Genomic DNA, 72,089 nt, shown 5'->3' on the forward strand with positions numbered 1-72,089 from the left:
ACTGTCTTCTGTAATGCTTTCAACTTCCTCGCGTCGTGCGGCCAGCCTCATTTGGCGCTATACTTGTGCTGAGCTGTGACGTCCAACTTTCTGTGCACGACTGGGAGACACCTACACTACTCGCCATTAAAACTGCTACACCAAGAAGAAATGCAGGTGATAAACAGGTATTCATTGGACAAATGTATTATACTAGAACTAACATGTGATTACATTTTAACGCAATTCGGGTGCATATATCCTGAGAAATCAGTACCCAGAACAACCACCTCTGGCCGTAATAACGGCCTTGATACGCCTGGGCATTGAGTCAAACAGAGCTTGGATGGCGTGTACAGGTACAGCTGCCCATGCAGCTTCAACACGATACCACAGTTCATCAAGAGTAGTGACTAGCGTATTGTGACGAGCCAGTTGCTCCGCCAACATTGACCAGATGTTTTCAATTGGTAAGAGATCTGGAGAATGTGCTGGCCAGGGCAGCAGTCGAACATTTTCTATATCCAGAAAAGCCCGTACAGGACCTGCAACATGCGGTCGTGCATTATCCTGCTGAAATGTAGGGTTTCGCAGGGATCGAATGAAGGGTAGAGCCACGGGTCGTAGCACATCTGAAATGTAACATCCACTGTTCAAAGTGCCGTCAATGCAAACAAGAGGTCACCGAGACGTGTAACGAATGGCACCCCAAACCATCACGCCAGGTGATACGCCAGTATGGCGATGACGAATACACGCTTCCAATGTGCGTTCACCGCGATGTCGCCAAACACGGATGCGACCATCATGATGCTGTAAACAGAACTTGGATTCATCCGAAAAATGACGTTTTGCCATTCGTGCACCCAGGTTCGTCGTCGAGTACACCATCGCAGGTGCTCCTGTCCGTGATGCAGGATCAAGGGTAACCGCAGCCATGGTGTCCGACTGATAATCCATGCCGCTGCAAACGTCGTCGAACTGTTCGTGGAGATGGTTGTTGTCTTGCAAATGTCGCCATCTGTTGAATCAGGGATCGAGACGTGGCTGCACGAAGCGTTACAGCCATACGGATAAGATGCCTGTCATCTCGACTCCTAGTGATACGAGGCCGTTGGGATCCTGCACGGCGTTCTGTATTACCCTCCTGAACCCACCGATTCCATATTCTGCTAACAGTCATTGGATCTCGACCAACGCGAGCAGCAATGTCCGATAAACCGCAATAGCGATAGGCTACAATCCGACCTTTATCAAAGTCGGAAACGTGATGGTACGCATTTCTCCTCCTTACACGAGGCATCACAACAACGTTTGACCAGGCAACGCCGGTCAACTGCTGTTTGTGTATGAGAAATCGGTTGGAAACTTTCCCGATGTCAGCACGTTGTAGGTGTCGCCACCGGCGCCAACCGTGTGAATGCTCTGAAAAGCTAATCATTTGCATATCACAGCATCTTCTTCCTGTCAGTTAAATTTCGCGTCTGTAGCACGTCATCTTCGTGTTGTAGCAATTTCAATGGCCAGTAGTGTAGCAACATGCGTCTGCACTTCCATTCATATCCAGCGAGTACTTAATATGTTATGTGACTTTAGCTATCTCGTCCTTAAGTTAAGGTGAATTTCCGAAAGTGTTCAGTTATTTGGTTGTGAAAAGTGTATTCCTAGGCTTTGGATGCAGTGGAGGGGGTCGAAACGGAACCGTAGATTGTACAAAGTGTACTACCAAAGAAAGAGTTTCAGGACGCGTTTCAAGCAGGGTAGAAACGTTGAGTTTGGTGTATTCTCTCCCAAGGGGACGCTACTGATGGTGCTATTCGCAAATTCTGTACGTAAGATGTAATAATTTTGAATATACGTCTCGGAACTTTCGCATACCACCTCGTATAAACAGAACAGCGGAAATGCTTTTCGGAACTTGGGCTTTCGGTTATGTGGTAGCTGCTTCGCGCTCCTAAACGCGGCGAGTGCTGGCCGGCGGCATTTGGGAGTCTGGAGGGGCCCGCACGAATGCCGCGGCAGCTGCAGCATCTGCAGCTGTAGCCTAGGCGCTGCGTGGTGTGGGGAGGCCGAGCACCGCTGGGGGAGAGGGAGGGAGGGAGGGTGGGAGGTCAGCTGGCCTCCCGCCCCGGTCGCGAGCTCCGAGCGCCATTGTGGTATCGTGTGGCGCTGCGGCGCCGCTGCCTGCTGCAGACCAGACCCTACCAGAAAACCACAAGAGGCTGCCTCCGTGTCACGCCGATTCACAGCTGTAGTCAGTTAAGAGTCGCTTCGAGGCCCCTGTGGACGATCGAACAATGGGCCAGTTAAGATTTACTTCAGGGTAGAGATGGGCAAACTCGTTCATCCTTGGGAACTAGTTCACTGCTGATCGTTCTTTTTTAGGAACCGTTCATTTTTACTCGTTCACCGTTCATTTGTGCTTGGTATATGATTCTTATGAAAAACTGAAAACTAGTAGTGTAGGTGACTGAAGGATGGAGGGCACCAATAGGGGGCACTTGCCTCCCCCCTGGAGTATAGAGTTTTTATTCATTACAGAATTCTTACACTTTTAGAAGTAATTTCTGTGATTCTGCAGAACCTCTCGTTTAGCCAACTGCAGCGTTGTGTGGCTGATCGCAGGGAAATAATATAGGGTGGCGCACGGAAAACCGGCCCCGAGTACAGACTGCTCGCCAATTACGGACGAAGTGTTGCCCGTTGCGAGCAGATACAACAAACAGATAAACATGTATTAATTAGGCAGTGATGAAATAACAAGCTAATGCAAGCAACAATGGCGAAACAATCGATGACGATGCGTAGAGAGCTGGAGAAGAGAACATGAAAATCTCACGCGACGCGCATGGGCCATAGCACATGTAGTCTTGTAAACCTGTTGGTGGCTGTTTCCCAACTTAATAGACCACAAGTGTCTTGTATAAAATTCTTCGTTTCGACTTCCACTACATAACTATGCTACGCTGTAAACAATAATCGTTTACACCCTATATATACTTCTCGTTGTCTCTGAGTTCGTAGGCGAAGTAGACTTTATGGAAGCATAAAAAAAATGTGATTTTCTCATCATACTTGCGTCACACGCTTAGTAAAAATTAGGTTTTTATGTTGCATTATTAAAGTGAATGCAGCAATAATAATAATAATTAAGTTCGCAGTAGTAAAGTTTTTGGTTTGAAAGCTCCTTCTGAATAAATGTTTTTGAGATAATAAGTAAATACCATTTTATGGCAATCTATGTCTTTTCAAATAGAGAGGCACCGCTTTTCCTACTGAGCCAAAATGACCCACAACCCACTTTTTTTTTTTAAAGTAATCAAACTAGCAGGTAATGCAAATTGGAAACAACCAAACTTAAAAATAATTAGAGCCTTCGTAAATGTAATGTTTTGTATTTGAAAGAGACACGAAAATCGCTTTATATGAATTTTATTACACTAAAAATTAAGCAAATTATTGAAAGTTGGGTGCTAAATCAAGTCGATGAAACCAAAAAATATATGAATAACAAAAAAAACTTGCCTTGTTATAAGTATGTCTTCTGCTGTTCATCGATATAATGAAGTGAGCTGATATGCCCTTTTGTTATCTGAAAAGACGTACCTAATACATACAACGTAATTTTTATATAATTTACGTAACTATAAAACACTTTTTGATTACTGGTCGTGGACGCTGAATAGCCAGACCCAAGTGCAAGAACAGTTTGGAACACATGTCAAATGGGCGAGCGCAGTGAACGAAACGAACACCTTTATTCTACTAACTAGGAGCAGTCGGCAGTGGAACTGAGACAGGTGGTCATGCGAAGAACGACGAGTGCGGCCGAGGGAGACCGAGACTGAGACGAGCACGCGACCCAGGCTGGAACGAGAACTGCCGAAGTGACCGCGGTGACCGAAGTGAACTAGTGAACTATGAACCGATCGTTCCTCGTTACCAGGAACTATAAGTAGACCGCCGCGACCGAAGTGAACTATGAACCGATCGTTCTTCGTTCTCGGGAACTATAAATAGACCGCCGCGGCCGAAGTGAACTATGAACCGGTCATTCCTTGGAATTCGTTCCTCGGTCCTTTCGTTCATCTTGGTGAACCGTTCCTTTGCACCCGTTCGTTCGCGAACTACCCATCTCTACTTCAGGGCCCCTGAAGACGATCGGACAATTTGTCAAACTTCACCAGTTTCGTCAATTATTTGGCAGTGTGCGGCTCTGTTTGACGTTTTTGTCATATATACACTGTGTGCGGTATGTTTGAGAGATATTTTGGTTGACGCCCAATTTGACACGATGGCGCACGTTGTTTGTGCCGACGCTTCGCCGAACATGTTCAAATGGAACGAGTTTTTATTAATCTTCGTATATCCATAATTGAAATGGACGACTTGGGACGTCAGCTGGCATAATACATGTTAAAAAATGACGAAACTCCTCCGACTGTATTAACGTGCTGGTTTTATTGGCAACTAGTTTCGATGTTGTTACAACATCATCTTCAGGCCGTATATACAACATACCATACATAAACAACCAATGCAACAACAGTAATTTACGAGTTATTACGCAAAACAATTCTATTGTAACCATATTACATAATGGATAATTTTAATGAAACTAATTACATTTTTGGTAATTTCCGTTAAAATGCCATCACTCTGGATATTAGCCATTTACGTGGTATCACTAAATACAAATCAAGCTATATATGCACAATCGTTTTATTATAGGTTAATATCAGGTATTGAAAAATGGGAATACATAAAAGCTTAAGCGACAAGCCATTACTCTAATGGATAATAATATAGGCGTGGGACATTGTAATTTTATTTTGTAAATAATGAACTATAAAAAGGAGAACATACGCATTGCCGATCAGACATATGTTAGGTAAACTTCATTGTTTACTAGCAGTGAACTGTGGGCGAGGTAGACTAGGAGTTACTAGAGTTACGTTCGCAAAATTCTGTACTCTCGTCATACTAAAGTAACAGTGGCGTAATTTACTGAGGCAGCTTCGTTCCTGACGCCAAGAAAGAAATGATAAGGGACCGAAAAAATGGTGTGAACCCAGTTGATACAAGGTAGTCAGTAGTGTAAAATACATACTAATCAATTTAAAAAACTATTCATTCCAATAAAAGTGTAAGCTAACACGTTGCTGAAATAATTTCTATGTCGGTGTCTCATCGAAAGCTATGACCAGGGTCTAAAACAATCAAATCCAGTAGGTTTACATGGTTAAAAGTACGATCAGGTACATGGCAATGCTCTAAATAGAAGCAATCTAGGTAATGTCAGTTGAAATAAACGGTCATATATGTAACCTATTTGTTGTTCCTCTAATAAAATAAAATATCGATAAGTCTCCACATTGTTTGGCCCGCACAAAATATCGATATTTATCGCCGCTATTATACCCCCCAAATGTATCGATATGTTGATATCAAAATGAAAATGTCGAGTGCTGATATTTTTATTTTATAATTTTTTCTCATTTTTCGGTGAACATTTAAAAAAGTTCTTTTGAAATTGTAGTAGAACATAATTTTACTTTCATTGTGCGAGGGAGTCTTACTACTTTTTGAGCTTTCATCATATACAGTCTTTGACTGTGACGTAAGTACAGATCGCACAAAACAAGAAGTCTGATTGCACGGGAGGTGGGGGGGGGGGGGGCGGGGAAGGGGTGCTGTGAATGGAACAATAAGATTTCTGATGTGAAGAAATAACAAACCAGCTGTGTTAAAAAAAAAATAACGCAACTGGTGTGCTGTTTCTTCACATAGGCATTCTTTAAAAACAGTTGCCGAAAATGATGAACAAAAATCTAAATAACAAGATTGGTCTTTGCGGCGGGTGAAGACGTGTGGGGGAAATGCTGACGTAATCGGCGATCAGCGTTGCCAACAGAAACAGCAATGTTTAGTTTCACCACGCAATTTTGCTACGTCAGTGTGAAAAAAGTTTTTTTCCGACATGTCGCCAATGAGAAATCAAGAAAATATGGTATGAAAGGTTAACTGGAATGGAATATTCCTTGACAATGCACCATGTAGACATTTGTTAGTTAACAAAGCAACAGTCGACCAAAAAGGTGTTGTAATACAAGCTTTTCATCTGCAGGAAGTCCCATTATTAACTTACAAATTTTTGAATTCGGTATTTGTCTTTCAATTCTGGCTCTAAGGGGGATAGGCAGAGGTTGCTAGCTTGTTGATGTACAGAATATCTAATATCGAATGAGTACTTAAATATATTACTCTGAAACTTGCTGTATATTTACAATGTGCAGTCGATATTTTTATAGACAGATGTATGGCTATTTTTTCCTTTTATATTTCGATACTTTTTGTCGGTATATCGAGGGCCGACAATGATACTTTATTAAATATCGATGTATTTGATTCCCAATATCTTTAAAAACAGCAACAGTCCTAGCTTTTATCACCAACTAGCTGACAAATCCGGCATTGCCCGGGTATTCATTTTGCCAGTTTTCTATTGGAAACGAAAACAACACAACTGTGTTTGTAATCAACCATCGAGAAAATTTCATTTCCATATATTCTTTAAAAGACTTTAGAAACTAAAAAACAGTCGTACAAACAAATATGTGTGTTGCATAAATGTGTAAGTATAGTAACCAAATTAAGAAACATGATCCGGGACAAGTTCTATACACGTGTCTACAACGTAATTTCGATGTGTAAGCATAGTAACCAAATTAAGAAACATGATCCGGAACAAGTTCTATACACATGTCTACAACGCCATTTCGTAAATATCTCTATGGAAACGCTTCTTCGCTGTTCTATAGAAGGCTATAGTTTACGCCTACAAGCACAGTTGACAACTGTCCTATATATCAATTTAATTATTTCATTATTTCATTATTAATTATTTCATTATTTTTATCGGTATATCGAGGGCCGACAATGATTATTAAATATCAATGTATCTGATTCCCAATATCTTTAAAAACAGCAACAGTCCTAGCTTTTATCACCAACTAGCTGACAAATCCGGCATTGCCCGGGTATTCATTTTGCCAGTTTTCTATTGGAAACTGTCAAAAGCGCTGCCACGTGTCACGAATTTCGTGAAGGTGACTCGACTGTAGGAGATTCTAAGCAATAAAGAACAAATGTTTCAGAACTTCATGCATGATGCGCCAGTTTTTCATGTGTCTCAGTGTTTGTCACATATGTCTTAAAATATGTTACAATGATATAATTGTGAGGATAGATTTAGGAGCACATGTGCATCCCGCCAGCGAAATACATTGCGAATAGAATTGGTAACAAAGAAGTAATAAATTGGACGGGAGCGTGATAATTTAAATTTCTTGAGAAGGTCCCTCCGCAACGAGAAATGTCTTTGATTTAATGATGTCCACCCCATATCCTGTATCATGCCCGTGGCTCTCTCTCCCTATTTCTTAATAATACAAAACGAGCTGCCCTTCTTTAAACTTTCTTGATGAATCCCGTTAATCCTAACTGGTAAGGATCCCACACCATCCAGCAGTACTCCAATGGAGGACGGACAACCGTATTGTAGGCAGTCTCTTTAGCAGGTCTGTTACATGTGCAAAGTGTTCCGACAATAGAACTCAGTCTTTGGTTCGCCTTCCCCAAAACATTATGTGTGTTATTTCCAATTTAAGCTGCTCGTATTTGTAATTCCTGTGTATTTAGTTGAATTTACGGCCTTTAGAATTGATTGATTTATCGTGTAACCGAAGTTTAATGGATTCCTTTTAGCACTCACGTAGATTACCTCACACTTTTCATTATTTAAGGTCAATTGCCAATTTTTACACCATACAGATATCTTATCTAAGCCGTTTTGCAATTGGTTTTGATCTTCTGACGACTTTTTTTACACGATAACCGTTGGTATCATCTGCAGACTTCTTAAGACGGCTGCTCAGACAGTCTGGTAAATAGTTTATATAGCTAAGGAACAGCAGAGAGCCTGTAACACTACCTTGGGGAACGCCAGAAGTCACTTCGTTTTACTCGATGACTTTCCGTTAATTACTGTGAACTGCGACCTCTCTGATACTAAACCACGAATCCAGTCCTATCAGTGAGACGTTATTCCATAAGTCCGCTATTTGATTATAAGTCGCTTGTGAAGTACGGTGTAAAACGAATTCTGGAAATCTAGAAATACAGAATCAATTTGAAATTCTTTGTCGACAGCACTCAACAATTGGTGTGAGTACAGAGCTGCCGGTGTTTCACAAGAACGAAGTTTTCTAAATCCGTGTTAACTATGTTTTAATAGAGCGTTCTCTTTGAGGTAATTCATAATGTTCGAACACAATATACGTTCCAAAATCCTGCTGCATATTGACGTTAATGATATGGGCCTGTAATTTAGTGGATTATTTCTATTGACTTTCTGTGAATACTGGTGTAACCTGTGCAACTTTCCAGTCATTGGATCGTTCGACGAGCGAACACTTGCAGGTGATTGTTAAGTGTGGAGCTATTGCATCAGCATACCCTGAAAGGAACCTAACTGGTATACAATCGATATAAGAACACTTGGTGCTTTAACTCGCTTCACTACTCAGAGGATGTCTACTGGTAAGCTACTCATGTTGGCAGCTGTTCTTGATTCGAGTTCTGGAATACTTACTTCTTCTTCTCTGTTGAAGGAATTTCGGTAGGTTTTGTTTAGTAACTCTCCTTTAGCAGCACTGTAAATGTCGATAGTACTTCGATTGCTGTCGCACAGAGAAGGCACTGATTGTGTCTCGCCGCTGGCATACTTCATACGACCAGAATCTCTTTGGATTTTCTGCAAGGTTTCGATACACAGTTTCGTTGTGGAAACTATTATAAGCATCTCGCATCGAAGTCCGCGATAAATTTTGAACTTCTGTAAAAGATCGCCAATCCTGGGAGTTCTGTAGTCATTTAAATTTGGCATGCTCTTTTCGTTATTTCTGCAACAGTATTCTGATCTGTTTTATGTACCATGGGGGATAAGTTCCGTCGTTTGTTAATTTATTCGCTATAAGTCTCTCAATTGTTGTTGATACTATTTGTTTGAATTCAAGCGACATGTTCAAAAATGGCTCTGAGCACTATGGGACTTAACTTCTGAGGTCGTCAGTCTCCTAGAACTAAGAACTACTTAAACCTAACTAACCTAAGGACATCACACACATCCATGCCCGAGGCAGAATTCGAACCTGCGACCATAGCGGTCGCGTGGTTCCAGACTGTAGCACCTAGAAACACTCGGCCACTCAGGCCGGCTCAAGGTACATATGGTCTGAACTTACATTGTTAATTAGAAATGAGTGGAAATTGTCTCTCAGGAAGGCGGCAAGCGAATTTTCACGTGCTATTTTGAATAATATATTTTTCATTTATTTTTGGTGGATTTGTGAGTTACGGTGTTTAGCCACACTACGACAATCCTAGGTTCTCTAAACCCTGTACTCGTTATTATACTCGTTATTAGCTCAGGATTATTTGTTGCTAAGAGGTCAAGTGTGTTTTCACAACCATTTACTGTTCGAGTGGGCTCATCAAGTAACTGCTCTAAATTATTTTCAGAGAATGCGTTTAGTCCAGTTTCGGATCATGTTTTATGCGTACCTCCGGATTTAAACATGTATTTTTACCAACATCTCGAGGGTAAATTGAAGTCACCAACAACTATAATTTATGAGTCGGGTACGTGTTTGATATTAGACTCAAGTTTTCTTATATCCATTGAGTAACTGTGTCATCAGGGTTGGGAGAAGGGTCCAGTCATTATTTTATACCGGTTTTCACGAGTGACAGCTAGCCACACTAACCCACAGGATCTATCTACTTCAGTTTAGGTACAAGGTAAACTACTTCTAACGGTAACAAATACGCCACAGCCAATGATTTAGCCTATCCTTTCTGAACACCGATAGGTCCTTCGCAAAAGTTTTGGCTGAGCTTTCAGTGCCTTTAGCGATTTGAGCATCAGTGCTTTCTATTAGCCACCTGAAGCTGGCTGCAGCCCGTGCTCTTCATGGCGTCTGGCAGGACTCGTTCCACATCTGGAATGACTGCACCAAGTATGCACACAGAGTGTACACTGGCTTTCTACGTGTGCTTGGCAGCTATGTCCCTAAGGGGCCCCATAACGTGCCTAACATTGGAGCTCCAAATTACCGATAATCCCACCCTCTGTAGTTGCCCAGATCTTGCATTCTGAGAAGTTTTCTCTGAAATAGGACAAGCTACTGCAGCTGTCTGAGGGACATTGTCTGCCGCAGATAGCACCTGGAATCTGTTTGTCAGACTAAGTGCGGTGACACTGCATTCGACACCCCAGGAAGATTTTCGCGACCTACCTCCCACTCTACCACGGTTGAGGCCTCAACCATAGTGCCAGTAGTAACTGGGCTGGCCACCAGTGAGGACTGCTCGTAGAACTCGTTAGTCGTGCTGGACGTCCGTTGGATCCCCATGGATGGTCCACAACAGTGATTCCCTTTCCACTGCAGCCCAAAGCTGTGTAATCGAAGCCAACACAGCCTGGAGCTGAGAGTGAAACGTCACCAACTCAGTCAGCTCGCACCAGCACACACAAATTACAGTCCCTGTCCCTATCCAAACTAAAGATGGTGGAAAACTACACTGCACAGACAAAAAAAAAAGACTATCGACACGCACCTCGAAACTCTGCTATAGACACTGACGTAAATGGAAAAACTTTGTCTAATAAAATAAATTAACAAATATAGACTTAAAAATTAAACTACTAAAGTACGCAGGTGAGACTAAATAATTCGCTCCTATTTAGGAACTCGTAAATGTCACAAAATCCACTACTTTCCTACACAAACGAAAACGCAAGAATTGTGTCAACTAAATATTAAATGTTGAAGAAAACCCATGATGTGCTTTGCTCGGTTGTATGAGTTTCACTTTTGTGCAGTGCACTAAATGCAAAATATGCTTTGGTTGCAGAGATAAAATGAAGTTTATTGCAATTCCATAAGCAATAGCAGAACGAAGGACGAAAGACTCGTATCGTCCCTTTCTAAGACCACTTTGCAAGAAGAGTGACGCGTTGTCAGAGGACAGTCCACGGTCTGGGTGTCCTGCAGACACAGTTCACTGTGGTACAGATAACAGGTGGCCCACAGTGTGAGAGTGAAATGACGCAGTAACTGGCGGCGAACGCCAAAGTTGAATTACGGGGGACAGTACGATTCTAGTGGGCAAAACGTCGAATTTGCACGCAAATTGACAGTGAATTCTGGTGGGATGTGGGCCAAAAAATGCAATGTTGCGTCCAACCACAGTGAAATGGTGCCGACATTTTGAGCAAGGCCGCACAGGAGTGGCCGATGCTGATCGGGAAGGAAGGCCATCGATTTCCAAATGGGCCACAGACGACAATGTGAATGCAGTCGAGCAAACGATTCCAACCGATCACAGATTTTGCGACGACGAAGCAATTTACACAGCGGTTCTGGAATGGGCAAGGTGCTGGTTTCGATAGTCGGGGAACTGAGCGACTGGTAAAATGTTTCGAGGTTCTTTTATGGAGTTTTCAAGATTGTATTGCAAAATAGTATCATGTAATTGTGTCAGTTGGAACTGTAATGCAGCGTTTAATAAAAGTTACTTGGGCTGCCATAATAATGTGTAACTTGCTTTTTGAAGGCCCTGGTACGAATAATTTTCGGAGAGTATTTTCCGATATAACAACTCTTACTTTGTGGTACTTACACAAATATATTGATGTACTTCAGTTCTCATATTATAAATAAAATTCATCAACGTAATCCGTGGAAATATCTCATTACTATGATGAAAAATGAGGTTGATTTATGATGTTGCCTGTATGCTACATGCCCCAATGAATGGTACGAAATTGCCTCACAAGGGCTAAAAAAAATATTGGTGTTTCGGTCTTGTTTGGTCCCAGAACAAATCATTGACCACCATTATTTTCATTCATAGAATCTAAGCTCAGGACCGAGTTGGATTAACAGATCTGTTTTATATTCTGTCTTTAGTTGATATGTGAAGATTCGTTATCTATAAATATTGGACGTATGTGAAATAGTAAAATAATTTAAAGTCACTGTACACACTATTTATACTTTGTTTTCTCTGCGTGTATGAGTTCATATTTGTACCAAGCTGTATGCAGTATGGCAAAATAAACCCAATCCTATAATAATTGTAAGAATAAAACTGCAACAAACAGTGTGTGTGTTCCCCGTCCTATTAACGCCTTCTTCACTTTACACTTTGCCTACTCTGCGCTGATTAAAGCGGATTTGAGAGCTGAATATACAGGATGATTCGTAAAGGAAGAACAGTTTTCTGATTATATTAGAGACAAAATTGAAAGACAGAACACTTTAGGCGTGTCACTGGATAGAGGGAGGACGAAAATCTTATGATCGCACAGACACTGTACAATACACTCAAATGAGCATCATATGTTGCTCGAGAAACGTCGAAACGGTTGTCCATTTCATGCAACACACGAATCAACAGGTCCCTGTTTACTGAAGCAACAGCTTCAACAGTTTATCGGCTATTGAAGCGTAGATGCCATAGGTGGGACAACGGCTCTTTTCTTTATGCACCCCCAGAGAGAAAAATCTCAAGGTGTGACGTCTGGTGATGTGGGAGGCCAAAAACAATGAACAAAGTCTTGTTGTCCAACTCTTCCAATCCTGCGTTGTGGGAATATGTGACACTGTACCTTAATGTGACAGTGGGAAGGGGTACCGTCTTGCATAAAAATAAAGTCATTGGAATATTCGTGAAGGTAACCGAAATAACCGATTTTCCATCATGTTCAGGTACGACATTCCTGTCAGTTTCCTTCACACTAAGGAAAGGCCAATAAACTCTCCGAGCAGAAATGGCTCAAAACACATTCAGTTTCAGTGTTCCACGACGACGACAGGACTTTGTGGTCCCACAGCCCTGTATTATGGCGGTTTACTTTGCCCAATGGATGAAACATCGATTGGTCTGTAAAGTTGAGTCGCCCGAAAAAAAGTGTCCTCTGCCATGTTCTGGATTGGTTCAAATGGTCCTGAGCGCTATGGGACTTAACATCTGAGGCCATCAGTCCCCTAGAACTTAGAACTACTTAAACCTAACTAACCTAAGGACATGACACACATCCATGCCCGATGCAGGATTCGAACCTGTGACCGTAGAGGTCGCGCGGTTCCAAACTGAAGCGCCTAGAACCGCTCGGCCACTCCGGCCGGCACATGTTCTGGAGAAATGAAATGAAAAATTCGTACCTTCCGTTATGGTCGCCGTTACGCAGTTGCTGCAGTAAGTGCAACTTGTAAGGCTTAATACGCAGACGTCTGCTCAGAACGCGCACGCCGTTGTTTGAGGAAGTTTAAGTTCCTGGCCTGCCCGTCTTGTGAACTCCCGAGAGCTCTGCGTGGAAGCATCTCGGGCACGCTCGATGTTTCCATCAAACGGTCGTAGCCGATCAGCACTCTTCCCTGTGCATATGCAACCAGCTTCTGAGAGTTTTGTATGCCAGACTTAGATCTGCATGAGCAGAGGTGCTTCGCCCTGTATCGGCGGCGAGATACACGTTGCACGTGAACAATGGACTGACTTCGCGCAAATTCAACACAGAAATTAATTTCTCCGGTGGTGCAGTCGCCATTTTGCTACGAACAGCGCAGCCGCCTCAAAACTTTGAGCCTTCCTCTATCCAGTGACATGCAAAATGTGTAATAAACAATTTTTTTTTCCTTTTTGAATCACATGGTATAAGGGGACAAATAGCATTTTCGTCAGATTAACGACCTCAAAAGAAAAAGATGACAAGTATGGCAAATGTATCTAATATTCAGTAGCCCAGATCCGTTTTCTTAACGAGCAATGGCGTGTGTTCAGTATTATGGACACTAAGAGAAGGAAGAGCAGGAAGTGTTGGCGAAGTGGTTAGCGCACTGGAGTTTCGTCTACATCTACATGGTTTCTTTGCAATTCACACTTAAGTGCCTGGCAGAGGGTTCATCCAACCATTTTCATACTACTTCTCTACCATTCCACTCTCGAATGGCACGTGGTAAAAACGAACACCTAAATCTTTCCGTTCGAGCTCAGATTTCACTTATTTTATTATGACGATCATTTCTCCCTACGTAGGTGGGTGTCAACAAAATATTTTCACATCCGGAAGAGAAAGTTGTTGATTGAAATTTCGTAAATAGATCTCGCCGCAAAGAAAACCGCCTTTGTTTCAGTGACTGCCACCCCAACTCGCGTATCATACCAGTAACACTCTCACCCCTATTAGGCTATAACACGAACCGAGCTGCCCTTCTTTGCACTTTTTCGATGTCCTCCGTCAATCCTACCTGGTAAGGATCCCACACCGCACAGCAGTATTCCAGCAGAGGACGGACAAGTGTAATGTAGGCTGCCTCTTTAGTGGGTTTGTCGCATCTTCTAAGTGTTCTGCCAACAAAGCGCAGTCTTTGTTTCGCCTTCCCCACAATATTATCTATGTGGTCTTTCCAATTTAAGTTTCTCGTAATTGTAATTCCTAGGTATTTACTCGAATTGACAGCCCTTAGATTTGTGTGATTTATCGTATACCCAAAATTTATCGGATTTCTTTTAGTACCCATGTGGATGGCCTCGCACTTTTCTTTGTTTAGCGCCAATTGCCACTTTTCGCATCATACAGAAATTCTCTCCAGATCATTTTGTAATTGGAATTGATCGTCTGATGATTTTACGGTAAATTACAGAGTCATCTGCAAGCAATCTAAGGGGGCTGCTCAGATTATCACCTAGATCGTTTTTGGAAATCAGGAACAGCAGAGGGCCTATGACACTACCTTGCAGAACGCCAGATATCACTTCTGTTCTACTCGATGATTTACCATCTACCACTACGAACTGTGACCTCTCTGAGAGGAAATCGCGAATCCAGTCACACAAGTGAGACGATACTCCAGATGCACGCAATTTGATTAATAGTCGCTTGTGTGGAACGGTATCAAAAGCCTTCTGGAAATCTAGGAATATGGAATCGATCTGAGATCCCTTGTCATTACTTCATGGTAATAAAGAGCTAGCTGTGTCGCACAAGAACGATATTTTCTGAATCCGTGTTGGTTATGTATCAATAAGTCATTTTCTTCAAGGTGATTCATAATGTTCGAGTACAGTATATGCTCCAAAATCCTACTGCAAATTGAGGTCAGTGATATGGATCTGTAATTCAATGGGTTACTCATATTTCCTTTCTTGAATATTGGTGTGACCTGTGCTACTTTCCAGTCTTTAGGAACAGACCTTTCGTCAAGTGGGCGGTTGTATATTATTGCTAAGTAAGGCGCTATTGTGCCTGCATACTCTGAAAGGAACCTGATTGGTATGCCATCTGGACCGGAAGTCTTGCCTTTCCTAAGTGATTTTAGTTGTTTCGCAACACCTAAAATATCTACTTTTATGTCACTCATGCTAACAGCTGTTCTGGTTTCGAATTCTGGAATATTTACTTCGTCTCCTTTCGTGAAGGAATTACGGAAAACTGTATTTAGTAACTCCAATAACATTTCCATCGCTATCGCGCAGTGATACACTCCTGGAAATGGAAAAAGGAACACATTGACACCGGTGTGTCAGACCCACCATACTTGCTCCGGACACCGCGAGAGGGCTGTACAAGCAATGATCGCACGCACGGCACAGCGGACACACAGGAACCGCGGTGTTGGCCGTCGAATGGCGCTAGCTGCGCAGCATTTGTGCACCTCCGCCGTCAGTGCCAGCCAGTTTGCCGTGGCATACGGAGCTCCATCGCAGTCTTTAACACTGGTAGCATGCCGCGACAGCGTGGACGTGAACCGTACGTGCAGTTGACGGACTTTGAGCGAGGGCGTATAGTGGGCATGCGGGAGGCCGGGTGGACGTACCGCCGAATTGCTCAACACGTGGGGCGTGAGGTCTCCACAGTACATCGATGTTGTCGCCAGTGGTCGGCGGAAGGTGCACGTGCCCGTCGACCTGGGACCGGACCGCAGCGACGCACGGATGCACGCCAAGACCGTAGGATCCTACGCAGTGCCGTAGGGGACCGCACCGCCACTTCCCAGCAAATTAGGGACACTGTTGCTCCTGGGGTATCGGCGAGGACCATTCGCAACCGTCTCCATGAAGCTGGGCTACGGTCCCGCACACCGTTAGGCCGTCTTCCGCTCACGCCCCAACATCGTGCAGCCCGCCTCCAGTGGTGTCGCGACAGGCGTGAATGGAGGGACGAATGGAGACGTGTCGTCTTCAGCGATGAGAGTCGCTTCTGCCTTGGTGCCAATGATGGTCGTATGCGTGTTTGGCGCCGTGCAGGTGAGCGCCACAATCAGGACTGCATACGACCGAGGCACACAGGGCCAACACCCGGCATTATGGTGTGGGGAGCGATCTCCTACACTGGCCGTACACCACTGGTGATCGTCGAGGGGACACTGAATAGTGCACGGTACATCCAAACCGTCATCGAACCCATCGTTCTACCATTCCTAGACCGGCAAGGGAACTTGCTGTTCCAACAGGACAATGCACGTCCGCATGTATCCCGTGCCACCCAACGTGCTCTAGAAGGTGTAAGTCAACTACCCTGGCCAGCAAGATCTCCGGATCTGTCCCCCATTGAGCATGTTTGGGACTGGATGAAGCGTCGTCTCACGCGGTCTGCACGTCCAGCACGAACGCTGGTCCAACTGAGGCGCGAGGTGGAAATGGCATGGCAAGCCGTTCCACAGGACTACATCCAGCATCTCTACGATCGTCTCCATGGGAGAATAGCAGACTGCATTGCTGCGAAAGGTGGATATACACTGTACTAGTGCCGACATTGTGCATGCTCTGTTGCCTGTGTCTATGTGCCTGTGGTTCTGTCAGTGTGATCATGTGATGTATCTGACCCCAGGAATGTGTCAATAAAGTTTCCCCTTCCTGGGACAATGAATTCACGGTGTTCTTATTTCAATTTCCAGGAGTGTATGTCTAAAGCTACTCACATCGTCATTCAGCGATCTCTCTTGAAATCTAATTCATTCTTCTAGCCACTTTAAGCAAATGCCGGAATGGTTAATCTGAAAACTTTATGATCCATTTAATGATACATTTTTGCCATACTCGAACGTCAACGAGGTGCCAGAACCAAGTTTCCGGGTCTGCCATCTAGAGCTTCACGGCGTTGGGTGAAACTCCAACAGAGCTCTAGAAAATCTTTTAATCAGGTGGTAGATGTTTGGATCCTTAATCGGTAGTTTTCGTCCTAGTGATCAAGTTTGTATCATCTTACCTCCTTCCTGGGGCTTATATTGTATTGTATGGAACCGGGGGCCTAGAAACGACGGAGAGGCTTCGTCCCCGCCGTAGCCCTCAGTGTTTCACAACCCCACAGCAGGCCACAGCAGTCCACACACCCCACCGCCGCCTCACACCGAACCCAGGGTCATTGTGCGGTTCGGCCCCGACATAAAACTAATCCGACTGAAAGCAGATGTCAGGCTGGGATTCACTGGAAGAGACTTGGGGAAATCTAATTTATCCACGAAAGACGTGGCTTACAAAAACGTTGTTCAGCTGATTCTTAAGGATTGCTGATCAGTTTGGGGCATTTGTGCGGTCAGAGAAATAGGGGAGATTGAGAAGATTCAACGAAGGTTCACTGTTTCTATTAATATAATTCCATTACGAACTTACAAAAAAATGGCTCTGAGCACTATGGGACGTCTGAGGTCATCAGTCCCCTAGAACTTAGAACTACTTAAACCCAACTAACCTAAGGACATCAGACACACCCATGCCCGAGGCAGGATTCGAACCTGCGACCGTAGCGGTCGCGCGGTTCCAGACTGTAGCGCCTAGAACCGTTAGGCCAACCCGGCCGGCGAAATTACAAATACTGTAGATAAACTGTTAGACACTAAATCGAATCATAACCGAGAATTGTAACTTATGGTATCTGTTAAAAACGCCAGATACTACCAAAATAAAAAATATACATTAATTTTCTCAAAATACAGCCCACGTAACTGAAAAAAAACAGACTACTAAACCAAAGAGTCAAAACTATGACACAACAAGTGTAAACTAGAAATATACTTACAGGCTCAGCTACTTTTCCAAAGCCTGCTACTGTTGATAATGGCTCGGAAATAATATTTGCTTCCCAGATAACCGTAGTTCATATTATACTCGGAAACAGCGAAATATTTCTAGTAAGTAATTCCTCGTAAATCAAATCATATTTGGAACTAAGCCAAACAAGTATCACGAACAAACTACTAACGTTAAATCGTTAGTATGTTGTCAGCCAATGACAACAGCATCCATTGGTACATAATATCAGCTGCAGTTTTCTATTAATAACTTTTAATTGAACCACACAGTACAAATATTCGGCGAAGTCGTAAACACAAGTAGGAAATTGCGAAAAGCATCATATTTTACAACATACGATGCGAATCAACCAGGCACCGTACATTCGTGCTACCGTTCGTTTCCTTTGACACCACAACGAAATCTGCACGTTACACTACAGGTGAGTCCCTTACCGCATGTAGTTTCTTAGGCTTTAACGAGAAATCTGTTGAATTATAACCTAACATAACCTAACGCTACGATACAGATCAGCCTGTCACCACAAAACATTTCCCACTGTAAGATTCGTTGACTTTGCCAACTCACATCCAAATCATTCCATCCTAACCAAGACCTCCAGCTAAATCAGCCCATTATCCTGACATAAAGCTGTTCTACTGACTCATGAGGTAACCACTTTCTCGGGAGCCGGCAACTTCTTCAATAATTCCAAAAAATTACATCTCTCGTTTTACTCCACCTCTTCCTCGGCATGTGCTCAATTGGTATCTACAAATTCGCTCACACCAACGTCAAACAATTGCCAACATAAGCATCACTGCTAAACAAAATTGGTATGGTTCAAATGGCTCTATAGTCTGATTTAAGGTAGTTGTCACTTGACGTTTGCGCTGCGAAGTTGCGGCGTTGTCACGTCAAGCACTGGCTGGAGGCAGCCGCCTCAGCGCATCGCTACCCCCGGCGATAGAAAATCGTTTGAAAGCCTGTATCTTCTACAAAAAGTAAGTAAAAAATTTCAAACCCACATATGATGTATATCTCTACACTGTCTCTCAATCTGTCAAGTATCTATCCTTAATTTCAATTAGGATAAGAGTTCCGTTAATTTGTTTGAAACCATTTAAATTATCGATTTCGCAAACAGCTTCTAACTTATCACATCATTACTGAAAACCTATTGGTGTCACAGCAAAAAATTTTTTTCCATTCATTACCAAAATAATGCACTCGGCAAAGAATCCTTAAAAGTTTTCGTAGTGCATCACGGTCCCTTAACTCATCGGAATGGTTCACAGCCAATTGCATCTATGCATCTACCCGGTTTCGTCTAATCCCTTACAACTGACCCACCCATCTGACCTTATAGTTGATCCATCTGCTAAACAACTTTTTACTAACTGAAACATAGTATAAACTGACCAATCTTTAATTATCTTAAAAACCATGTGTGGAGAAGAGTGATTCCCTGAAACAAGTACCCCCACATCCATAGTCCAACAACACTATGCCCTCGCTTACTCTATTTTTTCGCTAAATGCGATTGGTCAGTTTCTATAATAATCGTAGCTCAGCAGTTTTTCCCCTTCTCATAACAAAATCCGAACATACTTCCCGACAAAATGAGTACTAGTCTATAACACTTTTATGGCCTCTTTCTGTCTCATGAGCAGCAAGTCAAATAGGAGATCTCAAACAAAAATGTGAGTAAGTAATAAAATACTTCTCATAGGAAGTCTGATTTCTCAAACCACGTCTCTCCAACGAACAGAACGCCACACACGATCTTGTGCGCTGCGTCATGTAAACAAATCGCCCGCGTGTTTCCTCGAAACCCAGGAAAATGTCATGTCATAGCCACAAGCACTACACTTACAATCGCAAGCAGTTAATTTGTACTGTCTGACAAAACTGATTATATTCGTTGGTTCCCTCAGTTCATCAGCTAATTGCACAATAGCGAAAAGGACGTGACGAATATTTTGGTCCCCATTCCCACGGTTTTCCACATCTTCAAAATCAGAAACAGGCACTTGCCTAATATTTCGTGATGCTACTTGTGGTGTCACCGCCAGACACCACACTTGCTAGGTGGTAGCCTTTAAATCGGCCGCGGTCCGGTAGTATACGTCGGACCCGCGTGTCGCCACTATCAGTGATTGCAGACCGAGCGCCGCCACACGGCAGGTCTGGAGAGACTTCCTAGCACTCGCCCCAGTTGTACAGCCGACTTTGCTAGCGATGGTTCACTGACAAATTACGCTCTCATTTGCCGAGACGATAGCATGGCCTTCAGCTACGTCATTTGCTACGACCTAGCAAGGCGCCATTATCATTTGCTATTTATCTTATGATGCATGTACCGTCAGACCGATGTTCACCAATTATGGATTAAAGTTAAGTATTCCCGCAGCTACGTACGTTCTTTGCTACTATAACTTCCTTTACCTGTTCCAGACCTCTTGCCAGTCCACAACACTACTAACACATGAAAAGCAATATCCAATCATGGGCAAAGATTAACATATTACTTTATGCATAAACCAAAGAGATTATAATCGACAGAATGTAAGGCTACACAGAAGTTCGCACCAGAACGTGACTTTGCAACGGCCATTACGTCACAGGTCAAAGGCAGAGACTAGTATCAAACATTCTTCTAGACCTGGTATATTTTGTCAGAGGATCGTTGAGTAGGAGCGAGAACGTTACAGGTTTCCTCTACATACATACTTCAGTCGCAGACGCCACAAGAGGCCGTTGTGCATCACGACGAGGTTACTGTAGAAATTCCTAGAGCGTACGTGCTGAAGAGTGTCGGGCAACATATTACTTGCTCTGATAGAGCAAGATATTTACGATAACCTGCAATACTAAAGACTCGGAAAACAAGCAATTAGAGCCGCTGCGATGGTTTGTTTTCAGGAGACCCTCTCGTGCACCATGTGCGAATACAAGAGGGGAGGCGGGAATGCTTATGTACTCTCCGCCATACACCATAAAGTGGGTAGCGGAGCATAGCTGTCGACGCAGAGTGAATAACGATTCACACGGGCCTCCCACGCCAAAATACTCAGAAAATGTCTGTAAAAAGCATCCGAAACGTTGTTGGTGTTGCTCGGATTCACACTGTATCTTATTCTGATTAGGATATTCAGCACTCAGCATTTGCAGCTTTTGAAGTTGTTGCCTACAGTATAGGATTTCATCGCGGATGTATGTCGATAGCTGAGTATGGATGTCTATTGGTCACTTACCTCCATTCGCTTTGATGTCTTCTACCTCACAAGTCTGCTTTTCTTCAATAGTTAACCTTCTTTCAAAGTCTCGTTTAACTTCTGCTCGCGAAGATATACAGCAAACTTTTTAATCATTATATTCCTTTCAAAACCACGGATACACGTCCGACTTACTTCAACTCTCGAAGCAGACTATTGCCGAGCAACGGCAGCGTCGCGTCGCGCGATATTTTCATTGTTGTGAGCCTGGCCTGGGACCGATGCTAAACAGCGACCATCGCGAATAACTAAGGCCCGGATTGTTAGGTTTTTGTAAACTTGATTTTAGCACTTTATCTTCTTGGAAAATATTTTAGCGTTTTTGGAGTCCTTTAATAAAAAATTTACTGAAGTCCAAAATTAACATAGAAAATTTTGTTATATTTTTGGCACAGTTACTCTAGTTCTTTGTGAAAAATGAACAACTTATTATTCCCTACATCGAAACTCGAAAAAATCCACAAGCACTTCAAATATTTACCACTGCTACAACTATTTTCTTTTTTCATAACATTGTAACGGGACGTCTTTTACGAAAAAATTCCTTTTATATGTCACTCACATAAAAACACAGACTTGAGATGCGTACATGAGTATGACCACAATCTGTGGCCTAACGTTACAATCGTATTACGTTTTGGATCTGCAGTACGCAGTGATCCACATTTCTAAATTGTATATTCTGAAACTTTTTCTAATGTCTCTCAGAACATTTTTTCAGGCTAAAAGTTCCGCCCTAGAGTCAGTAGTCTCGTCGACTGAAAGGCAAATACAATGGTCACGAATGTTTGTTTTAACCCCATCAACAGCCTTTTCATACATCTGTTTCAAATAATTTTTGCGCATATTCAACTTACACTATCCGATCAAAAGTATCCGGACACAAGTTCGTGGCGCCCTCCATCGGTAATCCTGGAATTCAATATAGTGTTGGCCCATCCAGAGCCTTGATAACAGCTTCCACTCTCGCAGGCATACGTTCAATCAGGTTTCTTGGGGAATGGTTGCCCATTCTTCAAGGAGTGCAACACGGAAGACCGTTATCGATATCGGTCGGTGAGTTCTGGCGCGAAGTCGGCGTTCCATGCTGTAGGATTCAGGTCAGGACTCTGTGCAGGCTAGTCCATTACAGGGATGTTTAGTCGTGTAACAACTTCGCCGCAGGCCGTGCATTATGAACAGGTGCTCGATTGTGTTGAAAGATGCAATCACCATCGCTTTGGACTCCGGTTCTTAGTTTTGGCAACTGCTTTTGCCGCGTGAAACAATGCGCTCAGAGAATGCGTTGCCTTCATTATTCAGTCGGATCAGGTGCTTCAGGCAAACAGCCACCCGGTTTACTTTCTGTTCGGCGCTCTACGCTTAGTATCCACTGGCTGCCGAATAATGTGTGGCACACTGCCGAAGCTGATTCTTTGTTAGCGCACTAATGGTTATGTTCGGGACCGTCTCAACAGCGTCAGCAAACGCCCGCTTGTGCTTTTCCGTAATAGATGCAGGTGGTCTTCCTAATCGACCAACACCTTGTGTTGAATCACGACCACCCGACACTTCACCGTTGCACAACGGTGGTTACAGACTGATATGCTAGCCCACACACTCTTCATTTTCCGACGGATGTCTACTGCTGTTTGTCCTTCGGGAATCAAGAAAACAGTAACAGCATGCTGGTCCTGTTTGTGGATGTTTGGTAATAATGTCACCATTTTCCGCACTCACACAGTACGTACACGAATGCCACACTAACAGCACACGTACATGTTGGTGCTTATATACCCGCATCGGAGTAGCGCTACGTTGCATATGCACAGTAACGACGCTCTCAAATGGAAAGTTTCCGATCACCTCTTATAAATTTAGGTTTGCAAAACTGAGGGAAGAAGACTAGCAAGAAGACTGAAAGATGGAATGAATGATAAAAATAGCTTGTGTGTAGTTGTTTATGTTTGGTAGGCTTCGGAAAAAATTGTCGGCCATCACTTATGAAATTTGAGACTCCCCCAATACAAAGCTGGAAAAGTCCAATTTTTCATGATGACAAAATGACCCTTAAAGCAACCTACTCAGCGCGAGTCAACACAACTTGTGATTTTACTTGGTAGATACAAAGCCGGCCGGGGTGGCCGTGCGGTTCTAGGCGCTTCAGTCTGGAACCGCGTGACCGCTACGGTCGCAGGTTCGAATCCTGCCTCGGGCATGGATGTGTGTGATGTCCTTAGGTTAGTTAGGTTTAAGTAGTTCTAAGTTCTAGGGGACTGATGACCACAGATGTTAAGTCCCATAGTGCTCAGAGCCATTTGAACCATTTGATACAAAAATGAATAATCCATGCGTTCCCGAATTATTCCTTAAATATGCCTCTCTATTATCGAATGGCAGTTAAGGCTGGATGGGTCTGTCCCAGAGAAGCAAAGTGTAGATGTTGGGTTGGGAGGAGACCAGACAGCGAGGTCATCGGTCTCATCGGACTAGGGAAGGACGGGGAAGGAAGTCGGCCGTGCCCTTTCAAAGAAACCATTCCGGCATTTGCCTGGAGCGATTTAGGGAAATCACGGAAAGCCTAAATCACGATGACCGGACGCGGGATTGAACGGTCGTCCTCCCGAATAAAGTGTATATGTATTCACGCGGGGTCAATGCGTCATACACAGTGTCGATTTCAGTGCGGGCTCTATTTCTCATAACTTCCGAAACAAGTAGACTCAGGTAACACCGATGGAGCAGTGTTTGGACACGTTATCGAATTATAAAGACAATCGACATTGTGCGACACACATTCTTGATTTCACTACAGAATATGAACTATTAATCATGTCTTTTCCTAAAATGCGCAAATTCACATATTTTTTCCCGTAACATTGATCAGAAATTTCATTTAAAAAACCAGTTTTCTAGTAAAAAGTCTTCTTTATAAATTATAGAGCGCAGCCATCAGTCGTCCTTTTCTTGTAGGTTTTATTACGCTAATCCTACTAGTATTCAAAGAACTGTGACTGACGCCCGAACAACAGGGAACCAATATGCATCGAGATAAGAAAATGTTGCATTCATAGTGGCTAGGCACTAGCCGAAATCTGGATTTTCGTAATAAAACCTACAAAAAAAGGACGACTGATTGCTGCGCTCTATAATTTATAAATCACGTAACACTCGCTGAGTGCACCCACTTTCAGAATGGGAGGTAACCTGATGCAGTCTTGTTTAGCCCCTTCTTTTTCTGTGTGGGTCCTATTTAGCTCCTTTTAGGCTTTAAGTATGATTTAACCCTTTTGAGGAATAGTAAGGGTTCCAGGAATACAATTTTGTTAAGTACCGACAAAGACGGCTAAGTGGGGCACATCTGCCGGCTGCGTAACCTTGTTGTATAACTGAATGTCAACGAGAACGGGCAAAAGCACAAACAAGGTGTGAACGCATTTCATCAGATTATTCGATATGGAATCCAAGAACAACTGATTCAGCGTTTCGGCAACAGTACGAAACACACAGAACGTGCTGTATAACGAGGCTAAATGTAAGAACTTCGCTTAGAGATGTCATAAGAATACTTTTCAGGATGTAAAGTTATCATAAAGGAACACTTTGAGACTTCTTTTTCTTCCATTGTCACTAGATCCCGGGATGGGACTTGGCCTCCTCAATAATTTTCTGCTATTCCTCTCTGGATTTCACCGTGGGCCTCCAGTTATGGCTACCGACTCTGGCAGCGTCTTCTCCAAACTCGTCGTCCCATATCAACCTAGGTCGTCCTCTTGCTCCTCTTCCTCAAAGTTCAATGGTTCAAATGGCTCTGAGCACTATGGGACTTAACTGCTGAGGTCATCAGTCCCCTAGAACTTAGAACTACTTAAACCTAACTAACCTAAGGACATCACACACATCTATGCTCGAGGCAGGATTCGAACCTGCGACCGTAGCGGTCGCGCGGTTCCTGACTATAGCCCCTAGAACCGCTCGGCCATCCTCCAGGTTTACTGCAACAGGTTTTCCTTGCGGGATCTGTCTCATCGAGTACTTCTTTCATGTGATTTCAGTTTGTTTTATTTCCTGTAGGGCAATTATGCCTGCCTTGGTTTTATCGAGTTGATCTAGCACTGACCTCAGGTCCCCCACCCTGTGCACGATTTTACATCATTTTTTTCGTTTTCGTTTGCGTTTAACAGCGCCATGTCGTCGTCCATAGATCCGTCTGGCTTCTTTACTCTGAGGTTTCTGAACAAGAATTTTTTACAAGAAGGGGTTGTTAGTCGCTTGCCCAACCCCCAACTTGGAGGACCAGATTTGTATGAGGTTTACTCCTTTAGAGAAGCTGGCTTCTCTACGCCTATAGAGACCTCCCTGTCCTATGTTGTGGGACACACTTTGTCTGGCTCCTTCATCAAGACCACTCCGGCTTGGGTGAGCCTGCCAATAGCGACGCTGTCGCAGACACAGCTCTTGACTTCATCCGAGCACGCAAACCCTCCCGACCGCCACTGAAGGTACCTTCAATAGGGCGGTGTCCCCTGGGAAGGAACACTTTGAGATCCTGAACACTAAAGCAGCCCAGAGCGCTGACAGGCTTAGAAAACGAGAGGATATTTAGTCACCAGTGTGTGTGCGTGTGGGCAGCGAGGAGGGGGCGGGGTCGTGGTACCACTGCATGGCCTGCTAGGAATCCTCCGCCCTCCTCAAGTTCGTTCTCAGACCATTCAGTCTGCATTAGGAACACGCATGGGAGACCAGCTCTATTACACTTCTGGCCATTAAAATTGCTACGCCGAGAAGAAATGCAGATGATAAACGGGTATTCATTGGACAAATATATTATACTAGAACAGACATGTGATTACATTTTCACGCAATTTGGGTGCATAGATCCTGAGAAATCAGTACCCAGAGCAACCAACTCTGGGCGTGGTAACGGCCTTGATACGCCTGGGCATTAAGTCAAACAGAGCTTGGATGGCGTATGCAGCTACAGCTGCCCATGCAGCTTCAACACGATACCACAGTTCATCAAGAGTAGTGACTGGCGTATTGTGACGAGCCAGTTGCTCGGCCAACATTGACCAGACGTTTTCAGTTGGTGAGAGATCTGGAGAATGTGCTGGCCAGGGCAGCAGTCGAACATTTTCTGTATCCAGAAAGGCCCGGACAGGACCTGCAACATGCGGTCGTGCATTATCCTGCTGAAAGGTAGGGTTTTGCAGGGATCGAATGTAGAGTAGAGCCACGGGTCGTAACACATCTGAAGTGTAACGTCCACTGTTCAAACTGCCGTCAGTGCGAACAAGAGGTGACCAAGACGTGTAACCAATGGCACCCCATACCATCACGCTGGGTGATAAGCCAGTATGGCGATGACGATTACACGCTTCCAATGTGCATTCACCGCGATGTCGCCAAACACGGATGCGACCATCACGATGCTGTAAACAGAACCTGTATTCATCCGAAAAAATGACGTTCTGCCATTCTTGCGACCAGATTCGTCGTTGAGTACACCATCGCAAGCGCTCCTGTCTGTGATGCAGCCTCAAGGGTAGCTGCAGCCATGGTCTCCGAACTGATAGGCCATGCTGCTGCAAACGTCATCGAATTGTTCGCGCAGATGGTTGTTGTCTTGCAAACGTCTCCATCTGTTGACTCAGGGATCGAGACGTGGCTGCACGATCCGTTACAGCCATACGGATAAGATGCCTGTCATCTCGGCTGCTAGTGATACGAGGCCGTTGGGATCCACCACGGCGTTCAGTATTACCCTCCTGAACCCACCGATTCAATATTCTGCTAACAGTCATTGCATCTCGACCAACGCGAGCAGCAATGTCGCGATAGGATAAACCGCAATCGCGATACGCTACAATCCGATCTTTATCAAAGTCGCAAACGTGATGGTACGCATTTCTACTCCTTACACGAAGCATCACAACAACGTTTCACCAGGCAACGCCGGTCAACTGCTGTTTTTGTATGGGAAATCGGTTGGAAACTTCCCTCATGTCAGCACGTTAGATTAGATTAGATTAGTACTTGTTCCATAGATCATGAATACGACACTTCGTAATGATGTGGAATGTGTCAGGTTAATAAAAGGTGTCCATACAAGATATTACATTAGACAAAATATTACATGACACTCATTTTTTTGTGGAGGTTGGGAAATTACCCACTTACAATATACAAAAATTAATCTAATGAGTAGAAGGAGTTGCCATTAAGAAATTCTTTTAATTTCCTTTTAAATGCTATATGGCTATCTGTCAGACTTTTGATGCTATTTGGTAAGTGACCAAAGACTTTTGTGGCTGCATAATTTACCCCCTTCTGAGCCAAAGTTAGATTTAACCTTGAGTAGTGAAGATCATCCTTTCTCCTAGTGTTGTAGTCATGTACACTGCTATTACTTTTGAATTCGTTCGGATTGTTAATAACAAATTTCATAAGTGAATATATATATTGTGAGGCTACAGTGAAGATTTCTAGCTCTTTAAATAAGTGTCTGCAGGATGATCTTGGATGAGCTCCAGCAATTATTCTGATTACACGCTTTTGTGCAATGAACACTCTTTTACTCAATGATGAGTTACCCCAGAATATGATGCCATACGAAAGCAAAGAATGAAAATAGGCGTGGTAAGCTAATTTACTCAGATGCATATCGCCAAAATTTGCAATGACCCTAATAGCATAAGTAGCCTAACTCAAACGTTTCAGCAGATCCTCAGGGTGTTATTTCCAGTTCAACCCCTCATCAATGCATACACCTAGAAATTTTGAATATTCTACCTTAGCTACCGATTTCTGATGGAAGTCTATATTTATTAATGGGGTCATTTCATTTACTGTCTGGAACTGTATATACTGTGTTTTGCCAAAGTTTAATGAGAGCTCATTTGCAGAGAACCACTTAATGATTTTCTGAAAAACATCATTTACAATTTCACCAGTTAATTCTTGTCTGTCGGGTGTGATAGCTATTCTTGTATCATCGGCAAAAAGTACCAGCTTTGCATCTTCGTGAATATAGAATGGCAAGTCATTAATATATATTAAGAACAACAGAGGACTCAAGATCGAGCCTTGTGGCACCCCATTCTTGATTGTTCCCCAGTTTGAGAAATCACCAGTTTTTTTGCATATTATGTGAACTGTTTATTTCAACTTTCTGCACTCTTCCAGTTAGGTATGATTTAAACCATTTGAGCACTGTCCCGTTCATACCAAAGTACTTGAGCTTATCTAGAAGTATTCCATGATTTACACAGTCAAAAGCCTTTGATAGATCACAAAAAATCCCAACAGGTGACTTCCGGTTACTCAGAGCATTTAAAATTTCATTGGTGAAAGTATATATAGCATTTTCCGTTGAAAAACCCTTCTGGAAACCAAACTGACATTTTGTTAAAACTTTATTTTCACAAAGGTGTGAAGCTACTCTACAATACATTACTTTTTCAAGAATTTTGGATAAGGCAGTCAGAAGAGAGATTGGGCGGTAGTTGTTGACATCAGACGTATCCTCTTTGTTATGCAGTGGTGTAACAATGGCATACTTCAGTCTATCTAGGAAAATACCCTGCTTCAGAGAGCTATTACATATGTGGCTAAGAATCCCACTTATTTCTTGGGAACAAGCTTTTATTATCTTGCTGGAAATGTCATCAATCCCATGTGAGCTTTTATTCTTGAGAGAGTTTATTATCTTCCTAATTTCAGATGGAGAGGTGGGTGGAATTTCAGTTGTATCAAATGGTGTGGGTAAGGCCTCTTCCATTAACTGCCTTGCTTCTTCTGATGAACATTTAGAACCAATTTTCTCTACAACATTTAAAAAATAATTATTCAAAATGTTTTCGACTTCCAGCTTGTTGTTTATCAAGTTTCCATTCGCTTTGATGGTGATGCCGTCATCCTGTACTCTTGGTTGCCCTGTCTCCCTTGTAATAATATTCCAAATTGTTTTGATTTTGTTATCAGAGGTATTAATCTCAGGCATGATGCACATGCTTCTGGAATTTTTAATAACCTTTCTTAATGTAGTACAGTAGTTTTTATAATATTTGTCTGTTTCTGGGTCATTACTCTTTCTTGTTGTTAGATACAGTTCCCTTTTGTGGTTACAATATATTTTTATTCCTTTAGTAAGCCAAGGTTTTTACATATTTTCTTATAATTAGATTTAACTACTTTCTTGGGGAAACAGTCTTCAAATTCTCTTACAAGTGTATCATGAAATAAGTTATATTTTAAATTAGCATCGAGTTCCTTGTACACCTCATCCCAGTCTAACTGCTGAAGATTTTCTCTGAAATTTCTAATTGTTGAGTCATTAATTGAATGCACAACATTGGAGGGTAGTTTTGAATTACTGAATGGAGCTATGTCATACACTGTAACTAGCTGAGCATCATGACCAGAAAGCCTATTCTCAACAGGACAAGAATTTATGTTTTTAAACCCATCTTGGTCTATAAAAGTGTTATCTATCAATGTGCTGCTGACCTTTACTACCCGAGTCGGAAAATTAATGACGGATGTCAAATTGAAAGAACCGAGCAAGACTTCCAGGTCATTCTTCCTATTACACTCTTTCAATGAATCAACATTGAAGTCCCCACAAATAATAATTTGCTTTCCCCTATCTGACAGATGGCACAACAAGGCCTCCAAGTTTTCCAGGAATAAATGAAAGTTTCCTGAAGGGGACCTTTATACTTTTACAATTATAAAAGTGCCCTCCGTCAGTTTAAGTTGACAGGCACGTGCTTCTATACGTTGCTCTAGACAAAACTTTTTTGTATCTAAGCTTTCTACACAGTGATAACTTTTGACATATGTGGCAACTCCTCCTCTCACCTTATTCTCTCTCCTCATTAGTGCAGCTAGTTTATAACCACTGATATTTACCTTTTCCATATCAGACACAATGTGATGCTCAGACAGGCATAGTATATCTATTACATTATTAGATTCAATGTCATCTAAACAAACCAGGAGATCATCTACTTTATTCTTCAATCCCGGAATATTTTGGTGAAAAATGGTAACATTATTTTTTACTTTACTTTTCTGAGAATCTACTTTTTTCTTTAACCCACCAATATTTTGGTTAAATATGGTAAAATTATTATTTACTTTCCTGCGGTAGGTGTGGCCACCGGCGCCAAACTTGTGTGATGCTCTGAAAAGCTAATCATTTGTATATCACAGCATCTTCTTCCAGTCGGTTAAATTTCGCATCTGTAGCACTTCATCTTCATGGTGTAGCAATTTTAATGGCCAGTGGCGTATTTTACAGCATTCTCTGGTGAACTCAACAACCGTCTACAAGCTTCTGTAGTACACTGCTCTCGACCCGCAGAGGGGACCTGATCTGCGATCCGCATTCCTGCCAGTCACAACAGTGACTCAATGACGAGGGGGGTGTGGGGGTGGGGGGCGGCGGGGCGGACCATCTTTCGTCTTCAAGTTCTGGGCGCCTGTGTCGCCGCTATTGGGGCTGCACAAGTACCACCCTACCGGCTGTATGCTGGGACCGCCACGTCGGCTGACCTTCGTGTTGCTGCTGGGTCTCCTGCCTACACGCCATCTCGACAACCGACAACAGGAACAAACAGATCTCTGGAGCCGACCCTAGGTGCAGCTTCACTCGTCGAGAAGTCTGGGGCTCTGACGGACGTCCACAGCCACGCCAGGCTGTGGGTGCGTACGGCCGCCGCATCCTCCTGCGACGGGGCCGCAGCAGTAGGCCTACCCACTGGGAACGCGTGACCTGTGCTCGGGAAGTTCCTCGCCGGGGCTCTGAAGCGCCACCTCGCGCTTTCAAGCAGCGCGAATTCGACACGGTCGCTGCCAGACAGGGCCGGGAAGAAGACGGAGCGATTGCAAAATTCTCGCCAGAAAATGATTGTTAACTGAATGATGTCTCACTGGCGCCTTCGCCCTCTTCAGGATCGCTCATCCTCGCTCTACATCTACATCTGCATCTACATCCATACTCCGCAAGCCACCTGGCGGTGTGTGGCGGAGGGTACTTTGAGTACCCCTATCGTTTCTCCCTTCTATTCCAGCCTCGTATTGTTCGTGGAAAGAAAGATTGTCGGTATGCCTCTGTGTGGGCTCTAATCTCTCTGATTTTATCCTCATGGTCTCTTCGCGAGATATACGTAGGAGGGAGCAATATACTGCTTGACTCCTCGGTGAAGGTATGCTCTCGAAACTTCAACAAAAGCCCGTACCGAACTACTGAGCGTCTCTCCTGCAAAGTCTTCCACTGGAGTTTATCTATCATCTCCGTAACGCTTTCGCAATTGCTAAATGATCCTGTAGCGAATCACGCTGCTCTCCGTTGGATCTTCTCTATCTCTTCTATCAACCCTATCTGGTACGGATCCCACACCGGTGAGCAGTATTCAAGCAGTGGGAGAACAAGTGTACTGTAACCTACTTCCTTTCTTTCGGACTGCATTCCCTTAGGATTCTTCCAATGAATCTCAGTCTGGCATCTGCTTTACCGACGATTAATTTTATATGGTCATTCCATTTTAGATCACTCCTAATGCCTACTCCCAGATAATTTATGGAATTAACTGCTTCCAGTTGCTGACCTGCTATATTGTAGCTAAATGATAAGGGATCTTTCTTTCTATGTATTCGCAGCACATTACACTTGTCTACATTGAGATTCAATTGCAGTTCCTTGCACCATGCGTCAATTCGCTGCAGATCCTCCTGCATTTCAGCACAATTTTCCATTGTTACAACCTCTCGATACACCACAGCATCATCCGCAAAAAGCCTCAGTGAACTTCCGATGTCATCCACAAGGTCATTTATGTATATTGTGAATAGCAACGGTCCTATGACACTCCCCTGTGGCACACCTGAAATCACTCTTACTTCGGAAGACTTCTCTCCATTGAGAATGACATGCTGCGTTCTGTTATCTAGGAACTCTTCAATCCAATCATACAATTGGTCTGATAGTCCATATGCTCTTACTTTGTTCATTAAACAACTGTGGGGAACTGTATCGAACGCCTTGCGGAAGTCAAGAAACTCGGCATCTACCTGGGAACCCGTGTCTATGGCCCTCTGAGTCTCGTGGGCGAATAGCGCGAGCTGGGTTTCACACGATCGTCTTTTTCGAAACCCATGCTGATTCCTACAGAGTAGATTTCTAGTCTCCAGAAAAGACATTATACTCGAACATAATACGTGTTCCTAAATTCTACAACTGATCGATCTCCTGATCAGGACACGATAACAGATCGTAACGCGTTATATAAACATAAAACCTTCATATCTAAGTCATACTAACGACAATTCAAAATTTATTTTCGTAATCTGTTTAAATCGACCTCGGTAATTGGAATAGAGATCAACATAAACATCTTTTGTGCCCATTTTATTATTCATGAAAACCACACATTGCATGTTGAACTACCATACAGCGATATCTTCAGTGGTGGTGGTCCACACTGCTGTACATACCAGTACCTCTAATACCCAGAAGCACATCCTCTTCCATTGATGTATGCCTGTATTCGTTGTGGCATACTATCCACAAGTTCATCAAGGCACAGTTGTTCCAGATTGTCCCACTCCTCAACAGCGATTCGGCGTAGATCCCTCAGGGTGGTTGATGGGTCACATCGTCCACAAACAGCCCTTTTCAATCTATTCCAGGCTCGACCATGAAATCCAAGTTTTCTCACAACCCGCCTGTCATAGTAGTTGCAGTGGATCCTGATGCAGTTTTGAATTCCTGTGTGATGGTCTGGGTAGATGTCTGCCTATTACACATTACGACGCTCTTCAACTGTCGGCGGTCTCTGTCGGTTAACAGACGAGGTCGGCCTGTACGGTTTTGTGCTGTACGTGTCTCTTCACGTTTCCACTTCAGTGTCACATGGGAAACAATGGACCTAGGGATGTTTAGGAGTGTGGAGCTCTCGCGTACAGACGTATGACGCAAGTGACACAGAATCACCTGACCACGTTCGAAGCCCGTGAGTTCCGTGGAGCGCCCCATTCTGCATCCTCACGATGTCTAATGACTACTGATGTCGCTGATAATGAGTACCGGGAAGTATGTGGCAGCACAATGCACGTAATATGGAAACCGTATGTTTTGGGGATGTCCGGATACTTTTGATCACATGGTGTAAGTGTGGTGGCCGAATATACAGGGGTGCAGCCCTAAACACACACCACAGACAATCCGTTCGGGCATCAACCGATACCGCTTCATACTGCAAACGTAACTACGTGCTACGGTCTGTCGGCGTCGCTTATAGTAGAGCCGTATGTTTTCGAGGATGTGGGTCCATTGTCCTCCGGTGTTTGCTGGAAGTCTTCCAATCACTGTATTCCTCTACTAGCTTCTGATGTTGAGCTTCTCGTTGTTCTCATTTCTGCTATTTCTCATTACTTTCGACTTCCCTCGATTTGCGCTCAATCCTTATTCTGTACTCATTAGACACTTCATTCATTCAACACACCCTGTAATTTTCTTCACTTTCTCTGATGGTAGCAATGTTATCAGGGACTCTTATCATTGATATTTTTCACCTTGAATTTTAATGCGATTCTTGAATCCTTCTTTTATTTCCGTCATTGTTTCTTCGAGGTATACGTTAAAAATTAGGAGTGAAGCCTATATCCCTGTCTTACACTATTTGATTTACTTCATCTTCCAGTCTTATTGCTCCATCTTGGTTATTTTTCATATTGTATGTTATCCGTCTTTTCCTACAGCTTGCCCCTACTTTTCGTGGGAATTTCGCACATTTTGCACCATTTTATACTTTCAACGATTTTCCCAGGTAGATAAATCCTATGAACGTGCCTTGGTTTTTCTTTAGTCTTGCCTTATATTACCAACTGCCCGTCTCGTGTCTTTAGCTTCCTTAAAATCAAACTGATCGTCCTCTAACGTATCCTTAACTTCCTCTTCCATTCTTCTATATATATGCTTGTCAGCAACTTGGATGCATGAGCTGTTTGTCGATTCTTGCTATCTTCGGAATTTTGTGGATGGTGTTTTTCCAAAAGTCACATTCTACGTCCCTAGTCTCACTTATTCTACACACTAATGTGACTAGCTTTTTTGCCACTTCCCTCAGTGTTTTCAGAAATTCTGACGGAATGTTATCCATCCCTTCTCCCTTACGTGACCATAAGTCATCCAAAGCTCTTTTAAATTGTGACTCTAATACTGGATCCCCTGCCCCTTCCTTGTCGATGAGCCTGCTTTTTCCATAACGGCACCAGAAAAATCCTCCCCCTCACAGAGGCCTTCAATGTACTCTTTCCACCTATCCGTTCTCCCCTCTTCATTTAACAGTGGAATTTCCATTGCACTCTTAATGTTAACTGCCCTTGCTTTTAATTTCACGGAAGGCTTTTTTTTCTTTTCTATATATTGAGTCAGTGCTTCAGACAATAATTTCTTTTCCGATTTATTCACATTTTTCACGTAGTCGTTGCACCTTTGCTTCACTTCATTTCCTGACTTGTATTTCTGTATTCCTGAATTTTCCTGAAAATTTCTGTACTTCCGTCTTTCAGCGATTAGCCAAAGTACTTCTTCTGTTGCCCATGGTTTTTTTCATAGTTACTTTCCTTGCATCTATGTTTTTCTTTCCAACTTTTGTGATTGCCCTTCTTAGAGATACCCATTCCTCTTCGACTACTGATCGATTCATAATCGCAGCATCTACCGCCTCAGCGAACTTCAAGCCCATCTCTTCATTCCTTAGTACTTCCGTAACACAGTGCTTTGCACAATGATTCTTCCTGAATTGTCTCTTAATCTTCAGCAACTCCCCATCTTTACTATATTTCGATTTGAATCTATATCTGCTCCTGGGTAAGACTTACATCCAATATATGACTTCGGAATCTCTGCCTGACAAATATGTAATCCAACTGGATTGATTGCAAGGTCTCTGTTGGATTCCTTTCATGTTAATTTCTTAAATCTGTTGTCATTTACGGCATAAATTCCACTTCTAAATTTACTGTGGTGTTTCTGACTCTATCTGGGAGGAGACTGAGCAGTGTAACGCGTTACTTTTACACATAAACAAGAACGATCTGTCACACTATTACACTTTAAAACACAGTTTATATGTAATTCATCTCACACAGTCTCATAAGGAACCTACATCCGCTTTCTTTTATATACTGAATATGATACTGTCATCCCCCTTCCCTTCTGTGTGAAAGGATGAATGAACAAGTGTATTTCTAGTTGCATGCTTGATGGTAGCAGACAAGTCTGTCTGCTAGAGAACAGTAGGACCAACGTCGGAACAGGTAGCTACGCTTTATAAAAGCAAAGAGGTTTCTATTCTTAGTATGGTCCTGTCCGTCCCTTGTCATGTTGGTATAGGAAGCTGCCTCTCTGCTCCCTTCCGTTTGTATTTGTGAAGCACCCTCGGTAGGGGCCCACACCAGTCTGTCCACGGCAAACGTCCGAAGTGGTAAGATCTCCGGCTAAGCGCGTCTCTGCTAAGTCCGTAGGACAATGGTTTTCTTAAGTTCAGCCTAACTGGAAATTTAATTACCTTTATTTCAGGTTTAGATCTAAAATATGTTATCTTAAATTGCAACGCAGTCTAATTCGAGTGTGAAGTTCAGAATATCTTCCAGTCGTAGCTTTGTCACTACTTTGTGAGTAAAGTGGAACCACGTGTTGAGGATCCGTAACTCTAACTAAGATCATCAATCTTAAATACGAATGTGCGTGAGATAATTATTCCCATATTCTCTAACCTTCTACTCCTTCCCCCACAAGTGGAACCACGTGTTGAGGATCCGTAATTCTAACTAATATCATCAATCTTAAATGCGAATGTGCGTGAGATAATTATTCCCATATTCTCTAACCTTCTACTCCTTCCCCCACAAGTGGAACCACGTGTTGAGGATCCGTAACTCCAACTAAGAGCATCAATATTAAATGCGAATGTGCGTGAGATAATTATTCCCATATTCTCTAACCTTCTACTCCTTCCCCCACAACCGCATTCCAATCTCTCATGTCTGTTAGTATAGGCTGTGGGAGTCTTTTACGCGCCAACGTCATTTGAACACGTCAACTGCGTGGAGGTGTGAGTAGGATCATCGTTATGTAAGATGGAGCTCCTCCGTGCCAGCCAGAGAAACATCCGTTGCAGAGATATCCTCGAAGTGCTAGAATTACCATATGTCATTTCCATACAATCTGGCCGTCCGTATAACCTGATGCGAATCCATTTGACTTCTGGCTGTGAAGTTACCCGAACGACGAACGTAACTGATTTGAAGGCATAAATTGCGCAACGCATTCTTAACGTGACCGCTGACACACTCCGATCTATTATTGACCATGCCGTCTCTCAATTCCAACTTGTGGCAGAAAACGGTGTGCAGCATACTGAAAATGTCTTGCCCCAGTCTGAAGAGAGTTAAAAACCAATTTCTTTGTTGCTTTTTCTGCGATTTCTGACTCATGACAATTAAAAACTGATTTTTCCTCTTCTCATGTGGTCCAGCCTTTCAGTGGTAAATGGGCTTATCTAACGAACAGTACCACAACTGATGAATGCCAAACATGTGCGGTTACGCCCATTGCACAGTGTAGATGGTTTAAAGTGCAACTCACGCCATAATATTCCGTTCCAACTGACGTACTTCTAAGCAGTGGTTCTTTTTCCACAGCATTTTGAAACTAGGACTTTAATTATAATCATCATCATTATCATTTCTTTATCACTGACAAACCTGTATCAAATTTACAGCTCGTTCAAACATGCATTATCTTACATAAAGGAGAAGTTTCGCTTTACAAAAGAGATGAGATCGGAATATATCTTCACTCATCGGCGTAATGTGCACTGATTTTAAACGTTTTGGTATAGTACAACTCTGTGCCTGACTTGAACTGGAACTCGAAACTTTGCCTTCTGCGAGTAAAAGTTCCCCCTGTAGCCTCACTCCCCTCTCCGCCACCTCCCCCTCCTCAAGGTTTACTTCCGCCAGTACGTCTCTCTCTGCTACCTTGCAAACTTCGTGGCAGTTCTCCAGCACACCTGCCGAATCTGCTTCTCCCGGAAGAAGGGATAGTTGAGAAAAATGCCTTAACCAAAGCCTAGGGACTGACTGCAGTAACAAGCAGATGCCTTAAATGCTAGGTAATTGTATTAAAAGTAGTGAAAATATTTTCCTTAATTATGATATTATCATATAGAGCAATCAACAGCTATAGTAAAATAATATTGTAGCAGAGACCTACAGGCATTACCCACAATTCTCGTAGAGCATAATCCATTGCCTTTCCTACAAACTTTCCTCAATTTATTTGATTGCGATGCAGACCGAAACGTCGGCGTATTGGGATGTCTGGGTGATAATCAGCTTGCTGTCACACGAAATATGATTGCAGAAGACATTCACTTCAAATTTGTGAGGTTTATGCACCGAATCAACGAGTGGATCTCTGGTTCGTGCGAGTGTGCGGATATTTCTTTCTGGCGTTTAAAATAACAATGGACACCGAATTGCACGAGCGTTAGGAACGATTGAGGTATAGATGTGATGGTACGGAGAGTCCGCCACAGATTACAGAGACACCTCAAACTTGTCAGCGAATTAATTAAGGAGGGGTTTATACAGACGGAATAACTCTGTTTGTAAACAGTGCGAGGCATGTGTGGAGTTTATGTTGCAGTAAATAGCAGGATTCACTCGGAAATACCCCCCATAGAACACACCATGTGCAGACACGACAGAGAGCTTTAAGTGGTAGTACGTATTACGGAAGCGCTCAGATGTTAGGTTTAGGGTACATTTCGTACAGCAGTGCAGTGCACGAAAGATACGGAGAAAAAGAGTGAGAGTGGAATAATCGAATTAATAAGCTCATTTCAAATCAATGGGAAAGGTATGTATCATATCAGAAGCTATACCTGCACATAAAAGAACACGATAGTCAAGAAATAACAGAACGCTCTTGACACTATGTGTAAATAGCTGCACTTAATCACATGATATTTATCTTACAAAAATATCCAAGGAATGAATTACGAAGCTTCAGAATTAAAAATTCGCATGTAAAAGAAAAAAAAAGTAGCGTATAGGAAACTTTGTCCTTTACAGCGTGACAATTAGTATGACATTTCTGCAAACTGAAATGAGATTCATCTGTGAAGAACACATTTCTGTGTCAGCCATGTAATGATTTCTCATCAGAGCCCGTTTCTGATATGGCTTAAATTGAAAACACTTTGAGAACCGTATGATCAGTAAGGCACAACTGAGAAGGACCTACACCCCTGAGAAATATATCAGGTTTCCAGTCAACTGTTTTGTGGACAGACCTGACATATTTTCTGGTTTAAGCCTAGACATTGCTCCTGTTGTGAAGTCGTTGGTACAGATCGAACTTGTCATACCTCTTGTGTCTGGGAACGGTCAAGCTCTCAGAGGTACCTGGTGGTACCTTATACTTCAGTGGTGTCGCTTTCTCACTCTCACTGAAGCTTCCGAGAATTCTGCAATGAAGAGGAGAAATGAGTTGGTTTTCCAAGGCATAAAAGGTGGGTCCAGTGCGCAGGTTCGCGTTACATTCAAGTGACATTCCTATTCTAAACATGTATTTCATCTTTGCAGTCCTGTTGTCAAAGTTGTGGTCTATCAGACTATCTTGACTGCCAGTCAAAGAGACTACTCGTCATTTCTTTTTACATTTCCCTTACTTCATTACTAACTTCCCGACCCTCTTGCACTACATAGATGGATTGCTCACACATATTGTCATACCAGTGCCATGAGAGCTCGTAAACTGGTCTTCATTGTTAACGTGGGAAGTGAAGAGATCGAGGTAAGAACTGAACCAGTCAACGCTGAAGACATTTTCACCCGAGAGGAACGTAAAACCACAAACACTACTCCCTCTCTCTCTCTCTTTTTCGACTCATCGGTCTTCTGCCCGGTTTGTTGCGGCTCAGCACGAATCCTTCCCTGCCCTGACTTCTCCATCATGTCACACTAACAATTGCATTCCAACTCCCTCTAGTACCATGCACTTTATTCCCTGAATTCTTAATACATCACGTATCATCCTGTCCGTTCCTCTTGTCAATGTTTCCCATATGTTCCTTCCTTCGCCGAATCTGCTGGGAACCCCTTCACTCCTTATTTCACCATTCCACCTGATTTTCAACATTCTTCTGTTGCACCACATCTCCAGCTCTTCGACTTTTTTCTGCTCCAGTTTGCCCACGATCCACACAACACTGTGCTCCAGACGAAATTCTTAGAAATTTCTTCCCAAAATTAAGGCCAATATTTGATATCTGTAGATTTGTTCCGGCCAGGAATGCACTTGTTACCTGCGCTACTCTGCCTTTATGCCCTCCTTGCTTCGTCTGTTATGGGTAAAAATTCAAATGGCTCTGAGCACTATGGGACTTAACATCTGTGGTCATCAGTCCCCTAGAACTTAGAACTACTTAAACCTAACTAACATAAGGACATCACACACATCCATGCTCGAGGCAGGATTCGAACCTGCGGCCGTAGCAGCAGCGCGGTTCCGGACTGAAGCGCGTAGAACCGCTCGGCCACAGCGGTCGGCTGTTATGGGTAATTTTGCCTCCAAAGTAGAAGAATTTCTTAACTTCGTCTTCTTTGTGAACCCCAATTTTAAAGTTAAGTTTCTCATTAATCTCACTTCCGCTACTTCACATTGCTTTTCAGTTTTTTCGGTTTACGCTCTGTTGTGTCCTGCCCACTCGTTTAATATAAGATGCCTAGGAAACTTGTTTTCTCGTATCGCTAGACAACAAATCAAACAAATCATATTAATAAAGTTTATTACAGTAAGATAAATGACAATACCTAAATTTGCGTATTCACAAAGGCGTGTCGCAAGCCAATGGCGACATGCAAATTAATGTGTTGGTAGAAGAGCCAACACCGTGTTGTTAGAGGAGGCCGAAATGCACGCGTTTAAGCTCACGCAAACTGGCGTGAGGTCTGGAACAGGACAATGTAATTAATATAGCCAATAAGGTACGTTGCTGCTGGAATACTTAACTTTAATCCATAATTGGTGTACATCGCTCTTGATGATACATAATTACAATATCAATATAAACTGGTAATGGCGCCTAGCTAGGTCGTAACAAATGACGTAGCTGAAGGCTATGCTAACTATCGTCTCGGCAAATGAGAGCGTATTTGTCAGTGTAGCTTCGCTAGCAAAGTCGGCTGTACAACTGGGGGCGAGTACTAGGACGTCTCTCTAGACCTGCCGTGTGGCGCCGCTCGGTCTGCTATCACTGACAGTGGCGACACGCGGGTCCGACGTATACTAATGGGCCGCGGCCGATTTAAAGGCTACCACCTAGCAAGTGTGGTGTCTGGCGGTGACACCACATTCCTCCCCCGCAAATCGGCGTACGGTTGTGTTATAAGGCTTCCGCCCGCCGTGGGGAGGACCCCATGTTGACGTATGCGACGAGGTGGGGAGCCTAACAACAGGCGAGGCTGTGCCACCCGCACCCTGCCATTCGGTCCGAGGGGAGCTAGGAAACGCCTGAAAACCTAGTCCAGGGTGCACGCCAACATGCGGTGTATGCGCCCGCAGAGAGACAGGAGGGGCCGACCTCCATTTGGCCGGGGCACCCGACGGGCGAAGACGACATCTGGTCCGGGGCGGGCAAGAGTTCCATGTCGGAGGACAGCTGGTCACGGGAAGCGATCGGCGGCGCGTGACCCAGGGAGGCGCCTGGCGGTTGCAGCGACGCGTCCACTTCGGGCGGTGCCGGCGGGAGGACCGGCGGCGGCGGCGGCGCATCGCCATGGGGCAAAATGGAAGGCAGCGTCGGTAACACCTGGGGATGAGGCGAGCCAGTAGATGGGTCCCCAGGGCGCTGACCGGACGGCACCGTCGCTGAAAGCAGACGGGGAGCGGCGGAACCCGTGCGACGACAGAGGCGCAGCTGATTGAGATGCCGACGCACCTCACCAGAGGCCCCCAAAACCAGATACGTAGCGCGGCCGAGGCAGCGAAGAATGCGCCCTGCGAGCCAACGCCGTGAACCTCGATAGCTGCAATAGTATACAACGTCGCCTGGAGCAAAAGCAGATGGCTGCCGCTGCACAGGAACCTGATGCGGCGGATGCAGTAAAGACATCAAGGTGCGATGAGGGCGACCGTGCAACAACTCAGCCGGCGAGCGACCATCTCGGGGCTGAGAGCGATAGGTGGACAAAAAGAGCAATAACGTGTCCTCCCGAGAATGCGACTCTTTCAACTTCAACATCTGTGACTTGAAAGTCTGGACCAATCGTTCAGCGGCACCGTTTGACTGAGACGAAAACGGCGCGGATGTCAGATGTTGAATACCATTGGCCTTGCAGAATGACTGAAATTCTGCAGATATGAATTGTGGGCCATTGTCGGAAACAATAGTCTGTGGAAGACCTTCAATGCAAAAGATAGCAGATAACGCTTGGATGGTGGCCGATGACGTCGTGGAAGACATCCGGACAACAAAAGGAAAATTACTGAATGAATCTACCACAACCAACCATCGAGCATTCTAGAATGGACCAGCAAAATCGATGTGTAAGCGTTGCCAAGGGGAAGTGGCTTTTGGCCATGCAAAGAATTTCCGCGGTGGTGCGGATTGTTGTTCGGCACACGCCATGCAAGAAGAGCACATATTCGTAATCGCAGCATCGATTCCGAACCAAGTACAGTGCCGACGAGCAAGTTGTTTCGTTCGCACTATACCCCAATGTCCTTGGTGGAGAAGCCGTAAGACAGAGGACTGTAACGAACGTGGGACCACGACCCTGGACTGATCATTATCAGAACGCAACAGCAAAACACCACGTCGAACAAAAAGTCTCTCCTTGTGAGCAAAAAATCGGCGACCAACGGATCCTCGATCCGTGACTTTGACAAGGGCCATTGCGTAGCAACAAAACGCAAAACGGTAGCAAGGACAGGGTCAGCAGCTGTGGCTGTAGCTACACGACGAAAATCAATCGGAAACGATTCGACAACGTCATCAGTTTCCGCATCAATGAACATGCAAGCAAGTTCGGAAGAATCGAATGCTCTATCCTCAGCAACGGGCAAACGGGACAACGCATCGGCGTTTCCGTGCTTAGCAGTGGACCGATACAAGATATCGTAGCGGTACTGCGAGAGGAAAATAGACCAGCGAATGAATTTCTGCGCTGTACGTGGAGGTACAGGCTTGTTCGGATGAAAAAGCGATGTCATAGGTTTGTGGTCCGTGATGATGGTAAAGTGACGACCATACAAGAAATCATGAAACTTAGTAACACCAAATACGAGAGCCAATGCTTCTTTCTCGATCTGTGAATAATTTCTTTGCGCTGACGAGAGCAATTTGGACGCAAAGGCAATAGGGCGATCATGCGAACCATCTTTGTGCGCAAGCACAGCACCGATCCCGAAATCCGAAGCATCTACCATCAACAAAAGGGGTTTCTGGGGATCGAATGGCGTAAGGCAAGTATTAGAAAGCAACGCCGATTTCAACTGGCGAAAGGCGCGTTCGCATTCCATCGTCCAGACGAACGGAACACCTTTACGGCGTAAGCGATGAAGCCGGAATGGAAGAGGCGTGGCGCACATATTTATGGTAGTAATTGATTTTTCCCAGCACACTCTGTAGCTGCTTCAAATTCTGCGTGCTCTGGACTCGGATGTATGCCTTGGGCATTTAGTACATGGCCCAGGTAGGGTAAGTCCCGAGCAAAAAACACACATTTGTCCTTCCGCAAGCGAAGACCATTTTGTCCCAATACCTGAAATAATGTTCTGAGATTGGCTAAATGTTCTTCTTCCGTCTTTCCGGAGATCACAATATCGTCCAGATAGTTCGCTGCAGCAGGGACCGACGCACAAACGGTTTGCAGATATTGCTGAAACAATGCAGGGGCGGATGCACACCCGAATGGCAGCCTTTTGAAGTGGTACAAATCAAGATGCGTGTTAACCACCAAAACGCGCTGGGATTCTTCGTCCACCGGTATTTGCAAGTACGCATCTGCGAGGTCCAACTTCGAAAAATATTTACCCGGGAACAGTTTGTCAAAAAGATCTTCCGGGCGGGGTAAAGGAAAAGTTGCAATCACTAGTTGTGGATTCACTGTTGCCTTGAAGTCCACACAAAGTCTCAATTTTCCGGAAGGTTTCGGCAAAATTACTAAGGGTGATGCCCAGAGAGAAGCCTGTACACGCTCAATCACACCTTGTGATTCCAAATCGTGTAACGTTCTTGCGACCTCATCACGCAACGCGTGGGGAACATTGTGCGCTCTGATAAATTTCGGTTGCGCGTTTACTTTCAGTTCCAAATGTGCTTTATAGTTCTTAGCGCAACCAAGGCCCGGTGCAAAAATGTCTGCAAATTCTTCACATAGACGAGAAACACTGGCTGAAAGCACAGTCTGGTTCACTGATAGGACCTGATTGACTATAGACAAGTTAAACAACTGAAATAAATCTAAACCAAACAAGTTCATTGCAGAAGAAGAACGAAGTACGTAAAATGACACAAGTTTTGTTTGTCCCTTGTATGTTGCAAGAAGGCTGCACTGTCCTAACACAGGGATAGCTTGTCCTGAATAACTATTTAACTTAACATTTGCGGCATGCAACGGAGGTGTGCCCAGCTGTTTGTACATGTCGTGATTGATCAATGAAACTGCAGCTCCGGTATCCAGCTGGAATGGTATCACGTTTACATGAATGTCCAAGTCTACAAAAAGTTTATTGTCCTGCTGACGACAAGAGCGACTGTCTCGTGCAACGTGAACAGACACTGGTACAGAAGCACTTGCTACTTGACGGGATTTCCTGCGATGTCGACGCACACTATTTGTGGGACGAACACAGTCACTGTTAGAGAGAGTGGCACTGGGCAAAGTGGAATGAACTACATGAATGTCCATGGGTGAAGGTTCACGAGCCTGAGTATTCTTGGTTCGATTCCGATTCCGGCGTGAAGCAAAGGGCCTGGAATGGTTGTGAGTGTCCGATCTAAGCTTTCTCTGGCAAACACTCTGAACATGTCCTTTTTTATTACAGAAAAAGCAAATAGCTTGGCGTGACGGGCAATTCTCACGCGAATGTCTTGTTGCACACCGCGGACATGATTTTAGCACTGCATTTACTTGCTTGCGTGGCACACATAGGGGAGAACTTGGCGGCAGCTGCGCTGATGGGCGCGAGGGCTGTTTACTGTTCCGTGCAGCTCGCCCGGCGGGCCGGTTAATGTGACACACAGCTGGGGAAGTTTCAAATGATTCCTGAGCAAAGTCAAGTGTGTCCTGCCTATCCAATATGTCCATTACTTGTTGAAGGGAGGGATTGACTAGTTTCAATATCTGTTCCCTTATACGAACATCAGAAACGTTCTGTGCAATTGCATCACGTACCATAGTATCTGAATAAGGGAGTCCACATTCACACTCAAAAGCACAATCCCTAGTAAGGCTTGCAAAGTTGCAACCCACTCCCGATTCGTTTGACCGGCCGTACGTTTTGTACGAAAGAACGTATACCTTTTTGCAACGACATTGACTGATTCTTTGAAATATGCATCTAATGCCAACAACATTTCTTCGTAGGACAGAGTTGCTACGTCGCGTTGGGGAAACAATTTCACTATCACACGGTACGTGGACACGCCAACACAAGAAAGCAAAAAAAGCTGCCGCTCATTACCTTGAATTCTGTAGACGGCGAGATGGAATCCAAATTGGCGTGATCACTCCGTCCAGCTTTCCAGGGCCGCATCAAAAGGATGAAAAGGTGGTGCAACTGCGTGTTGTGGCTGTGGTAGCGGTGGAGCGGCGGCGGCCGCATCGTTTTGCATTGCACGTTGAGCTGTCCAAGGGCATCCAATAAGGCCTGCGTCTGCTGATTCTGCAAGCGATAAAATTCGGACAGTACATCTGGAGATTGTGGCGAAGCCATGACACAAGTAAATTACGGTAATATAGTTAGGAACGAAAAATCCTTGGCGCAATATGATGTGTTGGCAGAAGAGCCAACACCGTGTTGCTAGAGGAGGCCGAAATGCACGCGTTTAAGCTCACGCAAACTGGCATGAGGTCTGGAACAGGACAATGTAATTAATATAGCCAATAAGGTACGTTGCTGCTGGAATACTTAACTTTAATCCATAATTGGTGTACATCACTCTTGATGATACATAATTACAATCTCTATATAAACTGGTAATGGCGCCTTGCTAGGTCGTAACAAATGACGTAGCTGAAGGCTATGCTAACCATCGTCTCGGCAAATGAGAGCGTATTTGTCAGTGTAGCTTCGCTAGCAAAGTCGGCTGTACAACTGGGGGCGAGTGCTAGGACGTCTCTCTAAACCTGCCGTGTGGCGCCGTTCGGTCTGCAATCATTGACAGTGGCGACACGCGGGTCCGACGTATACTAACGGACCGCGGCCGATTTAAAGGCTACCACCTAGCAAGTGTGGTGTCTGGCGGTGACACCACACAAATAATCAATGTCCTTCGGTATATACAATTCCAGTGCAAGCAAAACAATACAGTTCACAAGTCACTGCTACAGTGTTTATATCACGGTACCTCTTCTAATGCGGCTGCGTTGTGTAAATAGAAACGAGAACATTCTCCAGAGTTGAACTCAGAGTAAAACAACATTCTCAAAGAACGTTCTCAGTTTCGTATGAATAAAAACTTTGAAGCATAATCTCTGACCCTGGTGTACTTTCTCTCTACCTCCCCTCTTTATTGAGTAAGTTCTCAGCAAAGAGATTAAAATCCAACATCTTCGGTTCTCAGTTTGTTTCGTTTGCGTGTGTTTTGTGATACCGAAAGTTTTTCTCACGTTATTTCAGTGCCGAAATGGAAGACTCAGAATTAGCCTTTGTCAACATTATAAAAGATTACTCCGCAATCATCAGTAAATCGCAAACTCCGGCCGCAAGAAGAGAGAAGGCAGAGTGTATTAAAGAAATGCAACACCGTTATAGGGTTAGTTTCTGGAAAGAAATTACAGACGGGCAGATAATCAAGAAACTGCACAACATGAAATCCCGTATCAAGGCCAGGAATCCTCTTGTTACCTGCGCCACCCTGCCTTTATGTCCTCCTTGCTTCGTCTGTTATGGGTAAAAATTCAAATGGCTCTGAGCACTATGGGACTTAACATCTGTGGTCATCAGTCATAAGACGGGAAAAATTAAGATTTCCCTGAAAAATTGGGAGCAGACATTTTTGAAGTTTTTGGTCGGAGATGACTGCAACCCAGCTATCCACAGAGTTCCTGGTAAGTCCCATACTTTCCGATTTTTTTATTACGTGCTTAATGCTTTGAAATTGTGATCCAGAAAAATATGTATTTTTAACATGTGAAAATGAAACAATGTTTGGTACATTTCGTCTAATATATCACCACTTTTCTGTGAAAGTATCAAAGTGTACTATGGATGAAATTGGACGAACCCCTCCCACATTTCTGCGTAAACCTGTTTGGTATATTTACTAACTAGTAACTGAATCCTGACCCACTACTATTACTTTTTTAAAATTTTTTATTAGGAGCTTGTGCAGTAGGTGGTGGTTCCACCTCTGTCATCTCTTCACGACGGAATTCGGAGGTAGCTGACACAGATTGTACATTGTATGAACAAGAATCAATTTTGCAGCTACCACTAATTGTTGCAGCCGACCATATGGATCTCATGGGCCCCGAAGTCGTCATACCTGCTCAATCGCCTGCTTCAGGGCATGAGAGAGTGCCTAAACGTCGGAGATCGAGTATGGAAACAGATGAGACAGTTAATTTGTCTACTTCAGAGCTGCAAAGGCTGGTGCTATTATACCAACTAGACATATTGAAACGAAAGCAGCAGAAATTGACGCGTGAAGAAGATAAACAATAAAACAAATTGTGTAGTATCTTATTTACGTACCGAATTTTATTAATAAAAACATATTTTTAAGTGAATGTTCATTTGCATTCCTCTTTTACCAAATTCCATATCCTCTTACAAAAATTATTCAGTACAAATTTCTTTTCAATGAAACAATAAGAGTAATATAATCCAATTATAAATGTTAAAAAAGTGTATGCACTTATATTGTTGTGTCCGGCCAGTATCTTCACCACATCCTTGATACAATTTCTGGTAAAGTAAAGCAAAAAGAGTAACTTGTTTTACTGTAGCATCTGGCAAATACCTTCACCTCTAATTTTTGGTACAGTAAAGCAAAAAGAGTAACTTGTTTCTATTTTAAATGCTGCAGGTTAGACAGTTGTGTATTTATTCACTGTAGTACCTGGCAAATACCTTCACCACATCCTAGGAACATTTTTGCTAAAGTAAAACAAAAACTTGTGTCATCAATCTGCTGAAGTTACAGTACAGAAATTACATTAAGGTTCCAGCAGTTCACGTTAACCAGTTGTGTCCAAAGCTATTTACTGTAGTATCTGAAAATTCTGTTCTAGTTTGAATAGTTACATGTTAAACAATATTTGTTGAAAGTAAAATCGATGATAGAGAATGAAAAAAGAAATAGTAAACAGCGTTTTATTATGTAACATCAGAGCACTGTGCTTTATTTTCATAAGCAAATAATTATTGTAATTACAAAAAATATACAAATTGGGTTTAATTATTCAATGTTTTGTCAGACTCCCATTCATTACAGTTGACGTATTACATTTACAATTTCCCCTCTTCTATTTGTTCGACGTACACGTACGTTTGCTGCTTCCTCTTCTCCCAGTACTGGAACATTGTTGTCGTCATCACTAGGTGCCTCAAAATCCTCATCCCCTACATGTTTTGCTACGTTGTGCAAAACAAAACAGGCTATTATCACACTGGGGATTTTTGTTTGGGCAAGCCTTATTTTATTTTGCAGAATTGGGAAACGCCTTTTCACCTGTCCAAAGCACCGTTCGATTATCACCCTTTCCTTGGAGTGAAGTCTGTTGTATGCCCTCTCATCAGGTGTTTCGGGGTTTTGAAATGGTGTCATTAACCACGGTGCAATGCCATATCCTTCGTCTCCTAAAATTAGGGCGTTGCACTGGTTCTCACGCAATATACGATACTTATCGGAGTTTCTCCATATCCTAGCGTCATGTACAGACCCAGGCCATGAAGCATCAACACTCGTAAACATTTCACTATTGTCACACGTCGCCTGCACGTTTATAGATGGAAAGCCCTTTCGACTAACGTATTCGTCTCCATGTGAAGGAGGTTTCATTATAGGTATGTGAGTGCAGTCTAGGGCCCCTACCGCACATGGAAACTTGTATCTCGATTGCCATTTAATTTTCGCTGTTTCTAGTTCGTTAGTGTTCCTCGGAATCTGATCCACAACGGTGCTTTTCTGTTAACCTGTTGCAGACCATACGAAAATGTTAGTGATACTGTAGTCTGGTGTACTCCCAAATCTTCTCCTACACCAATCTGAAATCCTGGATCCGCTAAATAGCGCAAAAATATTTTCATTTTGCATTCAGTGGAAAGGGCGCCTCCTCTTCTTTCGTGATTTTCCGGAAGAAAGTATTCGCCAGCCAATTAATATTTTGAGTGTTAAATCTTTACAAACTTCTACAGTTCCTTTCTTCTGTGTTCCTGCGTACTACGTATATCTTTTTTTGCCTTTCAAGAAACATAAATTCCGCCATTTGCGCTAAAAACACTCGGTAACGCTTAACCACAACGCAACTCACTCAGCTCGAAGTATGCTACGGAGCTCGCTCACAAAAACAGAGAATGTTCTCCGCTTGTAAGAAACTTCTTTGGCTTTATTCATACGAAATCGGAGAATATTCTTTGCTTTGAGAAACTTCCCCCATCCTTCAACCCACACTGAGAACATACTGGGTGAAGTATATTCTCAGACTCGCTTTATTCATGCCAACCAGAGAACTTTCTCCGAACTTCAGAGTATAAAGTATATTCTCCGTTTTATTCATACGACTCATTCTCTTCGTGTCGAGGCCGCTCCTGTCGCAGTGTCGTCCCAGAGAGGGGGGTCCGTCAGCGTACTATTGGCTGACGTCGTCTCACAGCCCCCTCTGTTCTTCCGTTCTCGATCGTCGTGCCGACGCTTGCCGTTACGCCGGAACACTCTCAATCCATATTCTGCACTGATTAGGCTGTTAATTCCATTCAACAGAGCCTGTAATACTCTCTTACTTTCATTAGGATAGCAATGTTGTCATCGAATGTTGTCATTGATATCAGTCCGTTTTGACTTTTAATCCCACTCTTGAAGCCTCCTTCTATTTCCGTCATTGCTCCCTCGATGTGTAGATTGCGCTCTTGAAGGCAAATAAAGTGGGCCACTGCTGAATACAACCAAAATGAATTATCTGTGTCGCAGGTCCTCTAAATTCGAAACTCTGTCGGGTACAGTAGTTTGACTATACACAATGGTCACTACAAGAGACCACTATAGAACCCTGCTCTTTATGGCAATCGTTCAGATGGAAACTAATTCCACGATACAACAGATATTATGAAACTCATTATCAGAGATGAGATAGTAACAAAACTATCATTGCATTACATGTTCCGCTTTGTTGTCATGACTCTATCACAGCCGTGGCAGGATAATTATGTTTCCAAATGTGATGATTTTCTTCAGCGGGCTAACACTTTAGCAGAGCATCTTGTGCATCAATGATGCAGCGGCTTTATTACTCTTTCTACGACGTCATTAGAAGTATTCTAGTATTTCTGGTGATGGAGAAGAACGGGAAGTAGCACAAACTACCTCAATACATACGAAGGAAATTAAACGTAATCAACTGATCTACAATGCATTGTATTAACACCGACATGCAGCAGGACGTGTGAACAAATATTTTGTACCAGTGTTACGAAATACCCCGAAATATATTACTTATTGACAACAAACCAGTTTGGATTTGGAAAGCCTCACTATTGTGAGAGGCAGCTGACATTCTGCGTACAGGGGCTCTCAAATTGATTTCGTACTTGTAAAGTTCTAAAAAGGCTTGTGATAAGATTCCTCATAATCGCATTCCAACCACATTGCTTTCCTATGGACTGTCGTCTCTGTTGTGAGGCTGCATTTGTGATTTCCTGTCTGGAAGGTTACAGTTCGCAGTAACTGATGGGACGTCACCTAGTGAAGCGGAAGTAATGAATATGATTCCGCAAGTAAAGTGATGTAGACCTTCTGATATTTGTAAATTACACACATCAAAAAAAGTTTTGCATCACACCGGTTCCCATAACTCCTGAAGATAGACGTTGACTGTGAATATTGTATCACAGACACAGTCCTTTTGACTGTACAGAGATGTCACTAAACCCGCCGAAAGATGGAACCAACCATCTATAAGCAGCGGCTATTAGACGGAGGGGGTCCGACAGCCGATCAGTTCGTCATTCCACCAGGTAGGAATCTCTGTAGTTCATCCATGCCTAGACGGTCAATACCGCGGTTCGATCGCGTCCGCATTGTTACTTTGTGCCAGGAAGGGCTCTCAACAAGGGAAGTGTCCAGGCGTCTCGGAGTGAACCAAAGCGATGTTGGTCGGACATGGAGGAGATACAGAGAGGCAGGAACTGTCGATGAGATGCCTCGTTCTGGCCGCCCAAGGGCTACTATTGCAGTGGATGACCGCTACCAACGGATTATGGCTCAGAGGAACCCTGACAGCAACGCAACCACGTTGAATAATGCTTTTCGTGCAGCCACAGGACCTCGTGTTAAGACTCATGATGCGCAACTTCTTCCGATGTTAAGTCCCATAGTGCTCAGAGCCATTTGAACCATTTGATCCGCAACTACACTCCCGACGTCTATGGCGAGGTCCGTCTTTGCAAGCACGACACCATGCAGCGCGGTACAGGTGGGCCCAGCAACATGCCGAATGGACAGCTCAGGATTGGCATCACGTTCTCTTCACCGATTGTCGCATGTGCCTTCAACCAGACAATTGTCGGTGACGTGTTTGGAGGCAACCCGGTCAGGCTGAGCGCCTTAGATACACTGTCCAGCGAGTGCAACAAGGTGGAGATTCCCTGCTGTTTTGGGGTGGGGTTGGTTATGTGGGGCCGACGCACGCCGCTGGCCGTCACGGAAGGCGCCATGACGGCTGTACGATACGTGAATGTCATCCTCCGATCGATAGTGCAACGACACCGGCAGCATATTGGCGAGGCATTCGTCTTCATGGACAATTCGCGCTCCCATCGTGCACATCTTGTGAATGACTTCCTTCAGGATAACTACATCGCTCGACTAGAGTGGCCAGCATGTTCTCCAGACATGAACCCTATCGAAATGCCTGGGATAGACTGAAAAGGTCTGTTTATGGACGACGTGACGCACCAACCACTCTGAGGGATCTACGCCGAATCGCCATTGTGGAGTGCCTTGATGAACTTGTGGATAGTATGCCACGGCGAATACAGGCATCCATCAGTGCAAGAGGACGTTTTACTGGGTATTAGAGGCACCAGTGAGTACCGCAGTCTGGACCAACACCTCAGAAAGTCTTGCTGTATGGTGGTACAACATGGTTCAAATGGCTCTGAGCACTATGGGACTCAACTGCTGTGGTCATTAGTCCCCTAGAACTTAGAACTACTTAAACCTAACTAACCTAAGGACATCACACACATCCATGCCCGAGGCAGGATTCGAACCTGCGACCGTAGCAGTCGCACGGTTCCGGACTGTGCGCCTAGAACCGCGAGACCACCGCGGCCGGCATACAACATGCAATATGTGGTTTTTATGAGCAATGAAAAGGGCGGAAATGATGAATATGTTGATCTCTGTTCCAATTTTCTGTGCAGGTTACGGAACCGTCAGAACCGAGGTGCTGCGAAACTTTTTTTGATGTGTGTATATATAAACTATTTAGCACGCATAAGAACTGAGAGGCACTCACATGCCTTGCTCATACTGTGGCATCAAGCAGTCAGGCCTGCAAGATGAGTGCTCTGCCAAGCGAGTGTATTTATTCTTATTTCTCGAGTAACATCAATGATTGATTATGAGCTCTAGTACCCACAATTAAGCTACAAATTACTCTCCTGTTTTAATATTACGCAACGGAAACGGATAACACACCTCTGACTATTAGGAATTTACACAATGATTGTTCACTACGCTCTGGCAATACCACATTTTCTTTCTTACCCAACGGCTTTGATCAACACGTGGCCATCGCACTGAATATGAATGGCGCAAACATTATAAATTCTGGATATCATGACTACACATTATTCGAAGAACAAGGCCACCAATCTTTTTCTTTTCACTATCTTTTTTATTCCGATAAATTCTATTATGATTCAAAGATAACCTAAACACACTATTACATTTTATACACTCCTGGAAATGGAAAAAAGAACACATTGACACCGGTGTGTCAGACCCACCATACTTGCTCCGGACACTGCGAGAGGGCTGTACAAGCAATGATCACACGCACGGCACAGCGGACACACCAGGAACCGCGGTGTTGGCCGTCGAATGGCGCTAGCTGCGCAGCATTTGTGCACCGCCGCCGTCAGTGTCAGCCTGTTTGCTGTGGCATACGGAGCTCCATCGCAGTCTTTAACACTGGTAGCATGCCGCGACAGCGTGGACGTGAACCGTATGTGCAGTTGACGGACTTTGAGCGAGGGCGTATAGTGGGCATGCGGGAGGCCGGGTGGACGTACCGCCGAATTGCTCAACACGTGGGGCGTGAGGTCTCCACAGTACATCGATGTTGTCGCCAGTGGTCGGCGGAAGGTGCACGTGCCCGTCGACCTGGGACCGGACCGCAGCGACGCACGGATGCACGCCAAGACCGTAGGATACTACGCAGTGCCGTAGGGGACCGCACCGCCACTTCCCAGCAAATTAGGGACACTGTTGCTCCTGGGGTATCGGCGAGGACCATTCGCAACCGTCTCCATGAAGCTGGGCTACGGTCCCGCACACCGTTAGGCCGTCTTCCGCTCAAGTCCCAACATCGTGCAGCCCGCCTCCAGTGGTGTCGCGACAGGCGTGAATGGAGGGACGAATGGAGACGTGTCGTCATCAGTGATGAGAGTCGCTTCTGCCTTGGTGCCAATGATGGTCGTATGCGTGTTTGGCGCCGTGTAGGTGAACGCCACAATCAGGACTGCATACGACCGAGGCACACAGGGCCAACACCCAGCATCATGGTGTGGGGAGCGATCTCCTACACTGGCCGTACACCACTGGTGATCGTCGAGGGGACACTGAATAGTGCACGGTACATCCAAACCGTCATCGAACCCATCGTTCTACCATTCCTAGACCGGCAAGGGAACTTGCTGTTCCAACAGGGCAATGCACGTCCGCATCTATCCCGTGCCACCCAACGTGCTCTAGAAGGTGTAAGTCAACTACCCTGGCCAGCAAGATCTCCGGATCTGTCCCCCATTGAGCATGTTTGGTACTGGATGAAGCGTCGTCTCACGCGGTCTGCACGTCCAGCACGAACGCTGGTCCAACTGAGGCGCCAGGTGGAAATGGCATGGCAAGCCGTTCCACAGGACTACATCCAGCATCTCTACGATCGTCTCCATGGGAGAATAGCAGCCTGCATTGCTGCGAAAGGTGGATATACACTGTACTAGTGCCGACATTGTGCATGCTCTGTTGCCTGTGTCTATGTGCCTGTGGTTCTGTCAGTGTGATCATGTGATGTATCTGACCCCAGGAATGTGTCAATAAAATTTCCCCTTCCTGGGACAATGAATTCACAGTGTTCTTATTTCAATTTCCAGGAGTGTAGAACAATTACACATGAGAAACTCCGCCCAGTGGGCATGGCTTTACGTTGGTGATTCTCTATCTTATGGTCCCGTAATTATCTAAGGCTACAGTGCACTTTCTGGATAGGATGGTGTATCTTTTGCTATATCTCATACTTCGACTCTCACACCCATCATCACGAAAATTTACTCCAGACCGAGCGGTACAAAAAGGAACATGTACAACCAACTGCCTCTGAACCTATCTTGCTACTCTCCCATGCAAACCACACATACTTAAATTACATGAAATACATCACACTGGAAACATAGAATACATCACAAAGATTAGTCACAACGTTAGAATCACTTCACTTTCAGCTTTCCCACTTCAGTCAGTATTCATCCCAGTTTCACACGACACTGCCCCACTTAGTAACTTTTCTTTCCTACCACGAACTCTGGAGGATAGATGCACGTCTTCCTGTGCAATGCAAGCCAAGTGGCGTTGCTGGAAAGACGGCTGACTCACCTTGCTTCTCTCTGAGTATTAGAGTTTTAATCTAGCGTCACACGGAAAGTAATATTAAAATCATATTCGTCACACACGCAAGTCCAGAACTGATACTTTGGACGAGTACTTCTCTTTATCCTTTGTCTCATACACAGATTGAGACTCACACAGTACTCACCACGTGGAAGTGCTCGTCTCTAATTTAAAGTCCTGCACACGCCATTTCTTAAATATTTCGAACTTATAGTACACACGCTAGTAATTCAGCTTAACTTTAGCACTCGGAAGTATTTCAACTTGGTACTAGCACTCGCAAGTATTTCAACTTAGTACTAGGACTCGCAAGTATTTCAAATTATTGCTACATGTGGTTTCATTGTGACCGTTGGTCACTTCCGAAGATTACTACGATCCCCTTAATATTACCTGCCTGTCATTTAATTCTTCCCCCAAAAGTTCCTGAAATAGAGAAATAATTAGTATTTCACATGCATACCATTCTCTCCACTCTTTTGTCTTTACGGAGCACACATAAGACAGGTCTTACCAACGCAAGATCCACCGCCAGCGTGCTGAAACATGGCCGCTCTTCAGGTCATCTCGCACTTCCGCCGAGGTGGGGGAGCACCATGCTACCGTATTTGTCAGCCACGTTTCAGGCGCCCAAAGCTCAGGTAAATTTCATCTCTTTGGTTCCACCAAAGGTGACCAAAGGACCGTCTCAAAGATGATCGTATATTGCACATTCACTGTCTGCGGTTAGCAGACGACCATACATTCATTCATTTCACAGATCTCACCAAATTGAATGTAGGGATTTATTTTGTGGGAGTGCAGATGTGATCAATCAAATAAATAGATTGTCCTTCCTTCCTACACCGGTATCCGGCTTCGGCGTATTAAGTGAAATTGAGTTATTATTACAAAAAATATGTTGTTCTGACAAGAATAACGAAGAATGTAGTACCTATTTCAGTGTCGGGCGGTACTGTACCCTTTCAGAACATTTCGCTTAGATTCGTGCCAGGTGAGGCTGTCATCTAGTAAACTCCTCAGAAGAGCAAAGCGAATAGCCAAATGATATTGAAAATGTATCTTGACAGTGCAAAACATGATAGTCGACCATAAACAATAAAATGTGTGAGGTTCTCCACATGGTTACTTAGAAGCCTTCGTCAAGCTTCGAGAAATCGATAAGTAAATCAAATTTGAGGGTCTTAGATCTAACGAAAGTCCTAGGGGTTACAAATATAAACAATGTAACTGGGTAATATCACATGTTGTGGTAAAGGTGAAGCAAGTGTTGCGTTATTGACACAACCCTTAGAAACCCCAAGAATTCTACTAAGGAGACTGCGAGCAGGACTGTTGTTTGGCCTCTTCTGGAATTTTCCTGAGCTCTGTGCGATCATTACCTGACGGGATTGACGGAGGACATCGAAAACGTTGAAAGAGGGCTGCTGAATTTGTAGTATAGCAAATTAAGGTAAAGAGTGTCGCAGATGTTTTTCTTTTATTTATTTCCTTGAGGTTGGAGGACGGAGAGGGCAGGAAGATGTGTTGCTGATGCAATATTAAAACAAACGGTTTTTCACTGCGGCACGTTATTTCCACATTTCAATCGTGTCCTTTCTCCCCCAAACGAAAACAGCCTTTTTGCCACCGCCGTACAAAGGATGGTATTACAACTGTAATAACATAAGAGAAATTAGAACTCTAAGGATTTTGGTGTTCGTTCTTCTTGAGCTTCGTACGTGAGTGGAACGGTTGAGAAATTGAAGCGATTCTGTAGACCCTTTACGAAACACTTAACTGTGAATTTCAGAGCAATCGTGTTTCATTGAAGGGCCGCAGCAGGACGTCGCTGCAGTCGTGCAGCACTTATGGTTTCAGAGACACTGAGTACACTTTATAAGTACTCAAAATATGAATGATATACTACTTATACACATTATTCGTCAAGGTTGTCACCAAAGGTCCGGAGTTCGAGTCTCGGTCCGGAACACAGTTTCAATCTGCCAGGAAGTTTCATATCAGCGCACACTCCGCTGCAGAGTGAAAATCTCATTCCGGAAACATCTCCCAGGCTGTCGCTAAGCCATGCCCCTGCAATATCCTTTCTTCCAGTAGAGCTAGTTCTGCAAGGTTCGCAGAAGAGCTTCAAAATATGAATGATATACTACTTATACACATTATTCGTCAAGGTTGTCACCAAAGGTCCGGAGTTCGAGTCTCGGTCCGGAACACAGTTTCAATCTGCCAGGAAGTTTCATATCAGCGCACACTCCGCTGCAGAGTGAAAATCTCATTCCGGAAACATCTCCCAGGCTGTCGCTAAGCCATGCCCCTGCAATATCCTTTCTTCCAGTAGAGCTAGTTCTGCAAGGTTCGCAGAAGAGCTTCTGTGTTTGGAAGGTAGGAGACGAGGTGCTGGCGGAATTAAGGCTGTGGGGATGGGGCGTGAGTCGTGCTTTGGTAGCTCAGATGGTAGAGCACTTGCCCGCGAAAGGCAAAGGTGCCGAGTTCGAGTCTCGGTCCGGCACACAGTTTTAATCGCCACAAGGTTTCACATCACTGCACACTCCGCTGCAGAGTGAAAATCTCATTCTGGAAACATCTCTCAGGCTGTGGCTAAGCCATGTCTCTGCAATATCCTTCCTTCCAGGAGTGCTAGTTCTGCAAGGTTCGCAGAAGAGCTTCTGTGAAGTGTGGAAAGTAGGAGACGATGTACTGGCGGAATTAAAGCCATGGGGACAGGTCGTGAGTCGTGCGTGCTTGGGTAGCTCAGATGGTAGAGCACTTGCCTGCGAAAGGCAAAGTTCCCGAGCGAGTCTCGGTCCGGCACACAGTTTTAATCTGCCTGGAAGCTTCATCATCCACACAGTTACGAAGACTGCAAGAGCCGTAAAATGCGACATTGACACAGAATAAAGTTAATAGATCATTCCTCCATGCTGAGAAGAAGAACGGAAAAGAAAATTCAGGATGAATTAGATGACCACAAGTGTGCTTTAGGAAGGGGAAAGGCATGAACCATGGACCTTGCCGTTGGTGGGGAGGCTTGCGTGCCTCAATGATACAGATGGCCGTACCGTAGGTGCAACCACAACGGAGGGGTATCTGTTGAGGGGCCAGACAAACGTGTGGTTCCTGAAGAGGGGCAGCAGCCTTTTCAGTAATTGCAGGGGCAACAGTCTGGGTGATTGACTGATCTGGCCTTGTAACACTAACCATAACGGCCTTGCTGTGTTGGTACTGCGAACGGCTGAAAGAAAGGGGAAATTACAGCCGTAATTTTTCCCGAGGGCATGCAGCTTTACTGTATGGTTAAATGATGATGGCGTCCTCTTGGGTAAAATATTCCGGAGGAAAATAGTCCCCCATTCGGATCTCCGGGCGGGGACTACTCAGGAGGACGTTGTTATCAGGAGAAAGAAAACTGGCGTTCTACGGATCGGAGCGTGGAATGTCAGATCCTTTAATCGAGTAGGTAGGTTAGAAAATTTAAAAAGGGAAATGGATAGGTTAAAGTTAGATATAGTGGGAATTAGTGAAGTTTTGGTGGCAGGAGGAACAAGACTTTTGGTCAGGTGAATACAGGGTTGTAAATACAAAATCAAATAGCGGTAATGCAGGAGTAGGTTTAATAATGAATAAAAAAATAGGAGTGCGGGTAAGCTACTACAAACAGCATAGTGAACGCATTATTGTGGGCAAGACAGACACGAAGCCCACGCCTACTACAGTAGCACAAGTTTATATGCCAACTAGCTCTGCAGATGATGAAGAAATTGATGAAATGTATGATGAGATAAAAGAAATTATTCAGATAGTGAAGGGAGACGAAAATTTAATAGTCACGGGTGACTGGAATTCGAGTGTAGGAAAAGGGAGAGAAGGAAACATAGTAGGTGAATATGGATTGTGGCTAAGTAATGAAAGAGGAAGCCGTCTGGTAGAATTTTGCACAGAGCATAACTTAATCGTAGCTAACACTTGGTTCAAGAATCATAAATGAAGGTGGTATACATGGAAGAATCCCGGAGGTACTAAAAGGTATCAGATAGATTATATAATGGTAAGACAGAGATTTAGGAACCAGGTTTTAAATTGTAAGACATTTCCAGGGGCAGATATGGATGGTTCAAATGGCTCTGAGCACTATGGAACTCAACTGCTGAGGTCATTAGTTCCCTAGAACTTAGAACTAGTTAAACCTAACTAACCTAAGGACATCACAAACATCCATGCCCGAGGCAGGATTCGAACCTGCGACCGTAGCGGTCTTGCGGTTCCAGACTGCAGCGCCTTTAACCGCACGGCCACTTCGGACGGCGCAGATGTGGACTCTGACCACAATCTATTGGTTATGAACTGCAGATTAAAATTGAAGAAACTGCAAAAAGGTGGGAATTTAAGGAGATGGGACCTGGATAAACTGAAAGAACTAGAGGTTGTACAGAGTTTCAGGGAGAGCATAAGGGAACAATTGACAGCAGTGGGGGAAAGAAGTACAGTAGAAGAAGAATGGGTAGCTCTGAGGGATGAAGTAGTGAAGGTAGCAGTGGATCAAGTAGGTAAACAGACGAGGGCTAGTAGAAATCCTTGGGTAACAGAAGAAATATTGAATTTAATTGATGAAAGGAGAAAATATAAAAATACAGTAAATGAAGCAGGAAAAAAGGAATACAAACGTCTCAAAAATGAGATCGACAGGAAGTGCAAAATGGCTAAGCAGGGATGGCTAGAGGACAAATGTAAGGATGTAGAGGCTTATCTCACTAGGGGTAAGATAGATACTGCCTACATGAAAATTAAAGAGACCTTTGGAGAAAAGACAACCACTTGTATGAATATCAAGAGCTCTGATGGAAACTCAGTTCTAACCAAAGAAGGGAAAGCAGAAAGATCGAGGGACTATACAAGGGCGATGTACTTGAGGACAATATTATAGAAATGGCAGAGAATGTAGATGAAGAGGAAATGGGAGATACGATACTGCTTGAAGAGTTTGACAGAGCACTGAAAGACCTAGGTCGAAACAAGGCCCCGGGAGTAGACAACATTCCATTAGAACTACTGACGGCCTACTGACGGCCTTGGGAGAGCCAGTCCTGACAAAACTCTACCATCTGGCGAGCAAGATGTATGAGACAGGCGAAATTCCCTCACACTTCAAGAAGAATATAATAATTCCAATCCCAAAGAAAGCAGGTGAAAATTACCGAACTATCAGTTTAATAAGTCACAGCTGCAAAATACTAACACGAATTCTTTACAGACGAATGGAAAAACTGGTAGGAGCCGACCTCTGGGAAGATCAGTTTGGATTCCGTAGAAATATTAGAACACGTGAGGCAATACTGACCTTACGACTTATCTTAGAAGCTAGATTAAGGAAAGGCAAACCTACGTTTCTAGCATTTGTAGACTTAGAGAACGCTTTTGACAATGTTGACTGGAACACTCTTTCAAATTCTAAAGGTGGCAGGTGTAAAATACAGGGAGCGAGAAGCTATTTACAATTTGCACAGATGGCAGTTATAAGAGTCGAGGGGAATGAAAGGGAAGCAGTGGTTGGGAAGGGAGTGAGACAGGGTTGTAGCCTCTCCCCAATGTTATTCAATCTGTATATTGAGCAAGCAGTAAAGGAAACAAAAGAAAAATTCGGAGTAGGTATTAAAATCCATGGAGAAGAAATAAAAACTTTGAGGTTCGCGGATGACATTGTAATTCTGTCAGAGACAGCAAAGGACTTGGAAGAGCAGTTGAACGGAATGGACAGTGTCTTGAAAGGAGGATATAAGATGAACATCAACAAAATCAAAACGAGGATAATGGAATGTAGTCGAATTAAGTCGGGTGATGCTGAGGGAATTAGATTAGGTAATAAGACACTTAAAGTAGTAAAGGAGTTTTGTTATTTCTGGAGCAAAACAACTGATGATGATCGAAGTAGAGAAGATATAAAATGTAGACTGGCAATGGCAAGGAAAGCGTTTCTGAAGAAGAGAAATTTGTTAACATCGAGTATAGATTTAAGTGTCAGGAAGTCGTTTCTGAAAGTATTTGTATGGAGTGTAGCCATGTATGGAAGTGAAAGATGGGCGATAAATAGTTTGGACAGGAAGAGAATAGAAGCTTTCGAAAGGTGGTGTTACAGAAGAATGCTGAAGATTAGATGGGTAGATCACGTAACTAATGAGGAGGTATTGAATAGTATTGGGGAGAAGAGGAGTTTGTGGCACAGCTTGACGAGAAGAAGAGACCGGTTGGTAGGAGATGTTCTGAGGCATCAAGGGATCACAAATTTAGTATTGGAGGGCAGCGTGGAGGGTAAAAATCGTAGAGGGAGACCAAGAGATGAATACACTAAGCAGATTCAGAAGGATGTAGGTTGCAGTAGGTACTGGGAGATGAAGAAACTTGCACAGGATAGGGTAGCATGGAGAGCTGCAACAAACCAGTCTCAGGCCTGAAGACCACAACAACAACAAAAACAATGGAAGCAAGACTAAAGAAGAATCAAGACATGGTCATAGGATTTGTCGACCTTGAAAAAACTTTCGACAATGTAAAATAGTGCAAAATGTTCGAGATTCTCTGCAAAATAGGGGTAAGTTATAGGAAAGACGGATGATATACTACAATATGTACAAGAACTAGGAGGGAACAATAGGAGTGGAAGACCATGTACGAAGTGGACGTATTAAAAAGGATGTAAGCAGGGATGTGGTCCTTTGCCCATACTGTCCAACCCATTCATCGAAGAAGCAATACTGGAAATAAAGGAAAAGATAAAGAGTAGGATTTAATTCCAGGTGAAAGGATATCAATGATAAGATTTGCTCATGCATTGCTATCATCAGTGAAAGTGAAGATGAATTACAGAATCTGTTGAGTGGAATGAACAGTCTAATGAGTGCAGAATATGGATTGAGAGTAAATCGAAGAAAGACAAACGTAATGAGAAGCAGCAGACATGAGAATAGCAAGAAGCAAACTTAACATCAAAATCGATGATCACGAAGTAGATGAACCTAAGGAATTCTGCTACCTGGTCATATGGACAGCGCAACGATGATACAAAAAGCAGACTAGTGCAGACAAAATGGGCATTACTGGCCAAGAGCTGTATGCTGGTATCAAACATAGACCGTAATTTGAGGAAGAAATTTCTGAGAATGTCTGTTTGGAAATAAAGTCGAAGCGTTTGAGATGTGGTGCTACAGAAGAACGTTGAAAATTAGGTGAACTGATAAGGTAAGGAATGAAGAAGTTCTCCGCAGAATCGTCGAGGAAAGGAATATATAGGAATCACTGACAAGAAGAAAGGACGGAATGATAGGACATCTGTGAAGACATCAAGGAATAGCTTCCATGGTACTAGAGGAAGTTGTATAAGGTAAAAACTGTAGAGGAAGACAGAGATGTGAATGCATCCAGGAAATAACTGAGGACGTAGGCTGCAAGTGCTACCCTGGGAAAAGTTTGCACTGGAGAGGAATTTGTGGCGGGCAGCATCAAACAAATCAGAAGACTGATAAAAAAAAGTTAAATGAAATCATCATCGACTGCGCTTTCAAACGGTCGACGTAAGCGTCAGAAAAACGCCACACCATTTATGTATCGTCGGACCTTCTTGTCGTTCCATATGGGAGAGTAAGATATTTGTTTCGGCAAACTAGTTTCGATGGCTCATATTGAGTGCACTCTTTGTGTCTCTTAGCTTGGACGCTGATGAGAGCAAACATTATGACCAGCTCCTTAATAGTATGTTGAGCCACCTTTCGAAAGCAATACAGTGGCGATTCTGTGTGGCATGGATTTGACAAGTCCTCGGTAGGTTTCCGGAGGTGTGTGGCTCCAGACACCTTCTCACAGGTCACGTAATTCCAGTGAAGTATGGGCCGGGGACTCGTAGGTGCGATGCTGGCACACGCTAGCGTCCCGTATGTATTCCTTCAGTCTCTGCTAAAGTGAATTTGGTGGCCAAAGCATCAACATGAGCTTACTATCATGCTCTATTCTTGCATTGTGACACGGACAATTTGCAAAACCCTGTGTACAAATAGCCATCCAGTCCCAGAAAGCCGTGCGGTTCTAGGCGCTTCAGTCCGCAACCGCGTGACTGCTACGGTCAAAGGTTCGAATCCTGCCTCGGGCATGGATGTGTGTGATGTGCTTAGGTTAGTTAGGTTTAAATAGTTCTAAGTTCTAGGGGGCTGATGACCTCAGATGTTAAGTCCCATAGTGCTCAGAGCCATTTAGTCCCAGAAAACCAAAAGTCAGCCGGGCACGCCTTTAAGACCGAAGTTGACAATTTTAATGTGCGCTTTTTGAATGGATAAAGCGAATTCTAATGCCGTAACTATAAATCCTAAAGCGGAGATTCACAAAAAGTTTATTTTAATATGAGTGGAAGGTGTCTACCAGAAACAATCTTTCAACAGAAACACAATAATTTATTAAATGAAACATAGTAAAAAAAGACCAGATTACCCAAGATTGCTGAATGATATATAAACTCTCCGCAAACTTTAACTACTAGATTTTCGATGTTTTGCAGAGTTATCTTCCCCAATGAGATAACGAAGCCCTTCTAAGCAAAATATCGAACAGTAATTTAGTCAGAAAATTCGTTAATCCCAAACACCTACACTTAACACAGCGACTGTGAATCTGAGACAAATTACGGAACAGAAATCCGCAAGTGCAGCCCAGTAATGCCCTGTCATGCTGGTGCTGCAACTTACGCGTAACGTAACTTTTCTCTGACAGTTGTACTGCTTGCCGCTGGCGTGCAGATGGCTCTGCTATAGCGGACATAGGAGCATTGCTACTGCAACTCCGAATCCTGGTCTCCAGCTAAGACGCACTGCGCCCTCTGGACCGCGACTTCATCATCTCGGTGGTGCTCTCTAAACTCTGTCCACCACACACTCTCACCACCGACTCCTTATTTGCTAGCGTCTTCCTACATTCGAGAATACATTACTGGCAAGCAGTACATGTCAGCCGATAGCAGAAAGCGCACAGGTGGCTCAATAACTTGGAATCCCTCCAGCACACAGAATCCCACCAAGACAACGCTTCATGATACCAATACGGTCATATCGTTAACTGTCTTCCAACTTCTAAAAATCAATCGTTTCAGCTCCATCTCCATGACATCCCTGACTAATATACCATAGCGTACAGCACTAGCCTCGCAGCGGAGATCCTCTGAAATTAGAGAACTGTACACGAGGCTAGGCCCATTGTTTCTGTGCTCTACGTTTTTTTGGGGAAGCGAATACTGGTTGTCTACAAAAGCTTTTTTTTAGAAACACAGGAAAGGGGCACTCTCTCGTCGTTTGCGTGGCGACTCCGTCACAGTTCTGCCGCTAGGCAGGGCCAGGTTGTAAAATACACAATAGCCGGTGGGCCCCTGTCTGCGTGCTGGCGACCCAACTTCCGCCAAGACAGGCAGCTAAGGCTGCAGCCTCCACTCGCACCAGAGAGTCTTTTTTTTTTTTTTCGTTGCAATGTGTTTGTCCTGTCCCAAATCCGAGGTGCTACGCCATCCCACACTCAGAAAAGTCCTCCAGCAAACAGGCCGCTCCAGCATCAAGTTTAAATGAAAGGAAATGGGGCTGGAAACACGACATAATGTCCATTCCCTGGTACTCGATGCACTTTAATAAACATTGCCCATTCAGTCCACACAATTATCTTCCTCTCCGCCCTTAATAGACTTTAGAACGAAAACAGCGTGCAAAGTAGCTTGCCGCATTTCATGTTATCCTGCTGGAATACGCCGTCGCCATCAGGGAAGCTATCAAATGTGAAGGGACGCAAGTGACCAGCACTAATGTCCAGTTTGTCCACAGGTGTTATGATGCCACCAATGAGACCCATGGAAAAGCGGGTGAGTGTCCTTCATAGGAAGATACTGCCTCCACTGGCCCGCATGTGTAACGTGGTGCATATTTCGAGCAAGCTTTCCCTGAGTGAGGCATGAGGCGTATTACGACACAGCCATAGACGTGGTGTAACAAGAAATGCCGCTCATCCAATCAGACGACACCTGTCTATATATCAATGGCCCATTGTCGATGATCCCATGCCCATCAATCGTATTTGAAGCTATTGTGCTTTACAGAGTCAGCAAGCCTCCGACCTCTGACCTTGTCACCTATCCGTGATTTCATCATCCTTCAACGACTTTCCACAGATGCTCAAGACAGTGACATGCGAGCAGCCTACCAACTTCGCTGTTCCCAATATGCTTGGTGGCGGGCACCAGGCCCTAACAATCTGCGCTTTGTCATTGCCCTTTATGTCGGTGGGTTTCCTCGTCTTCTGCCCTTATCGTCGCTAGAAAGATTCCTCGTTCGTCTCTGCTGCATTTATACACTTTCCTTCATGGGTCGCAACAGCACCAGGTGGCATTCATTCTCACTATGGGCAGTTCTGACTATCAACGCACAGAACCTTGATTTTTCCCTTCCACTAAATCTTAAGTGATATCTTTACTCAAGCTAAACTATCGATACTGTTAATAAAAAAGTATTGGTAAGTTGAGAGTACAGCAGTTTCATTTATTGTAGAGAATATTGTGCAGCAAAATCACTACAGAAGTGTTTCACTAACTGTTGATGGAGCTGTCCTTCTATTTTAAACACCACATACGCTTGTCAGATTGGTACAAAATATATTTTGTACGCTTTGCCGACATGTATTTGGTTTCTGTTTCCTTGACAGCACTTCAAGAACCTAGTGTAAGGAGATAAACTACGGCTGTCCCGTCTAACTAGTGCTTATAAAATAAAGATCAGACTTTACAAAAGGGCGCACAAGCAGTCAGTCTTCCTATGCCCGGTTCTAGAACGCGATGATAAGAAACTTTAGTACTTCGTGTGTTTGAATGTTGTGAAACCAGTTTCAGCAACGTTAATCAATCTGGACATTACGGTTTTGAGAACTAATGGTTTATACAGGGTGGTCCATTGACCGTCACCGGGCCAAATATCTCACAAAATAAGCGTCAAACGAAAAAACTACAAAGAACAAAACTTGTCTAGCTTGAAGGGGGAAACCAGATGGCACTATGGTTCGCCCGCTAGATGGCGCTGCCATAGGTCAAACGGATATCAACTGCGTTTTTTTTTAATAGTTACCCCCATTTTTAGTACATATTCGTGTAGTACGTAAAGAAATATGAATGTTTAGTTGGACCACTTTTTTCGCTTTGTGATAGATGGCGCTGTAATAGTCACAAACATATGGCTCACAATTTTAGACGAACAGGTAGGTTTTTTAAATTAAAATACAGAATGTAGGTACGTTTGAACATTTTATTTCGGTTGTTCTAATGTGATACATGTACCTTTGTGAACTTATCATTTATGAGAACGCATGTTGTTACAGTGTGATTACCTGTAAATACCACATTAATGCAATAAATGCTCAAAATGATGTCCGTCAACCTCAATCCATTTGGCAATACGTGTAACGACATTCCTCTCAACAGTGAGTAGTTCGTCTTCCGTAATGTCCGCACATGCACTGACATTGCGCTGACACATGTTGTCAGGCGTTGTCGGTGGATCACAATAGCAAATATCCTTCAACTTTCCCCACAGAAAGAAATCCGGGGGCATCAGATCCGGTGAACGTGCGGGCCATGGTATGGTGCTTCGACGACCAATCCACCTGTCATGAAATATGCTATTCAATACCGCTTCAACTGCACGCGAGCTACGTGCCAGTCATCCATCATGTTGGAAGTACCTCGCCATTCTGTCATGCAGTGAAACATCTTGTAGTAACATCGGTAGAACAATACGTAGGAAATCAGCATACATTGCACCACTTAGATTGCCATCGATAAAATGGGGGCCAATTATCCTTCCTCCCACAATGTCGCACCATACATTAACCCGCCAAGGTCGCTGATGTTCCACTTGTCGCAGCTATCGTCGATTTTCCGTTGCCCAATAGTGCATATTATGCCGGTTTTCATTACCGCTGTTGGTGAATGACGCTTCGTCGCTAAATAGAACGCGTGCAAAAAATCTGTCATCATCCCGTAATTTCTCTTGTGACCAGTGACAGAACTGTACATGACGGCCGGCCAGAGTGGCCTAGCGGTTCTAGGCGCTACAGTCCGGAACCGCGCGACCGCTACGGTCGCAGGTTCGAATCCTGCCTCGGGCATGGATGTGTGTGCTGTCCTTAGGTTAGTTAGGTTTAAGTAGTTCTAAGTTCTAGGGGACTGATGACCTCCGAAGTTAAGTCTCATAGTGCTCAGAGCAATTTTTGTACATGACGTTCAAAGTCGTCGCTATGCAATTCCTGGTGCATAGAGATATACTACGGGTGCAATCGATGTTGATGTAGCATTCTCAACACCGACGTTTTTGAGATTCCCGATTCTTGCGCAATTTGCCTGCTACTGATGTGCGGATTAGCCACGACAGCAGCTAAAACACCTACTTGGGCATCATCATTTGTTGCAGGTCGTGACGTTTCGCATGTGGCTGAACACTTCCTGTTTCCTTAAATAACGTAACTATCCGGCGAACGGTCCGGACACTTGGATGATGACCGAGCACCATACACAGCACACGTCCGTTGGGCATTTTGATCACAATAGCCATATATCAACACGATATCGACCTTTTCCGCAGTTGGTGAACGGTCCATTTTAACACGGGTAATGTATCACGAAGCAAATACCGTCCGCACTGGCGGAATGTTCCGTGATACCACGTACTTATACGTTTGTGACTATTACAGTGCCATCTATCACAAAGCGAAAAAAGTGATCCAACTAAAACATTCATATTTCTTTACGTCCTACACGAATATGTAATAAAAAACGGGGGTTCCTATTTTAAAAAACGCAGTTGATATCCGTTTGACCTATGGCAGCGCCATCTAGAAGGCCAACCATAGCGCCATCTGGTTTCCCCCTTCAGGCTAGACGAGTGTCGTTCTTCGTAGTTTTTTCGTTTGATGCTTATTTCGTGAGATATTTGGCCCGGTCACTATGAATGGGCCACCCTGCATATGTAAACTGTTTCATGTAATCACAGTTAAGCAAAACCAATAAGTAGGCTGGGGAGGAAGAGTTTCCTCAGTTACTTTTTGTTGTGATTAGTGCAATTCATGTTGCAACCTGAACGTCTTCTTAGACCACTTCGAAAACTTTTCCTGTTATGACCTGAAGAAACTCCAATCATCGGGCCAAAACTCTAGGTTCTCCAGTTGCTCTGGGAGATGGCTTATCGGTACTGCAATATAGGAAACATTAATTCACTTTATTACAAGAATGATAAAAAAATTTACTTAATATTTTACAATGCTTTGCCATAGCAGTGTGTCGAATATTTACAACTGTCCTTGAACAGCAAAGCGTCACTCGATGCAGACATTTAGAAACTCTTTCCTTCAAGTACAGGTTCAACATTTACAGAAGTACAGTTCCATCTGAGATTTGAATACCAATCGTGTCCTAACTAGATTATATTGACTGCTCTATCGGAGGTCAGGAACTGGGGCAGAGTGAGTCGATGATCAGCTCTATATTGACGTCTGTGTGATAGCGCTGCTGTGCCGTGAGGGTGCGTCTTCAGGAATGTCCCCCTCCATTTGTCGTCGTGGATTGCAGCGACGTATCGATAATATGTTTGGTATCGATGCACGTTGTCGACTTCACTTTGGGACTGGAATCTTTGGACAATATCACATTTCCTAAACCAGGCAATAACGAGGCACGGGTGTTTCTATGTAATACCATTGAATTTCTGTTGGAAGAGGTAGAGAAGAAATGAAAATTCTCATTAAAATATGTACGTGAGAGGGTTACAGGAACCGCTAGCTGTTGCAATCACTCGATACAGAGGATAAGGAAGGAGGGAAAAACATAGCTGCAAGTATTTCTAAAACCTTCATTTCTTCAGAAAGGTGTCGAAGAAACAGAATAAAAATTAATTTTTGGTAATATTACCAAACACGTTATCAGTGTCTGAGACAATTTTCACGTAACACTTTTCTGCAGTTATGTTGTTTACTCCTTGTTTTTTTGTGAGTGTCCTTGTGGCACAGCATAATCAGTCTTGTTTTACGCTAGAATGAGATTTTCACTCTGCAGCGGAGTGTGCGCTGATACGGAAGTTCCTGGCAGATTAGAACTGTGTGCCGGACCGAGACTCAAACTCGGGACCTTTGCCTTTCGCGGGCAAGTGCTCTACCATCTGAGCTACCCAAGCACGATTCACGCCCCGTCCTCACAGCCTTACTTCTGCCAGTACCTCGTCTCCTACCTTCCAAACTTTACTGAAGCTCTCCTACGAACCTAGCAGAACTAGCAATCCTGAAAGAAAGGATATTGCGGAGACATGGCTTAGACACAGCCTAGGGGATATTTCCGGAATGAGAATTCTCGTTCGGGAATGAGAATTCTCATTCTTGAAACATTCCCCAGGCTGTGGCTAAGCCATGTCTCCGTAATTAAGAATTTTCATTCTGGAAACATCCCCAAGGCTGTGGCTAAGCCATGTCTCCGCGGTATCCTTTCTTTCAGGAGTGCTAGTTCTGCAAGGTTCGCAGGAGGGCTTCAGTAAAGTCTGGAAGGTAGGAGACGAGGTACTGGCAGAAGTAAGGCTGTGAGGACGGGGCGAGAGTCGTGCTTGGGTAGCTCATTTGGTAGAGCACTTGCCCGCGAAAGGCAAAGGTCCCGAGTTCTAGTCTCGGTCCGGCACACTGTTTTAATCTGCCAGGAAGTTTGTTTTGCTCTGTTTTATCCTTTGTTTACGGGATTATTTCATTTTTGGTACTATAGTGAGGAACTATAGATTTTGAACGTCTATGTATCTGGTAATACTGACATAAGCTGAAAATACGATGGATAGCTGTAGCTTATAAATTATGCATAGACCTCAGCTATCGAAGTGAACCCCCACCCCTCCCTCCTTCCTAACGAGCGGTGGGCATTGAGCCCCCAAATCTACCGTTACCCCCCTCCCTTTCCGCGCCGTCTGAGAAGCTGCGGGGTACGGCGCAAGTTACTTAGTGCGCACAGTGCCTTACCGCTCTGTTCTTAATGACAAGACCATTTGCGAAGATGGATGCTACGTACGTGCGCTAGCGGAGGCGGGGGGACGTGGCCTGCGGACTTAGGGGTGCCGCAGAGTCGAGCGTGGCGCCGCCAGCACCGCTGTGGCGGAGTCGAGAAACAGCGCCGCCGCGGGCTACTTGCGGCGAGAGGTAAGTGCCGGTGAGTGGCAAGGTCGTGAATGGCGGCCGAGGAGAGGCAAGGCCGGCGGTCCGGCGGCCTCTGGCGGCCGCTGCTGGCCCTCCCAGCTGCGCGAATTGGCAGGCCAGCCGCTGGAAAGGCCACGCTCCGTTCTTTCTGAAGGCGGCTCGCTGCTGCACTGCCGCGGAGGAAGAAATGTGCTGTAGCTGAGTGCAGACACTGGCATCGCTTGTAGGGGGATCCGCGTGCTAAAATACCCTTCCGGCATTCCAGATACAAGTTTTGCGTCATTTCCCTTATCCGGTTAAGACGATACTAGGGTAGTTCCTTCAAACAGAACATAACTCATTACCTTTCCCGTCCTCGACTCTTCCAAGCTGCTCCTCTTATCTCCAATGACCACTAATCAGCTAAAACAGTAACCCAGTTGCAGTTGCAGGTTGCTTATGTAACGGCTTCCAGGGGATAATTATTGACCGAATTTATAAATTTAAGATGCTCTTGTAATATACACGAGAGATGTAATTTTACATTACAGGTTTAACACAATAATACAGATATTAAAGTTAGAGATGTGTATATGTCTTGACGCAACTACACTATGTCATCAAAAGTATCCGGACACCTGGGTGAAAATGGCTTACAAGTCAGTGGCGACCTCCATCGGTAATGAGGGAATTCAGTATGGTGTTGGCCTACCGTTAACCTTCATAACACCGAGCGGTCCTAGGCGCTTCAGTCTGGAACCGTGTGACCACTACGGTCGCAGGTTCGAATCCTGCCTCGGCCATGGACGTGTGTGATGTCCTTAGGTTAGTTAGGTTTAAGTAGTTCTAAGTTCTAGGGGACTGATGACCTCAGACGTTAAGTCCCATAGAGTTCAGAGCCATTTGAACCATTTTTTTGAACATTCATAACAGCTTCCACTCTCACAGCCATACGTTCGATCAGGTGCTGCAAGGTTTCTTGGGGAATGACAGCCCATTTTTCACCGAGTGCTGCGCTGAGGAGAGGTATAAATGTCGGTCGGTGAGGCCTGGCACGAACTCAGCGTTCCAAAACATCCCAAATGTGTTCTACAAAATTCAGGTCAGGACTCTGTGCAGGCCAGTCCATTACATGTTATTGTCTTCTAACCAAAAAAAAATGTTCAGATGTGTGTGAAATCTTATGGGACTTAACTGCTAAGGTCATCAGTCCCTAAGCTTACACACTACATAACCTAAATCATCCTGAGGACAAACACACACACGCCCGTGCCCGAGGGAGGACTCGAACCTCCACCGGGACCAGCCGCACAGTCCATGACTGCAGCGCCCTAGACCGCTCGGCTAATCCCGCACGGCGTCTTGTAACCATTCCGCAACAGACCGTGCTTTATGAACAGGTGCTCGTTCATGTTGAAAGATGCAATCACCATCCCTGACTTGCTCTTCAACAGTGGGAAGCAAGTAGGTGCTTAAAACATCAATGTAGCCCTGTGCCGTGACAGTGCAACGTGAAACAACAATGGGAACAAGGAACAGACAGGCACGCAGTCCCTGAATCAAAAAACATCGAAATACTCAGGCTACAGACCAATACAAAACTCAAAACTACCGGACCCAGACTTATAAAAGTAGACCAATTAGATGAGGACAAATCTGAGGGAGAGACATGTGACATTTGCAACGATGTCAACGTGCGTCTAGCAACAACCTCCACTCCAAACACAAACAAAGACAACATAACACGTACAGTCAGTCCCACATAAATCACCACCATCGCCGACACCACGCCAGCAAGCATCACCAACATCAGTGAAAAACGTGTAAAGGCAAACAGCATTGAAGAGGCGTGTGACAAAACGAAAAGTAACCGTGTGACATCCCAAAGAGGTCTTATAATGTCCCCCAATCAGCGGCCAACATCAAGCCACAATCCGTCTAGTACCACCTCAGAAACCAGCTCCAACAGCAAGCCAGCTGCACCTAATTATGATAATTTAGAAGTTAACTTACTTTTAAGTAGGCTAGAGAAAAAAGAGGTACTGCAGACAGCGCAGCGGATGCTACTTAGATTGTGCCATCCAAAGGGAGATTCTCTCTGTTTTCCAGTAACTGAGCAAACAGACAGAATCATCCTAAAGACAGAAAATATTCC

The sequence above is a fragment of the Schistocerca serialis genome, chromosome 7 (genome assembly GCF_023864345.2).
Source record: "Schistocerca serialis cubense isolate TAMUIC-IGC-003099 chromosome 7, iqSchSeri2.2, whole genome shotgun sequence".
In the NCBI taxonomy this organism is placed as follows: Eukaryota; Metazoa; Arthropoda; class Insecta; order Orthoptera; family Acrididae; genus Schistocerca; species Schistocerca serialis.